The 61,994-nt window shown below is 39.1% G+C and overlaps 1 protein-coding gene and 1 pseudogene across 1 annotated transcript; one reads left to right on the plus strand and one right to left on the minus strand.

The window, feature by feature from the left end:
• The first annotated feature begins 13,540 nt into the window (after positions 1 to 13,540).
• LOC140240872 (sodium- and chloride-dependent neutral and basic amino acid transporter B(0+)-like) lies at positions 13,541 to 43,416 on the plus strand. Its single transcript, XM_072320646.1, has 13 exons — positions 13,541 to 13,584; positions 20,790 to 20,943; positions 21,898 to 22,029; positions 28,799 to 28,989; positions 31,892 to 32,049; positions 33,049 to 33,181; positions 34,306 to 34,440; positions 35,487 to 35,590; positions 37,800 to 37,924; positions 39,476 to 39,720; positions 40,299 to 40,514; positions 41,142 to 41,309; positions 42,424 to 43,416. Exons 1-13 carry the CDS (start codon positions 13,564 to 13,566, stop codon positions 42,610 to 42,612), a joined length of 1,971 nt encoding a protein of 656 aa, XP_072176747.1. The 5' UTR covers positions 13,541 to 13,563; the 3' UTR covers positions 42,613 to 43,416.
• Positions 43,417 to 46,023: 2,607 nt separating this feature from the next.
• Positions 46,024 to 59,546, minus strand: LOC140240507 (uncharacterized; annotated as a pseudogene).
• Positions 59,547 to 61,994: the final 2,448 nt, after the last annotated feature.

Here is a 61,994-nt window from a genome sequence, read left to right on the forward strand (position 1 = left end):
TTTTTTTTTTTTTTTTTGTGGGGGGGGGGGGTTATATATAATCATTAATTATCAAGCTTTCGGTACCCGAGACAGGACGTTTGGAGGGTTGCATTTCCGTAGAATTTGTTTCCAAGTCAAGTTAATCGTCAAAACGTCTGAGCGCAAACTTGTTTAATGGATCTCTATTAATAATATTTGGTACATAAGATCGTACGTGAACCTTCAAAGTAAATGAAAAAAAAAACATTCACAATAACTAAAGAAAAAACGTTCCTAAATTGACTAAAAAGTAGCACAACACATCAACAGGTATGAGCAAAAGACCAGTATAGCAGGAACAATTCCTAGCATATTTCCTATATCCCATTTGCTTCGCCGGGGGAAGCATTTATTTCAGCCCCTAAATGGAAACTTCATAGTTTACCTCCCTGCTCTGCCGTTTGTTTCGGTCAGTGTTTCATGGGAACGATGCAGTTGTTTGTTGGCAGTGTTTTACGTGTAAATAAAAGTGATTACACCTCCTTTGTTCTGCAGTACGCAATGGCGAGGTTTGTTTACTGAAGAGACTAAATCGAACACAAAGACTCGCAAATAAAGAATTCTGCGAGGAGAATATTGCATACCAATTAGAGTTTCAGCGGTGTTGACGTGGTAAGATATGGGACCTGTTTCATGACGACGTCTATCATCATTTCAAGATGCTTTGATTGCATTCTCCATGGTAACAGCTGATTAAACAACCTGATTGGTTGATTGCTACCCGACGTCTTTTTTTTATTTCTCGACTAATGCTGAATTAGCCCTTGTAAAGGAAGGATTAGAACTATCCGAGCCAGTTCGCTGCTTATCCATGGTTCAAATGACAAAACAGCCATAAACACGATAAAACTAAATAGATGTCACCCACTTGCGTTATCCAACTCGCGTTTTAAGTTAGCAAGCTCCCTTTAATATTTGAAGGGATCGTATAGTTTTGGTTGAGACCTAATTTCAGGTTTCTAACATTTTTGGTGAGATAGTGAGAAACCTCTTATGAAATATGAAAGAGCATGTAATTCTATGAGGAAGTCAACGTTTATTTGATAAATATTTACTTTGAAATGGCTGAGATATCCAAAAGAGACCGATTCTAATAAGGTTTGGGACCCACACTTTATTATGATCGCTTTGTTTTACTTTGTTTTTGGATGTTTCAGTCATTCCAAACCCCGATTTTCATCAAATAAACTTTGAATTCCTTTTAAAATGGTATGCTCTGTACTATGTTATAAGTGTTTTCTTGGTATCTTACAAAAAGTTAAAAGTCCAATTCTCATCTCCACCAATACTGTACAATCCCTTTAAAGTGTTATCTCATCGCACTGTATAAAAGGCAAAGTAAACGTTCACGTGCTGTCCATGACAATTACGCTTTACAACTCTGAGTCTAATAACTATGTTGTTTTCTCATTTTACATTTTATCTGCCCGTGCGGTAACTGATTGTTTAAGCAAAACGATAACCAGAACGTTCTATCTGAAGTTACCATAAATTCAAGTTACACTGAGCTTTAGTTGTCACATTATTGTCTCATATTGTTTAGATAAGCTTTCATATTCACGTAAGTTCAAAAAGTGTCAAAGGCAGTTATACCTGGGTTAACACGTAGTTAACTTTTATTACCAGGACATAAACGTGTGTCGAAGAAATACGTGACAGTTCTCACATTGACTACATAATTATGATATATATTTCGCCACTGTTTTCCATACACAGCTGTGCTCAAATCTCAACAGAGAGACTGACTAAACTGTCTACTATAACGGACACCTTCATATCTTGAGTCTTGAGTCTTGATGACGTTATCCCTCTTCCAGCTCCAAGAAGCTATAATGGATAAACCTCTCATTCATTCATTCATTCATTCATTCATTCATTCATTCATTCATTCATTCATCTATCCATTCATTCATTCATTCATTCATTCATTCATTCATTCATTCATGCATTCATTAATCCGTCTGTCCGTCCGTCCGGTCCGCCCGTTCGTTCGTTCGTTCTCTCGTCCATTCATTCATTTTTCCATTTCTAATGGAAACATATCTATAAATATTTCACAGAAATTGAACACCTGAAATACGTCAAAATACATACTAAAGGATAAGTATACAGAGTATCTTAAGCATACGAACATGCTAGAAAGGGGGAGGAATGCTGAAATGTAATACTGGTAGGATGCATTCCCCCGACACGTAATACAACACGTGCCGTGGGGAGGTGTAGTGATGATCTCTATTTACAGTAAAAAAAAATGTGTGCGCTGTGGGCGAGTAGCATATGAATGCATCCTTCTTTAAAGAATGAGTACTTTAGTATGAAGGCTGCAAAGTTGTAATAGAGGGGAGAGTGAGAGTGGTGGCATGCACGACTTGACTAGGTAGGTGGCTCTAGATCCAATTAATCCAGCATGTCATAGGAAAGAATACGTACTTGAATGCATCAGTGAATATTTAGGGCGGTGAGTTGGCTCAGTCGGTAGCGCGTCTGCCTCACGATCACGCGGCCCGGGTTCGAACCCGAGTCTGGACTGAGCAATGTTGTGTGTAAACATACCGTCCCCTCTATCAAGAGCCAAAACACTCTGTCCCTCGGATAGGACATAAAATGGAGGTCCCGTGTATGAGAGAGTCACAGCTCATGCACGTAAAAGATCCCGCTTCATTCATCGCAAAGATGCAGGGTGTCTAACCCGGTGAAGTGGTCCCACCCCACATCCAACTGGACCCCATGGAAGACCAGCTTAGTGTAGCTGAAAATGGGCTATCCAGCCATCTTCACAGATGGAAAATGAACAACAACAATATTTTGGGTATGATGCATGGTGGATTGTAGTTCTAACTGCTGAACACATTCGTAGACCAAGGAGTATAACTCCTTGGATAGACCATGGAGCTAGTAGCTCCATGGGTAGACTAGCTACATGACCAGTCCATACTGGATTGTGTAAAAAGAGAAAAGAAAGAGAGAGCATTGGTCAGGGCCAGTCGCCGGTGATGTAACGTGTTCCATCCTGGTGCCGACACCAGTGCCCCGTTTCATAAAACTTGTCATCAATAACAAGTTACGATAGTTGTTGTAAGCTTCTGAAATCCTTGCATCTGATTGGCTGAGAGCATTTTTTCATCTTATTTCATTTGTTTCATTTCAAACAATGCAAAACATTCACGTACACAAATGAACACAATATCAACACACTTTTGAAGAACAAGTGACAAAGAAAAATACGTGAAATTAACAATACTACGCATCACGTAAGAAGATGAAATTGAATTACAATTAAAGTTGCAGGAAATGGAGGAGACATGCGTGCTGAATAGCCGAGCTTGTATTTTGCAGTCTCCTCGTGGACAAAAAAGCAACAACAGACAAACAAAACTAAATAACATCAAGGAAAGAAGTATTTATTTTGTCATAGATTTGTGACAGTTGTTAATGCTGATAACATGTTTTATGAAACTGAAACCAGATGGGGACAGATATCTCAATGTTTCTCGGGAAACCGGGCTATTACATTTATAATGATAAAAAACTTAATACCTACAGCATATATATTTCTATCTATCTATCTATCTATCTATCTATCTATCTATCTATCTACCTGTCTATCTGTCCATCCATCTATCTATCTGTCTATCTATCTATCTATCTATCTATCTACATTCAATCCAGTTCATTTGAACTCGATTTTATTGTCCTTTTCTGGAAATGTGTTTTGTTTGCGTGCATACCTACACGATGTCATTATATCGCTACATACTTCTACCATGCACACGTATAATATAGATACATAGACGTGATAGACATACAAGAGATATACAACAATACAATATCAATATCTATATATGGATACATATGTGTTTATATTGTGTGTGCGTGTGTGTGTGTTGAATTTCGTACATGTGTGCATGTATATGAATTTGTATATAAGTCTTTGACGCAATTATGCTTTAAAGGGTTATAGTATAGTTTTGGTTGAGACCTAATTTCAGGTTTCTAGCATTTTTTGATGAGATAATGAGAAACCTCTAATATCCCCATCACACTTATTCGGAATCAGCACGAATCAAGCAGAACCAGCCGGAATCAAAGATTTTCCAAATTCGTGCCACATTCGGGAGAAATATTCAAATTCTAACAGTTTATTAGGGAATGCTGTTCGAATACTTGGAATGGACTTCGAATCCTTCTCGAATCATTCTTGCACATTCCGAATGAATTAGCTCTCGAATGCTGCTCGAAAGTACTTGGAACGCTGTAGGAATATTCAAAATTCAGAATCTTTAGAAAACACTTCGAATGCCGCACGAGCGCGGTTCGATTGCTGCCCGAAGTCTGATGGTCGGAAAGCGTCTCGCATGCAGTACAATCTCATTTCGAATGCGGTCAGAACGTTCCAGGAATGGCTACCAAATATACTTTGAATGTTCACGAATTCAAACAAAATGCAGCCCGAAAATTTGGAATACACTTAGAATGTACATAGAATGCAACACGAATGTCCCGTGTGTGTCAAGAATGCCGCCGGAATGGTCTCCGATAGCATATAAAATGGTGATTTTTACCAGTCTCAACCCGATCATCCTTGGACCATATTGCTTTGCTACAGATTGCTGTCCTCCAGCAAGACCTTCTTGAAAGAGAGTGTCTAGGCTAGTTACCCCCTGGGCAATTACCCCAGACCCCTCCCGTGACCCTAACCCTATACTCCTAATCCTGAACCTAATCCTAACCCTAACCTAAACTCTAACCCTAAAGCTAACCCTAATCGTAATCTTTACTCTAACCTTTTCACTAACCAGTATTTAACTGGGGGTAATTGTATGAGCATTTGAGCATTTGAGATATTTTGGCAGAATTCGAGGTGCAACACCGTTCTGATTCTCCCTCAAATGAGATCAGATTGTTTCAAATGCTGTTAGAATGCCGTCAGAATATCTGGAATGCCGTAAGAATATTTAGAATGCAATCAGAGTCCAGTTAGAATACCCTTCGAATAAAAATCGATATTTCTCCACTTCGAATGCTCCTCGAATGTTTTAAGCATGCTTAAAACATTCGGGTTGGCCACAAGAATGGGCCCGAATGTTTGGAACGCACTCAGAATGTCGTCAGAATTTTTAGAATGCACTTCGAATATGCAGGAAGGCAGGAAGAATTTTCATTCCAACGGCATTCCGGCTCATTCTGCCTCTAGTGTGACGGGGGTATTAGGAAATATGAAAGAGCATGTAATTCTATGAGGAATTCAACGTTTATTTGATGAAAATTGGTTTTGAAATGGCTGAGATATCAAAAAAAAAAAAGAAAAAAAAAAAGAGCGATTCTGATGAAGTGTAGGACCCACACTTTATTAGGATCGCTTTGTTTTACTTTGTTTTTGGATGTTTCAGCCATTCCAAATCCGATTTTCATCAAATAAACTTTGAATTCCTCTTAAAATGGAATTCTCTGTACTATATCATAAGTGTTTTCTTGGTATCTCGCAAAAAGTTAAAAGCCCAATTCTCATCTCCACCAATACTGTACCATCCCTTTAATATACATCCGTCTGACATTCTCTCATGTTGAGTGTAATATGAAATGCCTTTGCCGTAAAAAAAGATATTCTTGTATAGCCAACAATAATAATGAGCAGAGGTTCTGTAGATATCATCCTCTCAAAACATACGTCATCATTCACATTTACATACTTTTTGAGAGTCCAATGACTGTTTTTCAAAGTTTTTCTACCGGACACCGCCAGAGCATGCAAAGGTGAGTAAAAGGAAATTATATTCAACAAATTGATCACAAAATAAATTTTGTCGCTGCATGTGTTTGCTCGACCTTCCCACCTCCCTGGTTGTGACTGCCTTTACACCTTCTTCCGAGGAAATGTTATGGTACGTCGTAAACCGGAGAGTCGAACATATTTGCTCAGTAAATCAAAGATATCTGAACAAGTTGGCCATCAGCCAAACTCTGATAAAGAGCTCAGACTTTACTGAACATAATACAGACAGGGAGTTGGGAGACTGCTCTCCCTACATAAGTGGTGGAACATGTCGAGGCATTGCCCGTCAAACATGGGGGGGGGGGGGGGGGGAGGGGCGAATGCTGCTTACGTGTTTGTGAAAAAAAAATATATCAACGTCGATTTTGGCTTCCAGATCACAGCAATCGAATAAAGCCCGTCCTGTTATTATGTGAAGGTATTGGCGGTGATAACGCAGAAGTCAATAATGGTAACGGTGTTCGTAATAATAACGACGAGGACAACGGGGATGGCAGTGATGAAGAGATGATGACAGTGGTGATGATGTTGATAACGGCAATGATAATGACGATGGATACGACGATGACATTAAGAAAAGCTGTCGAGAGATAGCTGCCCTGCTTCATACTAGTAATAGCTTATTACTTTCTTGATTGTGGTTTTCCTCAAGACACTTGCTCACTCTCTCATGAATTGATGTAAATTCTGATTCATCCAGGTGACGTTCAATGGGGTACAGAATTAAATCAATTCATCTGAGCCCCCATTTCACAAAAGAAGTTAGGATGGCAACTCTTGCTGGAATTGCAACAGCCAATCAGGAAGCTGGATTCTTGTCGTTACTATGACAATTGCCATTTCAGCATTTGCTGCAAGAGTTGCTATCTATCAACTTTTTATGAAATGGGGCCCTGGACTTACTGTTTAAATTCCGAGAACGGTTTCACGTCTGATCCTGGGCGCTTCATCAGCTGGCCTGATTCTGATCGTGACAACTGCCTCCGAACAATCACGTCTTCACCGATTGGCAACGACGATTCCACCTCCCCCTCCTCACCAAATCAGACGATCTGATGAAGCTCCATGATGGAATGCAATGATGTATTTCACTCTGTCATGACCATGATCACGACATGGCATTGTCATAGTATGTCCACACGATACCGATAGTATAATATAATGCTTTAACTGCATCACTTGTCGCCCAACATGCAAAGGGATTTAATTGGCAAATCTCCATAAAATGATGTTTATTTAATATCACTCCGTTCATTACAATCAAAATTAAATGTCTTATAGCACTTGCAATTTATTCTGTTGTTGAAAATGAAATAAATGAAATGAAATGAAATGAAATGAAATGGAACGAGGTCAACGAAACCAGCATGTAGTTCACCTGAGTGACTCTGATAAAGGCTAATGAACGGTATACAAACCGGATACATGACGAGAATGATAATCGTTTCAAGAAAACGGCAAGAAACCCAAACATTGCACTTATCGGATACAATCTCGGGACACACGCAATCCCTTGAACTTCCCATGTATCAACAACGCCCATTTGCAGCAGTTTGTGTACACTACACCTTTAGCATCCGGGTCTTGTGGAATCCAGCGATTCGCGGTATTAGTCATTTTTCCAAGTGGTGCCGTCTTGAGGAGGTTGACTGGCACTTTTTACATCGGCAACTAAAGCTCCCCCTCAACAAGAAAGAAAGAAAGAAAGAATATCGTCGTTCCAATGTCCAAGTTGACAGTTCAGAGGACGAGAGCTCAGTTCTCCTCACTTTTTTCTTCTTATCCACATTGCAAATAATTCTAGAGCTTGCGTCTAACACCACACTCCATTAGTTTGTTTTGCTTTTAAATTATGTTGTTTTGATTGTGATTATTGTTTTCCAATGAACGAGAAAAAGTTGGAAATGAAACGTGTGTGTAATGTACCATGTTCACGTGTTGATTACGCATGCTGGTGCAGGCTTGTAGAAGTAACTGTGTGCGAGTATGATGTCTTTCGTGTATCATTGATGTAAGGTGCATGTGTGTGTGGGGACGCATATACCTGTAGTTGTATTACCTCATAATGTTTTTATAGATATCGAAAATGCAAAAGTTGTCATTTTATTTCAAAGGTTCTCTCTTTGATCCCCCTTTAAAAAGAAACCAAAAATTAAATGCATATAGATACTTTGACTGTTATGATTATAATATGCACTACAGTAGTATTTTCCTTTTGTTTGTTGTTGTTATTTACGCCTTTTTGAAGCTTCATATTTTGGGTTTTCTTCCTCTTTAATAGTGTCCTCAATAAGATTTCTGTTCATTCTAAATTTCTTCCTACCTGGACTATAACACAAATGTTAAAATAGTATTTGATCTAACACGTCATAGTTCTCGTATAACTTATTATATACAGCATATATACTCTATATACAATCTGAGAGATTATTCACACCTTCTGTTCTCCACACACCACAACAAATATAGTAGCGGTGAAGTATCAAGAATAAAAATACATCAAAACTTTCCTATATGAATGATGGTAAGGAACGATGAACTATACAATATTACATTCATAATACCTTTTACATGAGATTTCGTGGTCCCTCGTCAGTCTTTTTCATTTTTTTTTTTCAGATAATGATATTGAATGACATTGTGCATACCACTCCCATGAATAATTACAATTATCTTCATTAATGTGTATTTGAAAAGAGAGATTGGAACATTTTTTCATCTTATTCAAATAAAATATTACTTTTACAAAGTCATTATATAATAACATAATAATTATGTTGAACAAAGGCGCCCGACTCCAACAAAATAATCATGTAACATATACTATTATCATTTACCAAGTTGCTGGAAGAATAATGGTCTTTAGCTCGGAATTGAAGGTAGGCTGTTACAATCATTCCGAAGTTGAAGTGCTACAGACGGGGAGCAACCAAAGAGAAGGTGACATATTCCACATCATGTTTTAGGCGAGTATAATGGAGCATTTGAAGAGTCAGCCCTGCACAACGTGGTCCTTGGTCGCCCCTGAACATGTGCTGAACATTCTTTTACCATCAAGGGTAAAACTTCATAACAATTAAAACGGAATATCATACATACATATCTAAAATATTTTGTGAAGATACGTTGTTTTGTCAGCACACTCCACAGAGACAAATCGGCTTAATAGATAAGATCACAATATATCATTAATTTATTTCGACAATCGTCTCCTTCCACAATAAAGACATATGATACCATCAGTAAACAATGAAACAGCAAACAAACACTGCGTATTTTTCTTGAAATGTTTTGCAGTCATCTTTGCAATTCACTGCGTTTAATGAAGATGGTAGTTTTAGGCGTCACTCGATACATTCCATCTAATTTCCATGCTTTAAAGGAGAATAAAACACATTGTATATGGATATGTGGATTGAGTTAACGCAGAAATTTTGGTCGTAACACATGTGAAGTTTGAGGAAAATCGGACAATCCGGTCAAAAGTTACTCATTTTAAAGTAACTCTTTCGATACAGCCATCGCTGGATATAGGAAGTCTGCAGACAATTTCTCACGTCAGATATGGGCTATAATAAACTACGATATCAAGAAAATATGAAAAGAGTTCCAAATAATTCCATTTTGTAACAAAATGAAAAAAAAAAAAAACAAAACAAAACAAAATAAAACACGTTGTATACTACACTTGTAGTATCTCTTTCCGACGGCAGGGTGAATAGCATTGCCCTCAACATACTGTACGCCAGTATCAGTTGGAGGGAATCTGTACTTTTCATGAAAAGTAATGTTGTGGAACTTTCTTTGTATTTTCCTTATCATTGTTGTCCCAGCATAACATTGTTGCAGACTTCTCATACATCTAGTGATTGCAATACAGAATTTTTAACAATTTCATAATTTTCGAACAGAGTCCGATTTTCCTACAAGTATTTTCTGCATTCGCTAAATCAACATAATGCGAGAATTTGGGTTTCATTTCCCTTTAAAATCTAGCAAGAATGTTCCATCAGGGCGTGTTTAATTCATACGATTTTCATACAAAGTTATAGCTATTCACAGTGGCTTTCTTTTGTCGTCGGTTTTTTTTTTTTTTATTGTCTCTGCGGCACGATTATATCTTTGTTCGGCGAAGTTTGTCCAATGAATTGACGGCAATTCAATACGTCTTTCATGGCCCATCGATCATGCTGCTCACACTGGTATCGCGGGGTTATCGTAGTTGTGACGTAGCAGGGGCTGCTGGGTTCGGTTCAGGGTTAAAGGAGACCTCCGGATGATTTTCAGATTTTTACATTTGAACAACTATAAATTAGTTATACTGAGGACAGAGTTTCAGAATTTGTGGTAATTGGGATGAAGAATAAGAATATTTTCAACATTTAGAGCAAATTGCAATGAACAAGGATGATGACATGGCAGAGTCACCATAAGAATGCATGAGTTGGGGCTCAAGGAAGCAGAACAAAAGAAGAAGGCATGCATAGATTATACACAGGTGAACTCGCAAGCAAGCGGTATTGTAATGGAATTACACTTCTACATTTCTGAAATATGTGAACCTCCTATGTCATCATCCTTGTTCAGTGTAATTTGTTTCAGGTTTTTCAAGGTATTGTTTCTCTGCTCAAGAACCACAATAAATTCCACAAATCTATACATGGAGTTGTCGATTTATGTACTACATGATGTGAAATTATGAAAATCGTCTGGAATGTCCCTTTAAGTGCACGTCTGTTTAATTGCTAACAGCTAGGACATTCCATATCCAGGTTCAGTGGTCTTGACGGTACTACAGCTTTCATCCCCTGTTCCCACACTGCATGCCGCCATGATAATCGCTGTCTTTCTCTCTCTCTCTCTCTCTTTTTTTTTTTTTGCAAATTTTCCGATGCATGAAAAAAAAAAATAAATCATAGCGCTTCTGTTGTAGAGGAGCTGACAGGCCAACGGCATTGTGAGATCTATGGCATGCCCTGAGGAGAGGACAGAGAGGGTCAGGGGTCATGCAAAGGAGCATGGGGTCAAGGGGTCAAGAGGTCAATTAATATTCCTTGTCCGAATACATGAAGTTACGCTACACAGCCAGGTGACTGTTGACTGTAATAAAGCAAAACAACCATTATATTATTTGCTCTCACTATTTTGTTTGATTTGTGGGAAACATTTTTTCTGTGAGTGTATATCTTAGAAATTCTCATCCGCTTCATTTTCTTTCTGCTTTTATCTGTTAATTTCCCTTTCTTCATGTCCTCCTGATCAATTATTGCCTGCCTATAGTATTACCAGCAACAATATCAGCTTCGACAACAGCAACGACTGCTACTATAACTATACCCCTACTAGAATTACTAACATTCCTACTCCTTTTACAAATACTTATGTTTTATCATTTCTTCTGCAACTACGGTAGGTCCAAAAAATATGCTTCTACTGCCACTGCTACTTACACAACGACGGTAAAATTTGACATTCCTTTACAACTATACTACTTCTTCTACTATAAACTAAACTACTACTGCTATATATATATATATATATATATATATATCCTTCTGCTGCTGTTACTACTACTACTTCTTCTGCAGCTACTACTACCACTTCTACTACTTTGACCACTATCACTGTTTACTACATACATACATACATACAAACACACACACAGATAATATTACCAGTAGTACTACTACTGCCGCTGCTGCTGCTCATTGCTACTTGAGTTAACAGTTAATACTGCTACTTTTAACACTGAGCAGCATGCTACTCATGGTATGTCCACATATTTAAAGATTTAAATTGTGTGCTTATGAAACTAGGGCATGATTACCCAACCACAGCTCCCACTTTCGCTGCATGTGTATGAATGCATAACGTACGGATAAAGTTTCCAAGAAGGTTACATGCAGAAGAAAGGGTGGGAATGAGCGGCGGGCTATTGTACTGACTCATTGTGCCCATGCAGGATTCCAACGGATGACCAACACATCCATCCAGCCCTGCCCGACTGGACAATGGGGGGATCCAAGAAATTACAAGTATATTCATGCCACACGGATTTGTTTGCAGCCTTGGGCACAGACAATAGGGGTATACAACCGCTTATCGACGAGTTACCTTCTGTGAATGCATAGGCACTATACTATACGTGGTCACTCAGAATTGGGTCACTCCTTTGAGCCTCTCACGTACTGTCTATTCCCCAACTCAACTGAGGTGTTGATCGAGAATACGCCCATAGCAGTGATCACCCCAAACCTACCAACAATTCAATGCTGGACATGTAATAAACAAGAATGATGTTCAGCTTTATTCTTCTTGATTTATTATGACGAAGGATTCCCTTTTTTCCCTCTCCGAATAAAGTGTAGCATTTTGTATCCAAGCGATAGGAGGCGTCGTCACATTTTGTTAGTTGTTTGTTTTTTCGTCAAGCGTTCAGAGTATGATAACAGTTATTTGGTACGCAGTGGTTTTAGCTCATTGATGGATGAAATAAATTATTATTTGTTCTGGATAGTAGCCAAATAAAACTTATTGATAACAAAACACAGACACAACAAAACTGCATGATAAGCTTGAGATATTGGAAAGTTTTAACATACCATCCGTTAGACCACGATGAATACACACGCATATTTTTCTTGGCTAAATATTAATTAGGAGGCACGGATCCTCAACGCTTGAAAAAAACGTGAATAAAATAACAAATAATAAAACACCTATTAACTCGCCCTGACTGACTGCAGTCAATCGGTAAACATTATTGTAATTTTCATCAATCTCATGTTCACGATGATCAGTATGGTGTTAAATCGTTGTACTTTTCTAGAGACAACACAGGTAGCATTGACGCGGCCAAATAGGACGAAATACTTTCAGAGTTTTTACTAAAATCTTTCCGCCTGGGACTTGAGACAAAATCATTCAGAATGTGTAGGCCTACGCATCACCTTCATAATGTTATTCAAGTTATCGATTCACATTACAATTGCAGTGTACACTGATGTTCGTCTCAGCTGCTGACTGGCATGACACATGCCCAAACTGGGTACTTTTCAATAGAATTCCAAACATAGAAATGATAAAGACAATTCAGTCAAACAAAAGTCATAGCATATTGAAAGGAATGCACGACCAAAAAGCAACAGCAGCAAAGTAAAGGTGCCGTTTTATTAAAAAGAAAATGCACCACTTCAAACTGGTCTATTGTAGCATTTTAAAGGCCAACACAAAGCGTAACTTAGTCACGCATATTTTCGTACTGATAGGCGACGATGACGATTCAGTACATCGAGTTCGACGACAACACTCAGTGAACGCCCCTATTTAGCCGTTTTTTGTACCCATTTCACCCCACCTGTGGATACACCACATACCTTATCATACGGTGTGCACTCAAAAGAGTTACACAGTTTTGATTGGTGAATGCTCTGCCAGTGACACAGAGCGTGTATACAATGAATGGCTGTGTCGCCACCAGTGCCTGTCTGTTCTCTTGACCGCGCCCAGTAACTTCGGTGAAAACTTCTGCATAATATGCGTAGACGCGTATTGACTGCGGGCAAGTCGGGCCAAATACGGTCTTTGTTAGTTTGTGGCGCAGAAGTGTTCAGTGAGTGGTACGGTGAGACGCCGTGAGTTTGAACGTCTGCGCGCTCTAGGTTGTGCAACTTTGAATCGAAAAAACAGCTCAGGTATTGCCGCAGTTCCTGTTAAAAACTTTGTGGTGACATTTTGAAATCGAGGAAGGCCAAAAGAAGGACAGTAAAATGGGACGACCACAGGATGAGGTGAGGAAAATAAACTTCTCTGTGAACAGATCTTTTTTTTTTCTCTCTCTCTCTCTTTCTTAAAATGGTAGTCACTTCGAATGTAGCCACGTATCACATTCGGCTCATCGATCTCTCAGTCGCGTAGATTAATTCTGTAGACTCGTCGCAATTGATTATTTTTGTAGACGAGCACATCTTGTTAACGGAAAAGGAGTTTCCCCTGTCTTTAAGAGTGCAAATTAACGTATGAGTGACACGATCGCATTTCGTTAGGAGATAGAATGCGAAAGTGACATGTACATAGTTGAAAGTTGACGACGCGCATTCGCTTCGTTAGCAAACTTTTCAAAACTTTATGACTAAGACATGGGCGTGATTATCAACGACACATGAACCCACGCACGAGGAAAAAAATAGGGTATGTCATTTTTAACGTGTGTATGTAATTGGTGTGTATACAAGGAGACAACAGTTTTTAAATGAACGAGAAATTATCTATACGAAACAGTCCAGCAGATAAGAGCAAGAAACTACCGTTTGCAACAAGAGTTACACATATTTAAGGCAGACCATGGATGTCTTTCTGCTGTCCGTTTTCTTTATTAACTCCAATTTGCACAAGCAGTTTTCATCCTCATTCGCCATCGGGCAAGACCTCTGAAAGACTACCAAAAACTGGTAAAAATTGACAAATCTGTCAATGATTTTTCAGTGAACTTTTAATGATCTCTGAAGTCTTTTGGCTGTTTCTCCAGAATTTCCACATGTTTGGAGACGGTCACAGAAAGATTGTCGAGAGATCATTGAGGAATCAATGAAAGACAAGTCTCTTAGAGATCTTGATTGACCTCTCCAAGATCTATGCTTAGGTCTTTCAGTGGATATTATTGGTCCTCCGTGGAGGTAATTCAGCAGTCTTCGAAGTCCCAAGGAGATCTCTACAAGAAGTTTGCTAGAAATTGCCCTTTGGTCTTTTAATAATATTCCAAGGCCTCTTTAGAGCCATTCCACATACAGGCTATACTTTTTTTTTTTTTTTTTTTTAATCAGGTTTCCGAGACTAGTAGGCTTTGGATCTTACCAAATATAGGTCTCTCAGAGATGTCTTACGGGGCCTTAAGGGTCCTTAGTGGAAAGGTTAAAAGAAGCACATTTGTGTTCCAGTTTGTAACACCCTACATTGTACGCCAGAGTCTTCTTGACGTCATCAGGTAGAATGATACATTGAAGCTCAAAATTGTTAATCTTATTCCTACAATACAATATCCTACGGATATCCTATGGATATCTCTATAACGATAGATAAGTAAATGCAAGCATTCATGTATTCCCTTTCATTTCAGGACTTTTTCAACTCTTCAATGTTATATAACCGGATCATATCCTAGTAGGCCTACACGGCATTCATAATCACATTCAATATCGACTTATTGCTTCACCATCTGTCCAATAGGCTTTCTTAAATCTTTATAAATGGGGTCATCAATAGCGTCAGGTCAAAGCTGTTCCATGTTTTTCGTATTTATAGAGAGTTTATTGTTCTTGAATTCATTGTTTGGTTGTGGTCCAGGGGAGATATAGTTTCTTGTCGAGATCTCTGGATGGATTGCCCTCTGATTAACTGTCAATGATCAAAATAGTGTGTGTGTGTGTGTGTGTGTGTGTGCGCGCGCGCGTGGTTGTGTGTGTTTCGAGTCTTTGTTTTGTGCGAGTATCAGTAAATTCATCAGGGTGTAACGACTTCTTTGAGACCTTCACATGAACGGGTCTGAACAACGACGCTATTATTTTAGCTCTTCTTGCCACACATTTTGTTTTCTTTGCCTGTTCTTTTTACAATTCTTCTCATTCCCACCTCCATTCTTTTATGTTCCTTGGTTGCAGCGTGACAATAAGCTTCACATTCTTGCGTTTAGTAAGCATGGACCTTGGGGATGAGCTAAATGAAACAGAAGAAAACACCTGAAGAATGCATGCATCCAATGTATACTTTAAATCTGCTCATTTCTAAACATAGGTTCACAGCCCTATATTACAAGCCACTTGAAGAAAGGTACCTTTACAGACATTTCCAAAGTAATACAAAAGCCCTTTTTACAAGTCTATTTTCATTTTACCCGTACACGAGATTCTGGAAAAAAATGCTGTTGTCACAGCAGTCAGCCTTCCAGTTCTTGCTCTTATGGTCTAGACTCTTCCTTTCTATTCCTTTCGTTTCGATTCACTCTTCTCTACTCTACTCTATTCTTTTCGTTTATCACCCACTTATTAATGTCACATTATATTGTTCGTACAACTTTCTGAGACATATACTGGGAGAAAATTTGTTTTACTACTTGTTTCAACATTGGCCTATTAACAGTTTTAGACATTTTTTTTTTTCGACAGCCACCAAATATTTGCGTTATACAAGCTTACCTTATCCATAATCCTGACCTAAAAACTAGTCGGTGACTTGAAAAAAAGCACTCAGGATTCTGTGTGATACATTAAAAACTATTGAAATATGTATATATACAGTTATTTTTTTCTTTTTCTGGCTGTCCAAAAAGGAACTGTTGGCAGCAGTCTCATGATAGAAAAGCAATAGCCAAGCCGGAAAAAATCGTTTTCACACTATGCATCATGTATTTGGAATCGGCTCCCCGCTGAAGTCCGAAACGCCACCTCTCTTCAAGCGTTCGTAAGAGCATACATATCTCACTTGGGGTAGAATTCGGGTATTTTTGATATTCCTGTTTAATGTTAAGGTATTATTTTTTTCTCAAATAACATGAGTTTGTGTATTATTATCGTCAAGGATTAACTTTGCATTTTTTCATTTATATAGAGTATTGATATTGTGTTGATGTTATGATGTAAAAAGGAATGTCCCTGATTTGTTATTTTGTGTTTGTTGAACTGTTATAGTTTGTCATTTTGCTGCAGGGCCCCCTAGGATAACAGTGTTTAAACCACTGATGGGGCTACCCTGGGTAAAGAAAACTGAATAAATAAATAAATAAAATATAGAAACAAGTTACACAACCTTATAGGTTGGAATATTGATCGCATTGTCATAGATATTATCACCAACATACGAATGCGACAAATGTAATACAGTAACCCACCCACTTATTTTTCAAAACATCATGGGCAATCATTGCAGTTATGAAGTCTCACAGTTTACTGTGATGAGGTCCAAAGGATATCTCCGGAAATTTTAAAACCAGCGTGCATTCCTTAGTCCTATATGACTTTCGTCCAATGATTTAGTCGCACAAGCATCATAAATTGCTTAAACTAACTGCTGCGTTGTAAAACTGATATAAAAGGTAGATAAAAGATCTTGGCTGGCTGACAAAACAGAGCCCTTACTGGTTGTTTACTCGGAAGGATAAGAGACATTCATTGCTTTTTTTTTTAATGGTCCGAGTCCACATATCTGACTGCTTTTCCCTCTCCACTATAGATTTGCTTTTTATATGTTCTTTCTTTCCTAGCAGAGCTTTCCTATCTCTCCCCCCCCCCCCTCTATCACTTGTCTCTTTCTTTTGTGGTTGATCTATTGTACTTGCGTGATGAAAAGCAAGAACCCAAACGGGGGTATGTATATAGGCTTGTTTGTGTGCAGATAATCTATGTCGCTCCAAAGAGGTTGCACGCAAATTGTTAACAAAGGCGGTCTTTGAGCGAAGGTACTTTCAGTTGTTGGAGACCCACACAAACTTTGCACAGACACACGTTTATTGAACACGCCCATCAGCAATCCTGAGTCATCTACATGTACATAATACTCTTCAGGATGAACAACGACAGTGTAAGCTTGTATACGGCCCTGCTTTTAGTATAACCACTTTTATTGTGACTGTACCAGGGTGATACAGAACACAAGAAACAAAACAACAACAACAAAGTCACCATCTGCCCGGAAGAAAGTAGCTGATTTCAGTATCAAATTTTAAATTTCAGCTACCAAAAAATAATGAGGACGCAATATTGTCTATCAATTTGCCGCAATTATTCTTATACGCGTCGATCCTATGTTGGTATCGAAGGCTGGCTATCGATCGGCTTTGATGTGAAACATTTTGTAAAGACAATCAGCGTAAACTGCTTCGAAGGATTGTTCGTTACTTGTAGATTGTGGCACATTGGAACAGGACTTTAGGTTTAGTCAAAGGACACCTGTCTAATTCTTGCTAGTTACCTGTATCGTCTTGAGTCTTGATATTAAATGCCATTTGATCGTATCGTTACGTCTATCTCACTCAGCTAGCATTTCGATCACTATTAATTTCTTCAAGACCCTAGGCAACGTCAATTGTAGTCTTCATAATGCATGTATCCTCTCGTGTGATTAATGATCCACATATTGTTTTTTGTCTTTTGTTTTGTTTTGTTTTTCCATTACAGTGCAGACAAGACAGAAAAAAAAATAGGGTTGGTGGTAACCCCACTTATAATAATGGAAAGTGGAAAGATTGTGGAGTCATTAATATAGTTATTCAAGTCAGTTGAATTTTGAGTCTAGCTTGATGCTGAGATATTTAGTGCTCCAACGTAACATAACATAACATGTCATATAACATGTCATAACGTAACATAACTTAACGCAACATAATATAGGGCACTTTTTATTCTTGTTACAAAGCGCTTTACGAATTATGAAAACACTATCATTATTTTGTACAAATTTATCCAGACCTTATGTCGCTTTCAATCGCAAGAAGAAGAAAACCTTATGAGCATTTGTCATTTATTTTTTTTTCTAAATCCATGACACGCACAAAACACACACACAAAATGGGAAGAAGCACGTCTGAGTCGATTCAGTTCTGTTCATACATGTACAGGGGAAAATGCATGTATGTATTAATATGATACTACTTATCCATCAAGTATCACAGCAAACTGTTTGAATTCACTAGTCGTGGAAATGTCTTTTGAGCAGAATACAAAATACAATCGACGCGGGGGGGCCATCACTTTTTGAGGTGTCCGACCTCTTCGTCAACCTGTCATGCCTGTTCTTTCCTCAACACCATGAAGAATTGGCGAAAAAAAAAAAACCAAACAAACAGATGTCTCACACTTGGTACAGATATGCATTCATCATGCTTTAACACCTCTCCTGTAATTGCAATAGCCATGATAGGCACAGACAAGAATTAGCTAAACGAAAAAAAAAAAGTTTTCATAAATCGGGTTTTCACAGTGATGTAAACAGCCAATACAATGGAATAAAATACAATAGAATACAACACGACAAAAATACAATACATTTTTATGTTTGATACACTCTTTCCATGGGGCTTAGAGTGCTTACAAAAAACTCGTGCACATGCACCACCAGGAGAATAATAGACAAAATGCCTCAGTCATGTTATTCACAATCTAAAAAACATGTGATATAACTCCCCTCTTTCCCCTCTCTCTTTTAAAGTATTATATATATATATATATATATATATATATATATATATATATATATTTACTTTCACATGTATTTTCCTTTTTCGTGTTTATACACAATTTTTTTTTCCTGAGTTTCTGTTAGCTCAGTTATTAGTTATTGTTCGCTAGGAAACTGCAAATTTGTACGTAGATATGTAAAAAAGACCTGTGTTTCAGAATTTCCATCCATTTCAAACCATTTGGTTTCAGCACAGTCATACATGTCACAGTAAATAATTATATTTCCTCTATTACACAGTTGTATTGATTATGAAAAAGTATTAACAATATGAAAATGTTTTGCTGCTTTAGCATTTTATTGAAAATGAAAATAAATGAATTAATGGATATGATAATGTTTGGCTATTTTAGAACCAGATGAAGTGTCCGATAACAATTCATATGATCATGCACGGCTTGGATGGGTAAAACAAATGCACAATCAAACAAACAAACATATATACATACACACATTCTTATAAACATACAAACAAATATCAAAACACTTTCTTCAGGGCCACAAGAGAGAAGATGAAAATAATACCCAAAGAGTTTTCCACACGCAAGCTATATTTTATTATTCATGTGTCGATGTCTCCTTAAACTACTTCATGCAATGGCATGGAACTAAAAACTATAATTCTTACATTAAAAAGATGTACAACATAGAAAGAAATGGGGGAGGGGGTGGGGACTTTCACAAACACCAATTGTTATGGCAATGAATTAAAGATGCGCAGCCAAATTTTGTTTTTCACGAGGAAATGTTATGATTAAACATTGATGGTCATCTCAGAAATGAGATGTGCTGCCTCGATGACTTTGTTCAGTATTAAGATGAAATCCCCAAAAGTTCAATTTCATCGAATAGAGTGGACTATAAAAACAAAGAGAATTATAGATATTCATCAAATTTGGCATGAATTAATGAGGTTGTGTATAGGACCTTGAAAGTGATAAGCAATCTTGACTTTTTCGAAGCAAGATGTTGTTTAATAACAAAACAACACTGGGCTTTAGAGGGAATGGTTGTAGTTGATGAATTATTGATCAAAATGTTAAAAGAAATGAATACGTCTGTGTATAAAAGACAGGGAGAGTTATGAAAATATCATAGCATAATTTCATCCACTTTGCATATTAGATTTGCACTCGGCATAATTTTCTTGTGAAAATATAACACCACTTCACATCATTTAACCTTGCCTAAATAAAGTGATAACGAATATTAGCTGTAAGTTATGAATTGATAAGTAGAATGCTTATGGCCGGGGAATTAGAATTGATGTTATGTTTGTCATAGACAATACATATTGACCTGTCATTTATCAAGACTTTTGTTAATTAAATGTATTGTTTACCATTGGGAGCAGTGATTTAAGAAATGTTCGATTTATCATATTTGATTCATATGAGTGGGTCCGTTGTATCACAAAACATCCTACCATATGAACATTTGCAATAAAGCCTAAAATATAAGTAGTTATCACTGTTTTTCTCAATAAACCATGAATGTACGTGGTTTATTCTAGAAACAATTTATTATAACAATTTTGCACATTCTGTATATTTAACAATACTTTACATTGATTATAGTCATTAAGATGTTTACATTGTTGTTGTTTTTTCTATCCCTAATTCACATTTTGGAACTATTTCGAAGCACTAAAGCTGAGTTTTTATTACCCGCAAATGTTAAATAATGCCTCTAATATTTAGAGTGATCATTTAATGAATGCTGTATCAAAGGATAACACTTCTACTCCATTTTGTACCCATTTTCACAGGGAGCTGTGGAGGTGAAGGAGTTTGAGGGGGATGAGAACACCGAGAGGGGTAACTGGGGGAACAAGCTGGACTTCATCCTGTCCTGTGTGGGCTACGCCGTCGGTCTTGGAAATGTCTGGCGTTTTCCCTATCTGGCATACGAAAATGGAGGAGGTAAGACAGGAGTGTGAATTCTTCCGTTTTACTTAACCCCCCCCCCCCCCCATTAATAATGAGCGTGCATTCAAGGTATAGCTCCCTGTTTTACTTTAATTTTTTTTTTCAGGCTTACCGTAAATTTACCATTAGTTTACCGTAACCCGATCGGTGGTTTACCATGAATTTTCCTCAGTTTAGTGTACCTGAAGCTTGCTTTTGGTTCACGTTGTAAGGAATGTCTGTGCCACTGCTTACCTTGTGCATTATGTTTTTCACTAAAGGCATGTATACGATTAAACCTATATTTGCCATTTATTGTAGGCTTCTCTTAGACCCGGTATGCCTTGGACTTGCCTTTCGTTTACCATGAACTTGTCTTCAATTATTCACCTACGGGTGTTTTCCCTGGCTCAACTGTCACTTGCGGTTGATATACCTTAAGCATTTCCTTGTGATACAAATAAGAATTGTACATAATTCTTTCAATTTTGAGAGGAGTCCCGAATGCGTTGGAAAATTAACTGCAAGACAGGATGTGTGAGTTTATTAATACCTCTTTGTTAGATATAGGGGGCCATCTTAGCCTGAAGTGTCTGGAAATTTGTATTGAATTCCTTGTCATCAGGTGATAGTGACTCGTGCTTCAAATTCATCAAGTATATAAGCAATAATGGTCAGTATAAGCTGTCTAAAAAGCTGGTCTTTTAAACTGTGTTACTTGGGCCCGTTTTATCAAAAGATATAATCGATTGTAAATTCCCTTACCACACAGGCTGCCATAGAATTATGATGGAAATCAACTGATCAATTATAACTCTTCCTAAACAGGGCCCGGTTAGCACTATACTTGACATGGGAAAGATCCCTTCATTATTTCAGACACCATTACTATAAAGCTTCACGCTCGCTCTGAAGGTAAAGATTGGTGCACCTTTTGTAAAACACATTATTTCTCCATCCTCTTCTCAGGGGCTTTCTTGATCCCTTACGTGGTCATGTTGACGTTCGCCGGCCTGCCACTGTTCTTCATGGAGGTGTCCTTTGGACAATACTGCAGTCAGGGACCCATCACCTGCTGGAGGGCCATCCCCATGCTTCGGGGTAAGCATCTTAATCCTTTGTGTGTCAGGGACTTGGACGACTTGTATACAATAGTGAGATTTCTGTGCTGATCTGCACTCAGAGCAGACAAACTATTAACATCGCTAAACTCAGCTCACACTTTCCAGTTCTTTACGAATTTATTCAACAGTGAAAAAGAAAAGAAAAGAAAAAATGCTGCCGTGCAGCTACAATACACAAAGTTTCTTCTCTCGTCAACTTGTATTTGACCAATACGAGAAATCAGGTCGTTCTAAAGACAAAAATAACTTATTCGTTAGCGAACTCGCGCATACATTGACCGATTCCACAGATGAGCGATATTTTGATATTTTGCCCTCACAACATTTTCACGACACTGCATGGATACCAACGCCAGAATATTTAAAAAGTTTGCAAATTCATCATTTTCACGCTAATGTATTTACTAGCAGACACATAACAACATTTTACATTCTTTTATTTTTTTTTCATTCCATAGTCTTTTAAATGTGTGTTATGTTATGTGTGTACGGAAATAGAAAAGTAATGATGGCATATAATTGGTTTGCTGGGCAGGATTGGTTGTTGTTAAGGACAATTAAGTGACGGTGTCTTAAGTTTTTTTTTTTCTCTCCCTTTTCTTGAACAGTGCCGAAGATACAAGACACACAGAATAAAACTTCAAAACCTAACTTTATGTCACCATACTGATATTACAGTCTACCTGTACATATGGTGTTGTCTCCGGAAGCGCTGGTACAGCCAGTATCCGGACGATTCTGTGGTGTTTTACTGTTTTACAGCGTCATAAAAATGACCGGTTGTCTTTGTCCTTTGTCAACATTGGCCATATTGACTGCAAGTTTTCCCCGAAAGTTAGGGGTGACACAAATATTTAGGATGCATTAAACTGTCCTTTATAATCTTGTACGATTGTTCTCCTTCAACTTGCGAAGGATCTAGGTCAACTATGCAGCCACATGTTATTTTCATTGTCAAGTTACTCAAAGATCATGGATGCTTTGCAGCTACCAATAGTTTTGTCTGCAGCTTAAAAGGAGCGTTTAATCTAAGCTCTAGATTGGGTAAAGTACTGTTTTGGAAATTCGGAATGGTTATCTCTTTAGTGTCTTTAGTGTTCAAAAGCAAAAAAACAACAACAGATTCATCAATAAATTTGATCAGTACATTTCTGCCAAACGAAGAGAAATTTTGGAAATTCTACACTTAAGTTCAAATTCTACAGATTTTGTGCATTGCAAAAGAACAGCGTTTATTTTGTTCTGCGATCCGGAGGCCATGAAAATTCAATAAGTCATCGCCAATTTGTTTCCCTGTCATTAAAAAACAAAATATAAACTGAATGAAGTTGGTAAGAACCATGTACTTTTCTGCTTACACATTATAACGTCACCTTCGACAAAGAACGTGTGAAGTATCTCTCTATGATATGCATCTCCTTTTTTTTTTGTGGAACGGAAAGTCATCAAAAGTTGCCAAAGGTGCAAATTTTCGGTACCTGTAGGCTTTATAGATTTCCAAAGAAATCCCAAGGAGGTGTTCACTTTGTATACCTCTTTGGAAATTCTGACACTTGAACATGCTCCATTACACTCCAGCAAGGGGGCTTGCAAAAACTACACGCGACAAACCAGATTCTCCAACTTCTGGACTCTTAGCAATGCAGAGAGAGGTGTGGGATGAATTATTTTTTCCCACATTCCGTCATCACAGTATTGGTGATGGAGCTACCCATTGGTTTAGTGGTGCATTTTGTTGCAGCTCTCGACGTTGCGGAGTTTTGGGCAGACCCTATTCTACGTAGCTACTTATGAAACTTTTCTCTTTTTCCCCCACAGCCATGATGGGGGGGGGGGGGGATGCGCAAAGCACACACCCACGACCACTCTCTTCTATTCAAAAATATTGTAGTTATGCAAATGAGTCAATTTCATCGGTTCACCGGTATTTGACAATACACAGCCACCATCAATAGCTCTTTTGTAACTCAGTTCCATTATTCATTCGCGCAACCCGCATAGCGGCTTCAATTGTTTCCTGGCTCCGCTTGTATAAAAAGAAAAAAATGACACTTTCTAAAGAAAAATAAGAAATCCGAATGAAGTTTTATTTTTTCTGCCAAGCTGGGTATGCCATGCTCAGGCCCTTAAAACTGATCAAGCGTGGCCAATGCCCTTGTACAAATTTATATTGAATAGCGTGTTTTGCGTATAGTTGAATAGCTTGAATGCGAGATGATGGGAGTTGTTTGGGGTCTCTGCACTTGCTCCATAAATACCAGGTTGATCCTGGCAGTCGGTGCCAAATCATACAACGCTATAAAATGCACTGCACTGCTTGTTTGCTCGACTTTCAGGTGATCAATCTAACATAGGGAACTTCATGTAGAGCTCGAGGAAATTATGTATTGTCTTTCTAATGGTCTGTCATTAGTCAAATTGTAAGATACACTGTACCACCAGGAAGTTATCACATAAGTGAAAAAAAAGTTAACAACTTGAAAGAGATTGATTGTCATGGGAAGTTTAAAGTTTGCAGAAATGAGCGTATGACAAGATCAAATCATAATCATAACTTAAAATAAGTTTTCAGTTGATCTGTAACGCATTTGTAGAAGGATAGGTAAGCTCACCGTATAAAGCAGAAATGTGAGCCAATTATTTCAGTTTTCATTAAACTTTTGTGGTTGAATGATTCTAATGACCATCAAATGAAAGCTTCTCAACCATTATGAAAAGAAAGTTTCATCATTGCTTTTATGCATTAAAATTTAATCATCTTTGGGCTTGCGTTGTTTGGGTTATTCAATTTCAACCTTTGCGAACAAACTTCACACAAACTTAAGACACCCCCTCCCCCCCCCCAAAAAAAAAAAGAAAGAAAGATAATCTTCACTCACCAAATCTTTATCTCATTATGATGTTTGAAGTGTAGATGGCAACATATCACCATACCAGCACCCATACAATGTAGCCATTTAACGCTTTCAAGCTAGCTATTAAAGGGCGCTGTGGTATAGTGGATAAGACTCCCGACTCCTGATCGGAGGACCCGAGTTCGAATCCCGCCCAGTGCTTACGTCCTTGGACAAGATGTTATACCCACTATGTCCCCCTCTACCCAGGTGTATAAATGGGTACCTGGCGACGCTTATAGGGTAATGATAATTGCAGGGCCCTCTGATAGAGCAGTGGCAACACTGAAGAGGCTACCCTGGGTAAATAATCCATAAATCATGGAAGCCTAATTATGTTTATGTATCTATAATCTGTCATGATTCTTCATCCTATAACGGGAACAAATTCTGTTGTGCGTATACTTCATCCTTTACTTTGATATGTCTGTCACATCATTTGCGTTGTTATACTTTCCGTATTTGTGATTCGTGTTTATTTCAGATGTCCCGGCCATTCAAACTGCAAAAAACCAAATTTAATCATACCAGTTACTTTACAAAGATAAAGATAAGCAATAAGTAACAATGCAAAGCAGCAACTATATACTTCCTTCATCTCTTGCAAAGCGCCAACTCTCCGTTTACTGAATCAGCAAATTTGACATCTCAACCAACAGTTCAGTACCTTCTGAGTACGTCGCGGGTTCCGTAATCTCGACCTGCACAGCAAACTTGTGTGTTTATAGGCATTAGAATTATGCTTACACTTGACAGTCATTTATGAGGCGAATATTTGCTGTCGCAACTTCTTGTTTGGTATTTGCCTCGCCGTGAGAGCACTTTGATCATTTTTTTTTTCTTTTCTTTTCTTTTCAGAGGGGATATGTAAACTTACTGAGCTGTAAATCCGGGATGAGGTTTGTTCCTCCTGCAAACAAGACCCTGAGTAGATCACTTCATACAGATATCATTAAACTATTTTGGAGATTAACTTTGGAAACTTAGTACCACATAAGCTTGAGTAATAAATTCTAGAGGAAATGTTTCCCCTTGTGTTCATACAAATATTGTACATATCAGTACTAGTTAGCTCACCTGAGCCGAAGACTCAAGTGAGCTATTGCGATTGGTCTTCGTCCGGCGTTCGTCGTCCATCGTCCGTCGTGCGTAGTGCGCCGTGCGTAAACTTTTTTACATTTTCATCTTCTTCTTGAAAACCCCAAGACCGATTTTCACCACACTTGGCAGGTAGCATCCCTCGGGGGTTAGGATCTCAATTTGTTAAAATGGGCGCCATGCCCCACCCAGGGGGGCCCCAGGGGGCCCCAACCCCCCAAATTAAGGAATCTTATTTAAAAGTCTTCTTCTCTAAAACCAGAAGTGATAGAGCTAAGTTAATACTATGAGTTAGTACATTAATGACTGTAGTTTCAAGTTTGTTCATGGCAGATCCAGGGGTGCCCCCCTTGTGGCGGGGGGGGGGGGGGAGGGGGGTCCAAATGGGTCCTAAATTGTACATTTTCATCATCTTCTTGAAAACCTCATTATGGATTTTCACCAAACTTGGCAGGTAGCATCCCTAGGGGGTTAGGATCTGAATTTGTTAAAATGGGCACCATGCCCCACCCAGGGGGGTAAGGAATCTTTAAAAATCTTCTTCTGTAGAACCAGAGGTCCATTATAGTTTTCCCCCTACGAAATATCGTGAATGAAAGACATTTTAATGGAGAGGGGTGATATATAGATTATATATATATATATATATATATATATATATATATATATATATATATATATATAGATATATATATATATATATATATATATATATATATATATATATATATATATATATATATGTTTTTATATATACAAGTATATATAATCTTTTGATATATTAGATGTCAGGACAGCATTATTGCCCACCTTCGAAATGAATTGACATGGGTAGTGTTTCTGTCAATGCAATGTGCTCGATGCAAACTCAATACATGATAGACAAGTGTACGTGTTTGATATGAGGAATTCGCAAATGTTTGCACATTATTCTCCTCGTCCTCCACGTTTAACGAGCAGACAAACAGGCAACTTAAAAAAAGGAATGGAAAATCAAAATGAGGCAAAAATATTCTCAAGCAGAACGGTTCAGGTTGGATGTTTGCACGTTATGTGCACCAATAATATTGGTGAAAGTTCAAGTGGAATAATAAATAGGAACAATGAATGCATGTACACGTAACAACACTCATCCCTCCCTTCCTTGATCTCAGCATAGATTACAGGACGCAAAAATCGGATCATGTGTCATTTGATATGTCAGAGTCGTGTGTATATTGTTATATGGTGATTGATCGTAACATACATACGAGAATGCATTTCACATCTCGTCATCTTATTAAATCCCAAGAACATGTATACTTATCTACACTAAATGGAATGGTATCGTAAAATATCTGTTAGTGATAAGTGTATCTTCCATACATTATGTGATTGATGTACTCTCTAACGGATTCCGTAATTCAATTTGTATCAATATGAAGCATGATAAAAGTTCATTATGCAATCGTAATAATCACAAATACCTACATTTACAAGTCATTACCGAGGTTCGTGCTTCCGAGACACACAAATTATCTATACCTGGATGTTCGTTAATCCGAAAATAAAATGAGGTTTGATAATGCGAATATGGGGGAAAAGACGGGAGGGGGCTGCGTATACAAACGAACCTTCGGAGTTTCGACCCTTATTTATTTATTTATTTATTTATTTATTTATTTATTTATTTATTTATTTATTTATTTATTTATTCATTTATTTATTTATTTATTCATTTTCGGGTTAACGAACTCCATCTTCGGAATAACGAACCTTTTCTCATTTTCGGAGAAACAAGCCTTCGGAATAACGAACACTATTTCGTTTTCAGATTAACGGACCTCAGGAATAAGAAAGCTTATTTTCATACTCGGATTAACGAACCCTGGGAATAACGGACCTTCGAAATAACGAACCTTATTTCATCTTCGGATTACCGCACCTTCGGAATGACGAACTGTAACAGCTTCAATCGGGTCATTGAGATGTTGAAAATCAAACACACCCTTTGTTAAATGTGCAAACATCTATCTACCAACTATAAGGATCTATTGAACTTAGAATCATGAATTGGGGTTAAAAAAATGATATAGAATGGAAATATATTTGAACATCTCCTCTTTTGTGACTTTCCTGTGGATGCATTGTTACTCGGAGAAGCAAAGAGGCAGGGCACACATGGACTTTGCGCCCTCGTTTTGGACTTTCCCGAATTGCAAGTCGATGTTTGCTCCACTTCCATAATTTTCAGTACTTTTCTTCTCTTGACATTTACGTGGGTATTATTATACGCTTTGTCTGATTTTTATTTGTCTCCTTTTTACGTTGGGTTTATTGAACGAGTAACCCCATCCCATCTTGTTTACACTTTGTTCAAGTTCATGTCTGACACATTTTTCCCCCTTTCTAGATGTAGTGAATGAGCCACTGATGTTTAGGTAATGTCTGAACACGTACACCGATGTATGTACGCAAGTATATTATGACTTTTGGGGGTTTATGAGCCTGAACTACAATGACGTGAATTAGCCAAGAACTCCCCAAAAAGAAACACAGCAACAACAGCAGCAGCAGCAGCAGCAGCAACAACAACAACAACAACAACAACAACAACAACAACAACAACAAGAAACAATCAATCAATCAAACAAACAAACAAAGAAAGTGCTTAGAAATCTATATTTCTAAGAGAAATAGAGTACCATCAAAGGGTGTTTTTTAACTAGTGGATGATAATATGAGGGAATCTGATGAAATTCTCGTGCCTTGCAGGTGTTGGATACGGCATGGTCCTGACGTCCGCCTACGTGGGCATCTACTACAACGTGATCATCATGTACACCATCTACTACATGTTCGCTTCATTCACGAGCAAGCTGCCGTGGACAAGCTGCACCTCCTCGTGGAACAGCGAGTACTGCAGCAGCCTCTACACAGATTGCATCGAGGATGAAGTGCCGTCGGTAAGAAGCAATGCCGCATGAGGAATATCAATAGAGTTGCCAATTTAAACGATTTTTTTTTAATATCAAGTTTTTTTTTTTTCATTCATCATAATCAAAAAATGTTTGATGTCTAAATGAATTTTATAAAAGGAATTTGATTTAGTATACTTAGTGTGTGCAATTTTCAGATCTTTAAACCAGCTTTATGGTTTTTGCTTTAAAAATGTATGTTTTTACTGCATGAGCATCAGTGTGTTTTTCGATCTGCACAGATTGGTGGCCATGTATCAGGCCACCAAAAAGAAAAAAAAAATGGAAACAAGGAGTTAGACATCATTTGAAGGAAAACGCAAACATTCCATAAACAAAGACATAATTATCATAAATCGACCTCCGACCAGACGAGTGCGCTTGCAATTTCAGGTACTGCCGTGCCACAAAATGATAAACGTTTTAATCCGGTGAAAGAATATACATGATGGCGTCAACAACTTCACTTAACCCCAATCATTTCTGACATACTCCAACGTTTGTCCTCTTTTATTGATCTTGTTTTTTGGAAAGCAACGAATGATTTTATTGGAGATGATCGAAAAGTGGTTTAGTTAAAATACTCCGTGTAGGTTACGATTGAGACTTTTCAGTGATTGTGATAAGAGTTACTATGAACATTGGCCTGGAGAATAGGTGGCGACCTGGTGGTGACTCAAGTCTCCACGACGTCACTCGGAGACTATCAGGGTCTCTAAAGAGTCGCGAGAGAATCGAGCATGTTCCCACGTCGCGGTGATCAATTTTGTTTCCGACATCTCCAAGAGACGCAACTGAGAAGACGTCTCAGAGAAGTCCCTCTGACTGCTGGAGACGTCGCAGCGACGTCCCCGCAACTCCCGGGCGATTAAGTTGTCACTTTGTTTGGAGACGTCTCGGACGTCCCCCTGGAGTTGAGAGCGCAAACCATTTTATTTTATTTTTTTCTGTTTTTAATTTTTGGTCTTCCATTAAAGTTGCAGCGACACCGCCGTCAGTGAAATAGGTCGTTTTTGCACAAGGATATCCACTGCAAGGATTCCGACCCTCCTCCCCCAAAGCACCAAAATACTTGCAAATTTATATGGATCAGCAACGCTTTTTAGTCTGAGTTGAATGAGAGCCTGACGCTCCAAGGTGTTTCAGTATTCTGTTTGCTTTGACGGGCCTCTGACGGCATGGGTCATTCAACCACTTGTCCAACAGGAGACGAACAGGCAATGTGTGTATCACATACTAGTCGGCTGCTATAATACGCCACTCTTCGTACCTCTTCGTAATCAAGGACGTGTACGGAAACCTCCCTTGTGTTATTAGAAGGAGAGTTCAGGAGAGTGATATATAATATGGAGAGAATCTATTCAGCAATTGAAGGATTGTGTATAAGAGTATTCACAGAAAGAAGCCTAGATAATACAATCACAACTATATCATACAGAACGTTTAGAATATGAACAAATACAGGCATTGCACTAAAGATATTTATGTGAAGCCTATACATAGGCATGGCTTCTTGTGTGTATGTGTGTGTTTTGACCCGTGTGAAGTGAATCAGTCATTGCTACATATTATTGTATTTTGTATCATCCTACATTAAAACCTTGTGATCTGCTCACATCAGTATGCTCAACTGTGCGTATCTCCAAACAGACAACACAAACAATAATTAAATCTTGTGAAGACGTTGACCAACGCGGTGAGTTCTATGACGATAGGAAACAAGTTGATCTTTTGTCTCGAGAAGAAATCGTAGTATGTGTAGACGTTTCGCTCGCTACTGCTAAGCTTTGTCAGGTACAATGAGACGCGGTGGTGCGTGCACGCAAGTTGCGTACCTGACGAAGCTCAGCAGTAGCGAGGGAAACGTCGTACACCTTACCACGATTTCTTCTCGAGACAAAAGATTAACTTGTTTCTTATCGTCATAACAATCAAATAGTCGGCAATACATCTCATCTCCGCATACCACAGCCCTTTGTTACAAATCTGGTGGCCCAAACTCTGTAACCAGTTCTGAGATTTGTGTGTGTGTGTGTGTGTGTGTGTGTGTGTATTGATTGTCTTTCAGACCCCGATGTAATAACAACATTACGCTTTAATTAAAACTTTACAAAGTGATTTCACACGCCCCTCCGAGTTTGCTATAGCAAGAGCCAATCGTACTATAGCAGCCTTGCTCTTCATGCATTCATTTGTGGTTTATTGCATCATTAGGTCCTATGCTCTCACTTATCCATATACACACAAATAATTTCTCAAGTCATGTGTTATCTCCCTCCCCCTTATCTGTTTTGATTTTTTTTTTTTTCAGATGACATACTTGCACGTTGGTGCCTTCACTGCAAAAAAGTCGGGTGTTTATGAAACACCGAGCTGGTGTTAAATTCCCGGTGCTCATTTGTTGTGTTAGATTAACACTTTCGGTTGTCACTTCAAAATATAAAACTCTTTTTTTTTTTTTTATAGATAGGTCATTAGTTACTGTTCTTGTTGATTTTGAACTTCGACAAGACGAACAAGACTTTCCGATAAAGTACTTGACTTTTATTGACACTGGGCGGGTGTTATGCCATTGACATTAACACCAGCAATGTCAAATCAACACCATGCAGTGTCATTGTTGAATTAACACCAGGGCAGTGTCAAAAATATCACCAGCTATAGTGCCAAATTTACACCCCAGAAGTGTCAAGTGAACACTTTTCAACATCATGTGATGGTGTTGCTCTACACCTGTTGGTATGGTCCTCTATCGACACTTGATCGGTGTTAGATTTAACACCCATGGTGTTAAATCTACCACCTCTCTTTTTGCAGTGATTATTTTGTTTTCTTCTCTTTCATCAGTAAGCATCTACAAATTTCTCTGGGTTGACATATTACTCTGCAGATCATCATCACCAACGGATCCTGCATTCCCATCGGCAACCTCACCGATGAGGAACGGAATGACTACAACGTCACGCGGAACGGGACAGGCTGGGACACCTCCAACTATGTCGACCCCCTTGCTGACCAGCGAAAGCGGCCAAGTGAAGAATACTGGACGTTAGTGTTACACTCAGTTCTGTATCTAGAAATTCTTTGGGGACAACTAATAGATAGATACATAGATAGATAGATAGATAGATAGATAGATAGATAGATAGATAGATAGATAGATAGATAGATAGATAGATTATTAGGTAGATGGTAGAGGCGACAAAAAATATCAGCTGTACCTCTTTCTTATAGCTTTGTGATAGTTTGGGGAGTCTCTGCTTTCAAATATAAGCTTCAATTTCCTTTCGATAATGGTTTTTCAAACCTGTCAACTTGTTGAACCTTGATGCAATAGCATGACTTATAGAATAAGTCAATGTGGGATAAGACAGATGATAGAATTTAATGTGACTCCTTCAAACTTGTAACGTCAATAATTCAATGAGTTAATACGATATCAGGCGGTTCGTTATGGAAGTAAGAAATGTTTATAGACATACGACTTTCTGTGCTGATCATCTTTCTTAATCAGCAACCCATTTCAAATCCCACGCTCAATTGGAAATTTGATTTCTGGTATTTAAGATTTTATTGGTGATCAGTGTACTTATCAAGATTTTTATTGCTAGTGACAGTACTTTGATGCATGTACTGTCTCTCCATCAGTGCAGTCAAAAGGTAATACAGTCTATGTCACGTTCATAGCTCATAATGATTTTAAACAATTATGTGTCACATTGAGTCACCATAGAATGCTTTTCACCCTGGTTTCTCCATAGGTTAAAAGTTGTTATGTGTATGATTTTCTCCAACTGTTTTTCTTGTCACTTTTCAAATTGTTGCCAATTGTGTGCAAATATTGTGATTTTGATATCATTTTAATAAAACACATAAAAATAAAAAAAAAAGGTCCACTGCTTAACATACGTAAAGCCTTAAGAGGGAAATATCTGACTCCATAAAAAATTTCTTTTTCATGATATGAAATAAATATATATATGTTATGATTATGATGTGACGACCTTTTAAATCTTGCATCATTTTGGGCCTCTATCGCTGGTATAGGAATCAGGTACTGCGCGAGGCCGATTCCATGAACGAGACCGGTAGCATTGGCTGGCAGCTTGCCCTCTGCCTCCTCCTCGCCTGGATTATCGTGTTCCTCTGCCTCATCAAGGGAATCAAATCATCCGGCAAGGTAAAAACACTATTACCCCTCCCCCCACCCAGACCCAACTCTGTTTCATAAAACTGTTCATAGAGTTACGCATGACTTTACGAACGACTGAAGTATGAAGTTCCAATGTGTGTGCCCACTTTTTCCTTGTGTTTTAGCAAAGTACGACTGTATGTCAATATTTCATCTACATTGGGGCAAAAATACACTTTCAACTAAAAACATGTGTTAAAATATATGTTAATTATCATCTGCAAATTTCAACTTTAGCTCTAAAAAATACACTTTCAACTAAAAACATATGTTAAAATATAAGTTATTATCATCTGCAAATTTCAACTTTAGCTCTAAAACTTAACAATGATTAGGCAACCAACTTGACTTGCTATATTTAAGTCGTTCGTAAAGTCATGTGTAACTTTATGAAACGAGGCCCACAACTGGAACACATACCCAAAAAGTTATCGGAATAGATAGTAAAATAATTACTTTTGCGAATCATAATCCTCATGACTGTTAGCCAAATTTTTGAGATGCATCGTACGTGCGTCGGCAAATATTGGAGAACCTACAAAACAGTTGTTTCCTGTCATACATTTGCCTCAATAGGGGCTTAGTACTGCAAATTCACTTTCATTGCAAACTCTATATTGCTTCTGTATTTTTTTTTTATATAGAAGTTTGAGATATCTCCTTATTCAGTTCTTGAATGGGGAGGGGATCTTTTCAATTTTCATGAAAGATGTCAATAATAATCATGAATACAATTCTAATAATGCAATACTTATGCAAGAGCTGACTGGTATTGATTTCACTAATGCTGAAAACTTTGATATGTGAATGAATAATTATACAGCAGCAACGAAAATGGCGCAGCAGTTCTTTTGAATGTAAAAAAGAAACAGAATATTCAAATTCTGTCATTCACTCAACAGGGTGAAGGGAGCAAAAGGAAGTAATTTTTGTTACATCACGGGATGTTGAAGTAGGGCCTATGCGTCTTCAATGTGCTGCTGACACCACGTAGGCCTACAACATTTCAGGATTAAATGAGGGAGGATCTTCTAATATGCGTATAGAAAATGGGTTCGGTCGATTCGTCATCTTAACCCTGAACTTTTGGTGTCCTGCATTAACACCAACAGGTGGTGTACTTCACTGCTACCTTCCCCTACGTTGTCCTCCTCATCCTGCTGATCCGTGGAGTCACACTTCCGGGTTACTACGAGGGAATCCTCTTCTTCATCGTACCGGACTGGTCAAGATTGTCCAATCCTCAGGTAAGAGAACCGCAACTTTGATACCACTCAGCGGTCTACGTCTGATCCGGTTATTTAGACGACGTTTGAATCATTTCCGGTATTACGGTATATGAGTAACCGGTGATTATCAAGTGCATACCTTGACAAGTTTGATAATATCTATCAATATGCTAGTCTGAAAGGAGATCAAGAAGATCCTTTTAGGTTGGTGAAATAGATATAAATGCTTAGAATGGATGAGATACGCCGATGACTTTGTGATTTATCAATAAGCAAACGTATAGACAAGTGATGATTATGTAGTGTAAATTTCACCTTTGTTTTAAAATGTAGCAATCACGTGGGAGGCAGGTAGAAAATATGTGACCGATAATATTTGTTATTATGTGACAAATATTATTTATTCTTCATGTTTTTTTGTCACTTTCCTCTTGTGATTGAGATAATCATCCTGTGGAATAGAGATAATCATCCTGTGGAATCGAGCTAGTAAAGGCAGAAGTATATTTTTCTTGACTTATTATGAAGCTAGGAAACACTTTAATTGTAAGAATATACAATTTCCATGAAATGATTTATGTCATGCGTCATATGATTATAGTTCATCATCTTCATGTATCTATTCACTTCTTATTTTCAGACGGGATTTTATTACTCATCGTATTATTATCACCTTCAGCACAATGAACATATGAAGAGTTTGTTTGCAAAAACCGATAAGTCCATTTTTTAAGATTTTGAAGTACGGTCTCTGTCATAAAGCGCAAAATAATACCTTTTAAATGATATATTGGTCACTACATATAAAGGTACATTTTTGAAGTTATGGTCAAAAGAAGCAAAAATTTTCTTATTATTCTTTTTATTTTTCTTGACCTTTAATGGCAAATATCTCCATTTGACAAATATGGACTTATCGGTTTTTGCAAACAAACTCTTCATATAGATTACAGACAAGTACATGCATAACTACGATTTTATCACCGTTACTGTTGTCACCACTGGGGTTACTAGTGACGTCATAATGAAATAAAAATACCATTCTATTTACCCAAATCTACTAGGTTTGGCTGGACGCCGCCGTGCAGATTTTCTTTTCCCTCAGCGCGGCTTGGGGAGGTCTCATCACGCTGTCTTCCTACAACAAGTTCCACAACAATTGCTACTTGTGAGTAAACCACCTATACGCGTTCTGTTTTCTTAGAGCAAGTTCCATACACAAACAGCTATTTAAAAATACAAAAGACGTCTAGAACTGTCATCTTTTCTTCTTTACAACAAGTTCCACGGCTAGTTGATATACTTTTTACATCACACAAGCATATTATTGCCATGTTATTTCTTCCACTCATAATCATTCCCCTGTTCGTTTTGTTATTTCTGTGAGGGGGGGGGGGGGGGGGGTGAACTACTATGGTCTGTGATGCAAATAAAGTTTCAAGGAACTTTTGGTAAACCCAATTGATGGTGCATGAATTTTGTTTTGTTTTGTTTTTGGTCTCTTTTCTTAAATCTCCGTCCATAATAGTGTATTTCCGCTGAGTGCACATCGAAAGCAGAGCTCAGCGAGAAAGTGCGCTGAAGCATTTAAAGGGTATTTAACTTACGGTGCTGAGTTCGTGAGCTGCGAAATAGATTTCTTAGTGATTTCATTTTTCCAATAGCACAACTGAAACAATTAAATTCCTGCTGCTTCCCTAAGATTTAAGATACATTGCAGAACTTGAAAGTGGCAATCTTCAATTTGGTTGCAATGCAAAAAAAAAAAAATCTAAAAACTCACTTGTTTCATTAATGCCAATAATCCAATGGTAAAACGCATTTGAACATCTACATTCATGGAAAATGGGCTATACAGATTTATTATTGTTATTGCTATTATTATTAAGATTATTATTATTATTATTATTATTACTATTATTATTATTATTATTATTATTATTATTATTATTATTATTATTATTATTATTATTATCATTATTATCATTATTATTATTATTATTGTTATTGTATACCATCATCATCATCATTATTGTATCAATCTCTTTTGACCCCTTGTGTGCTTTGAGTGCCGAATTATATGCACAGAATCCCCATAGCATTGTACACACTGTCTAAAGTTCATGACACACTAAGGCCCGAATTCACGAAGGTGGTACAATCTTGTCCAGGGTTTAAAGGGATAGTTCAGTATTGGCGGAGATGAGAATTGGGCTTTTAACTTTTTGCGAGATACCAAGAAAACACTTATGATATAGTACAGAACATATTTATTTGATGAAAAATCGGGTTTGGAATAACCGAAACATCCAAAAACAAAGTAAAACAAAGCGATCGTAATAAAGTGTGGGTCCCATACCTTATTAGAATCGCTCTTTTTTTTCCTTTTTTTTCATATCTCGGCCATTTAAAAACCAATTTTCATCAAATAAACGTTGAATTCCTCATAGAATTACATGCATTTTCATATTTCATAAGAGGTTTCTCATTATCTCGCCAAAAAGTGTTAGAAACCTGAAATTAGGTCTCAACCAAAACTATACGGTCCCTTTAAACCATGGACAAAATTTTACCACCTTCGTGACTTCGGGCCTCTGGGTTAAACCAGCATATGTGCTCTGAGGGCATTGATATTTTGATTGCATGTAAAGTGATGGAGTTCATTCCATCTCGGCTTGCAGTGAACATTGGTAGGGTAATTAGGCCCACAAGCCTTGAGTAGAAGTGGTGTGCTATTAAAATTCTAATCATGAATTATCCTCTAGGTTTTAGGCATTACTTGCGGCCTGCTGGTTGAGCCGTTTGTCCAGTTCCCTCCAAGAAGAAAATAACAATAAACGCAAAGAAAGCAATTAATGGAGCCCTCCCTTGAAGAGTTATGTATGTGGTAAGGGAAATCTATCTCCATCATTAATCTGGATCCAGGCAAAATTCCTTCCACCACATTGTGTCCTTTTATCATATCGGTGGGGGGGGGGGGGGGGGCTTGGGACTTAACAGAAGATTAATGGACCAAATGGGTTGAACTACCATAACGAAGCATAAGTCAAGTTACTTTCATATCCTATGAAAACTTGCCAAAGTTCAGAATCAGAAGTACAGCTAGTACAGCTAACAAAGCTAGAACTTGATCGGAGAACAGTCGTGATAGCAAGTAATTATTGTATGTGTGTTTAATAACGTAACAATCTTTCAGAATACTTCAATAATTCAATACATTTCTAACATACGTTAACGCAGTCATATGCAATTGTTATGATAAGGAGATGACTACTCAAAGCTGACGATTATGATGGATAACACGTAGCAGCGAACATTCCGGTTCAGATCACAAAAATAATGATTATGTCTATCTGTTTGATTCTGCTTTCTACCAGTGATGCGGTCCTGGTTGCTACCCTGAACTGTCTGACCAGCATCTTCGCTGGTTTTGTGATCTTCTCCATCGTGGGATTCATGGCCCATACACTGGACCAGCCCGTAGATGAGGTTGTTGATGGAGGTGAGTCCATTGAACCATTAATTCTTTGTGCTTTTGTGCTTTAATTGTGGAGCAGCTATAGCTTAATTAAACATGCTTTTATACCGAGCTTCCTCCACTTGAAACCTATAGCAGGCCTATTGATGAGTATAGAAGAGTTCTGGGGATTATGTAATCTGATTCCATCCCTATTGTGTTACATTGTCCAGTTCGCACGAGACCGCACCGCACAATGTTACACTATAATGGCGGGAGTGGTCTAGCTGTGCTAGCTGGGCAAGTTATCGTTTGGTGCATTGATAAGGATTACACTGCCCCATACATTCAATCTATACCTGTAAAATACTGTGGATTTACAATCAGGTCCAGTTTCACCCGCTCAACTTGCCACATTGTCCACTACTTGAGAAGATGGATAAAAGCAAATGAAACCGAGGAATCATATTTAATTCATATTCGAGCTGACTTGTAATATTGAATGTACCCTGTACGAGAGTTTGTTATATATTTTATATTTAAAAAAAATATATCGCTTATCATTTCATTCAGCAGTGTACCAAAAAGGTCTCATATCGATAATGCATCGCCTCGCAAGCTCCGAGTGTAATGTCCCAGCTAGGCTGACTCATTATTCCGTTAAACATGCAACATAGGGTCATGTTTATACATGTGTTTAGATCAGCGATATTTAATTTTTAAAGCACATTTTCAGCAATTTATGGTTTCTTTCATCCATGAAAAGCAAGACTGTACTGCACATGCAGGGTGCCATTTAGCCCGACCAGACGCCGTACAAAGCACGGCGTCCCTGTGCGCCAGCACACGTGTGTACAGCGACAGGGCTGTGTATATTGTAGACGCCATTATAGTTTGAGCACAGAAAGTTTTAATGCTTCGTAAATCGCAGTCGTTGGAACGTTGCTGGTAGCAACGAAAAATGACTTTTTGACTGAAAAAGACATCACCATCACTTGATCGTGATACTCAATGCCTTCCTGCATTTTCGTCTCAAATTTGTATTACTTCGACACCTGCAAAATAATCAAATCACAAACTTATAAATTGCCATTTGTTTGAAATTAAGTTTTCTGTAGAAAAAAAAAAGTGATACAGACCTTCTGTAGTTGAACTCGTACAGATGCATTAGTTTGTTTGTGCATTGTTAAATCTTGGAGGTCGGTTGGCTCTCATACCAGCTTTTGAAATTACTGTTCTCTAACCAATCCTGAACTTCCCCTATAAGAGTTTGTCCGATGAAGGCACGCGGCAACTGATGATAATTATTATCATCCTCAGTCACATGGTGTATAGAGTCAGCTGAATGTTCAACTTAATGTGCCCTTATTGTATGATCTATGTAATGGTATTTCCACAAAAGTTATTGTCGACTCTGATCCAGAGCAATAATGTCATTGTGGGATGGAAGTTGGGAGCTGGGGGGGGGGGGGTGGATGGGGTTACAGTTTTGCAAATGTGGGCTAGTAGGTGCAGCATGCAACGCATTATTAATAGAATACTTTCAGCTTCTCTTAATTATACGCATGTTTTCTCTCGCCTACCGATTCCTCCCAGGTTTTGGTCTGGCTTTTATCGCGTACCCCGAGGCTGTGGCTCTCATGCCCGTCTCTCCCCTCTGGGCCATCCTCTTCTTCTTCATGCTGCTCACCCTCGGTTTGGACAGCCAGTTCACCATCATGGAAACCGTGGTCACGGCCATCGTCGACGAGTTCCCCGACCAGCTGCGCAAAAAGAAATCCTACGTCATGCTGATCGCCTGCGTCGTGATGTACTTCCTTGGCTTCACTTGCATCACTGAGGTATGCAGTGCAGTAGGTTCGCTGGCTGCAGCTAGCAGTGTGTGTGTGTGTGTGTGTGTGTGTGTGTGTGTGTGTGTGTGTGTATGTGTTTGTGTGTGTGTATGTGTGTGTGTGTGTGTGTGTGTGTGTGTGTGTGTGTGTGTGTGTGTGTACAAGCCCTTCACTCAAGATATATTGTGTAGATCATGTCTGATTGAATTATATGTTTACTTTATCGGATCATTGTTACCAATTTTTCGTTATCATCGAGGAGGCTGACAATAAAAGTATTATGTTCCCAAAATCACGGGTAATTTTTATGAGAAAAATGGTTCGTATTTGTACTTATTTGTACGTGATACAGGAGATTATCCCAACCACGTGGAGAAAAGAGTATTTCAAATATCACTTGGTTACATGTGGAGATATAGGAATTCAAGATTCACGATAATTTATCGCCATGTGCAAATAAACATCAAATTTGTTTTCAGACATTTTAACAAGTGCGGAATGCGTAATAGTTACTAACAGTGCAGGAGATAATTCAGTATACCGATTGTAATTTTGTACTTTTTTTGTTTTCTTTTGTTTCGTCACAGGCTGGACCCTACTGGGTCAGTCTCATGGACTCATACGGAGCCGGTTTTGCCCTGGTCATGTTTGGAATCTGCGAAACTGCGGGTCTCTCCTGGCTGTATGGCGTGAGACGATTCTGCAACGACATCCGCACCATGATCGGCGACGGCATCGTCGACTTCCCACTCTTCTACTGGTGGCCCTTCATGTGGTCTGTCATCACCCCGGCTCTCCTCCTGGTAAGGCAGTGGACGAGTTTCCTCAGATTATTCTAGTCAATCACCAATCAAATAATAATACGTGACTCTGGATACAGCTATACAGAGACTGTATGGAAACTGTGTACTATGCGTTTTCAGCAAAGCTCGGGTTGGATGGGATTAAAGTATAATTGAAAACGTTGAGACACAAATTTTGTCTCCTTTTAAGGCCTGGAGTCTTCTTAATGTAGTATAGGTGTAATTCTAACAGTTCACTGTATCCCCAAGGTGACACGCAGAGATTCTTTTTCTTTTTTAATTGTGTTTTAACTCTTTTTGAATGGAGATGAGCAATATGTTCACTTATGGACATCTACGCGAATGACTGCAATATATTTGAATATAGTCTACAAGTACACATGTGGGCCTATGTGGGAATTTTGACAGTGTACGCAAAGTACATCTGTGTATGGGCACAATGTCACACGCGAGGGAGAGAGATTCCAGAGGTAGAAACAGAGAATGAGAGAGGTAGGTGGATAATGGATGGAAGGATGGCTATAGATAGGAAGGGCCTATTATAGCCCACGAATGCTGCATACATGTATTAAGAGGTACTAACTGTTTGATTGGTACGATTAACCCACTTTTCTTTTCCCACCACAGTTTGTCCTGCTCTTCAACTGGCTGAACTGGTCTGAACCTACGTACGGCGACATTCCCTACCCTACCTGGGCTCGTGTCATTGGCTGGCTTATGATCACGGGTTCCATCATCTGGATCCCATTTGTCATGATCTTTGAGTTCCTCCGCAACGAAGGCAGTATCAGCGAGGTGATTTAAATCTTTCAATCACAGCTCTAAGAGGAGTTCAAAATTTATTTGATGAAAATCGGTTTTGAAATGGCTAAGATATCCCAAAACATAAAGTAAAACAAAGTGGTCCTAATAAAAGTCAGGACCCAACTTTTATTAGGACCTCTGTAATCCTGGATATCTCAGCCATTTCAAAACCGATTTTCGTCGAATAAGTTGAATTCCTTTAAAAATTGCATGCTCTTTGATAATTTGTTTGAGAAGTTTCTAATTATCTTGTTAAAAGTTCAAAGGTGAATCCCTGTCTCAACCAAAAATATGCCATTCCTTTAAATCTTTCAATCACAATAATGCTTTAAAGAGCTTATTTTTACATAAAATTGCAATTTGTCATTTTTACAAAATTTTTGAACATTGACACTTCTCTAAAAATTGAATTAGCAACATGGCAGCAATAAATAAATAAACTACAAATGAATAAATGAATAACTAAATAGATAGATAGATAGATAGATAGATAAATAAAAAAATAAATAAAAAAAATAGATGTCTGCCTTACTCTACACAGATGAACGAAACTTATGCAGCAATGGTAGACTTTTCATTACTCTGCTAATAAACTGGTATGTATAGAAAGTCATCTCAATATTGGCACACAATATTGGTAGGATTCAGCCTAATAAGCAACAAAACAATAGATGATAGCAAGAATATTTTGTAAAAATTATGGTTTGCCTATGCAGCATGCCAATTTTCAAAACGTTTCATCACTCTGTGTCCGACATAGGCATTCGTTAGAATACAATTCTTTGTGATCTTAAATATGGATGCAATCATTTTGTTGGACACACTTGATCGCGAGTGGCTGACAAATACACAATGAAACAGCAAAATAGAATCACCTGTTGCGTTTTGACAATAATCATACTGTCACTTATCTCAAGATTATAATTCCGAAGAAATGTTGGATGTGAAGTGGAGCCTGCTATTCACATACCTTAAAAAATCGTTGTGAAGTAGAGAGAAGTCAACGAGTCAGATACAATCAATGAAAATTCAAACAGGGTACACGAGAATGAAGACTGGAAATTAATTGATTTTCATGCTTCTTGTTTTCACTTTATTCCGGCAGCGCTGGAGGGCCATCTCTAACCCCACGGAGACCTGGGGCCCAGCCCTTAAGGTGCATCGCGTTGAGGCAGCGGTTTCCCACAAGACTCACGGAACTTCCATGGGTGGCTCCCTGGCCTACGGCAGCGGTCCCGAGCCCACCGTTACTTACACGCCATCCTCCAATGCAGCCTACGACCATCCGTTGTAAACTTTTGATGATGATGACATGAAATAATGTTAATGCTGTATACCCTCATCAAGTTTCAAGCTCACGATATGTTTACGTTTATGCACGTAATGTGAAAAAAACCCCAAAAACATCTGCATGTAGCAACTGTTCTTCTCACAACCAAGTTGACTGAGAACCAGAATTTGGAGGCATAACGAGCAGAAGGCAGACATTTTCGGCGTTCTCACACTTTTGAAATGCTTGCATGCGAATACATACATGCAAGCTCTGTGGTGACGCGAGACAAATCATATGTTTTCGTGCATGCGATACATTTCAATCCCGAATCATATTGCACCTATTGAGCTTTGCTGGGAAAAAATTGGACGGGTCAAAAACTGAATGGGAAAAAAATTAGACGGGTCAAAGATGGAATGGGTCAAAATTACCTGCGACTCTTGCTAAATTAGAATTGTACATTCTGATAAGTACATGTATATATTTGCAGTATCTTTCAGTCGCCCTTGTGATAAAAGGGGTACGAAAACTCCTTGGAGCAATGGTACGAAACTTGATACGTATACAGTCTGGTGTAGCCATTCTGATTCTGGATTCTGGTTGTGGTCGTGTGAATGTATTTCACATCCAACATATTCTTATCACATAAATGTGTATGCTCATGACTAGATGGGCAATTATCATTACACATATTTTCTTTTATACATTATTCCCAAACAAACATTTACTCTGTCATCTCTATTACTGCTTATGAACGATGACCAGTCATGTTATTGTATCTGACAAATCTCGATTCATTTGCTGGTTAGAAGAAAAGCGTTTATACGGTGGCGCCGTAATCCAATGGTTCACATTTTTTATCTCGCTCTTAACAAGGCCACGCAGTCCACGTCACAAAACTTTGCATTCTAATGAACTTGCTGGATGTCAAAATAGTTAACAGAATCATCAGGATTCTCAGTTGTATAACACACTCTCACAATGATCCACAAACTTTCCTCTATATTATACTCTTTTTTTTTTCAACTCTGTGCTATGAAGACATTAACGTATAGTTTTCAGCTTGAATTCTTATTCTATATTGAGCGCAACTGCACAGTATGTGACAAATGTATTGTGACTCTAAATATTCTATCACATATTAAAATATTATAGTTGTTGTTAAGAGGCTTCACAATCAAAGTTACGTTTGCAAACATTCGCTTGAATCTTTCACTTCTATTTCATCACAACTGCCAAATTCTATTGTGAAAAAAGTATATTCCCAAATCATCATCTTCGTGTTTGACAACTGTCTTTCAGTACTTCAGAAGTACCGTATATGCTGGAGTGTGTTTTCTAGTGTTTTAAATAAATTTGTATTCACTAGCTCTTGGAAATTACTTATGAGATATTTGTCTTTTATTGGAGCACAAGTGTTTTTTGCGTTTTCTGATTGTTCTAATGTGTATATATATATACTTTTTATGAAAGAAAAGTCAGGCATTGCTATGTAATACTCTATGATACAAAAATTCCTCAGATATTTTGTTTTGCAGTACGACAGAAAACTGTCTAAGGCCAGATCTTGAAAAGGCTTTATAACGCATTTTAAAACTTTCCAATAAAATAGGATTTTTTGTTGTCTTCTGACCTTCAATAAAGTACACCATTGCTCATTCATTAGTGTTTGTACTCTACAAATGATGTAGTAATGATTATCCATGTAGTAAACTCACACAAGAAAGGATTTTCCATTTGTTTTATTAGCTTTAACCCATTTAAGACAAGTCTTCACCTTCCGGTATCTGATGACAGGGCTGAATACCATTCAGACTTGAAAAGGTGAAGGGTTGTGGTTAGTATGCTTCACTTGTTATCATATGTTTGGTATTTTGAGTATATTTTCTTTCTTTTTTTTTCTTTTAATTTGAATACATTGTCTGTGGCCATAATTTAGCTTCAACAGTAAGAGTTTTGCATTAGTCCAGTTAGCACCAAACAGTGATATCAATATATGCCACAAATTACTTCGTTTAAACTTGTAGAGGTCAATTTATGTGTAGGATAAAAATGTCTTTAAAATGTTATGCATCATTCATTCAGTATGAAATTGTTTAAATTTGTAATTAAACTCCAATGCATTTTCTTCCCTTTTTTAGAACGATTTTGTAATAAAACAGGTTTGTCGGGTAAATTCGTGCCTTCCAGTGTGTTTATCTGTGGGTTTGCTCATCTTACGCTTATCAAAACAGAGCTGCCAAACTACAGACTAAAAATCATATTATAGAATGGATAGCGATCTCATTGGTCGAGAGCTAAAAATCATATTATAGAATGGATAGCGATCTCATTGGTCGAGAGCTATGTGTTGGCTAAAAACCATGCAGCCACAGAGAGATTTTTTCCCTCATTATAAGCTCTTTGCGCATGCAGAACATTTATTTTTTGCCTACTGGATGCATGGTTTTTGGACTCTTGTCTACGGCAGACCAAAAGGAAATGCATCCAGTAAATTTGCCATAGGGTCACATAGTAGAACAATTGATTTTTGGCAAGAAAATTACCCATTCTATAACACGGATGACTCACATGTCTTCTCGTGCGTCAGTCAAAATATAGTATGCATGTGGTAACTACAGAATTTAGCCTAAACCCACTTGGCTTCGCCTCATGGGTTAAGCATTCCATAGTTACCTTATGCACACAATTCCGACTGACGCACTCAGACTTGTGCCTCATTTCTGTATGGATCCATGGTATGGGACGCATACATGCAACTTCAGAAATAAAGCATAATATTTCAAATTATTATGTAATACTTCTTCAGACGTTTGAAAAAAAAAATACACATGTAGCATTGAAATATTTCTTTTTGAAATTATATCTTCCAATGTTGATGGAATAGAAAAGCATATGCTGAAGGAAACATGAGACAGAGAGAAAGAGAAAGAGAAAAAAAAAAAAACACTGGTTGGCAGATGTGTAGAAACTAAAACCAGCATCACAGGCAGGTAAAGAGAGCGAGAGAGAGAATAAGAGAGCGTGGGAGAGAAAAATAGGGGAGAGAGAGGGAGATGGATGAAGGGAGAGAATGAGGGAATGCACTGGACTAAATGTGTTGAGCACAAAGGTGATTCATATTACCCACCTATTTACACCTGTTACATGCTGATGCATGTCATATTCTTCTCGTGTAATTTGTAATTTTGCCGTGTTTGTTTTCTCTAATTTTTCCTTTTTCCTTTTCCTTTCTATTGTCTCTTCCCCCTTGCCCTTAGAAACACTGTATTAAGCATGTTACAAATATGATGTATACTCTAAAAATCAGACACACCTAGAAATACACTTTGCCCCACAAATTTAATGATCACTTTATGTGCACACATATGAGAACAAACAAAGAGTCATATAAATCAGACGGCAAAGAGCCAAGAAATTTTCTATCTTGGAAATATCACCTTCTTTATTATGTCAAGATGACACCTGGTGGCATTCTGTATTGACACATATCATTGGCTAGTGATCTATTGTTGAAAAGATAGAAGCATTGTCCGACATGACAAATGTTCGTGACGACTGTACAGAATCCGATCACAGTCGAGTCTGACTGCCACGTGACCGTAGGTGAATTACTGTATGTCAATGTGACTTCCAAAGCTTGTCTTCTGAGCATTTTCTACAAGCTAGAAAATCAGAAAAATTTGCAATGGAATCTGGCATTAAAAAAAAAGGAAAAAAAAGGAAAAAAAAAACAACAACTCTTGGACTGCATGAGTGTTATGAGTGCTACTGTAAAAGTGGATATTTTCGCGCGAATAATTTTTCGCGCTTGGCTGGGTAAGAACAGTTTCGCATGTTTTAAATTCCGCGGAATCAAGACACTGAGTACTGGAACATATGGCAAGCAAAAATATTTGTGTGCTTTTATTTTCGCGCAAGTGTCTGGTTGCGCGAAATGCGCGAAAATTTCAACACCTCATAAATTTCCACTTTTACAGTAATTGGCACAGAAAATGCAAACAGTACACATTGTCCCTGGTACAGAAAGTGTTAAAGGACAAGTCCGTCTTTATATACATATGGACTTAGTGAATGCAGCAATATTAGTAGAACACATCAGTAAAATTTTTGGGAATATGGGACAATCCGTTCAAAAGTTATGAATTTTTAAAGTATCTGCGCAGTCACCGCTAGATGAGAAGGCTACTACAGTGTATGATGTTCCATCCATAGATCAATAAGGAAAATATAAAGAGAATTTCGCAAAATTTTATTTTTTTTTTGAACAAGCACAATTCCTCGACTCGTCACTGACGTATGTTAAGGGAAATAATTCTGAAAGAGGCACGTCAAGTGTTCTTCTATTAAGCAAGAAAAGTGAAATTATGTTGAATTTTCTTTATATTTTCTTTATATGGTTCTACACATGTGAAGTCACAAGCGGCTGTAGTAGTCTTTTTATCCAGCAGTGACTGGAGCAGAAACCTCAAAAATTCATAACTTTTGAATGGATTGTCTGATTTCCCTCAAACTCTCATTGATGCGTTCTATTAATATTGCTGCATTCACTCAATCCATATGTCTATGAGGGCGAACTTGTCCTTTAACCCGTTGAGGACGGTTTGATTTTACCACAACACGCATTTCCCATAGACGCTTGCCTGAGTATACTCCGGACTCGTCCTCAATGGGTTAAGAGTGGTACAGTCACACTTGTCATTAAAGGTGGCCTTAGTTTTGCGGAAGATTGCAAGGGGGTACAGACACACTTCCACTGGATGTGAGGAGTACTTTGAACTTTGTGATTTGGATTTATACAATGCATGACCTTATTTTACTTTTGTTTATTCATTTTATAAACTGGTACCAGTATACAAAGTTCACTGATCAGCAGCATCACGTCTGCAAGGATCAGTTTACAGAAGTTCAAATGATTTGATGCTTGATCTACAGAGGTAAAAATACAACCTTCCACAAATCTTTGATTCTGGCAGAGTTTGTGCTTGAAAACTGAGGCAGTATTCATGAAAGTAATTGTAGATTTAGATAATATCTCCCTCAAAAAACAAACAAACAAAAAAGTCCCCCCCCCCCAAAAAAAAAAAAAAAAAAAAAAAGACATAAAAAATAAAATCCTTATTGTATTCCAGAAAATGTTGTGGGTTTGACATATGGGGTGATCTTTTCTTGTTCTTTTTGGCTGAGTGCAAACTAATCTAAAGCACTTTCTCAGGTCACTGTAGTCAAGGCATGTATGACTTCAAAATTGACATTGGTTGGTCACAGAAGCAGCCTCCATTGCAAGGCCTGCATCATACAATTGGCAAAACAAAGTTTTAGAAACTTCATCCATAATATACTGGGACTCTGATTATGAGACAAACTACTATGTGTACACCAGAACTACAGAAAACTCTGGTGAAAACAAAGTAATTTTACTTCTCCCACAGTTTAAATTTCTCTGTAGTTCACTATTTATCAAATCAAATACCTGTTTTCAGCTTGCATCACTCATGTGACTGTTAACTAATTACCTATTGCCAAATGTCACTGCACTAAAATGCATTCATTCTCTCCAAGAGCATGAAGTTAAAATTTTATATGCACACACAAAGGCCTTCATTTCACCTCCTCATGTAGTTCCTACAAGCATGTTGCACACACATAGTAATAAATACATAAGTTAATTTGAATATTACATTACAATACATGAAATACACACATTGTAAAAGGAAGAAACTTACAAGTCACTTTGTGCAATACTTCATGATTCTCTATGAGGGACCTACTCATTCAGAGTTACCTACTAATCCCCTCAAAATATGTCTACTGAAATTCCCACAATTTTCATTTCCTCTTCCAGACGGAAGAGTTTGTATGGTTTGTTCTTCCATCCGGCTCTAATTCCTCACAAGGAACTGCCGAATACAACAAACTTAATCATCACAAGTCTTTCATGGTTGGGAAAGTGGATGATCGCAGTGGAAAGCAGCAGCCTACATTGTACATCACACAATAAGGATATTAAATTTGCAGTTGGTGTCCAAAGTTTCTGTCACTGTGGACAGGCACCATGCTGCAAGATTTGAGACGCTTTGAAAGACGGTGCTGTGTGATTCTCACCTTGTAGAGCCACTGGCTCCTGAGGAACTTGGTGTTGTTCTTGTTGCCGACAGGGAAACACTCATTGCTGGATGCTGTCCCGAGGTTGCGAGGAGGAGGGCTTCGGGGGACAACAACGTTTCAAACGAGACGCCCCCGACCAGGGGCATGGAAGCCGAGATGTTCTCCTCGTCTCCACGTAGCATGGAGGCTGCCGCCTCCTGTGTTTCCGCGACAACCAGCTCCCCAATGTTACTGGGTGAGGACTGCTGGCTGCCGCAGAGGCTCTCGATACTGATGGTGGCGGTGGCGGTGGGGCGGGGCTCCTGTGCAGGGTTGGCGTGGCTGGCAAGCTGGTTCAGGGTGATGGGTTGCGGCTGCACTTGGCTCTGCAGGATGGGGCCGAGTTGCTGGCGTGGCAGAGACACCTCATCGGCAACGCTAACCTGTGTTGTGAGAGGCATGACAACTTCTTGCAGCTGCACATTGACTTCTTCCACATTCACCAACTCTTCGTTGATACTCTGGTTGACCGCAGAGTGGACAGTGATTGGGAAGATAAATTGCGGGGTGTCTGAGCCCTTGCTCGGTTGCAGCGACACGTTGGTCTGCGAGCCAATGAATGGCTGCGAGTTTCCACTACTTCTTGACACGTTGGCAGTGGTCCCACTTCCGTTGAGCACAAGGGTACCAGGTTGCACCCCTGGAATAGCCTGGATGATTACCTGCTGTGCCTGCTGTTGTGTTTCTTTCACCTGCTTTGGCTGTTGCTGCGCGGGTATCCCCTGTGTTTGATTTGTGGCAGCCACAGCCGTGCTGTAGCTGGGTGGCTGGTTGGCAGTGCCCGACCCTTGGACCCCGCCACTGATGAGATGTTGCTGCAGCTGCTGGGCCACCATCTGGTTTTGTATCTCAACCAACAGCTGGAGATTATGTTGCAGCATTTTGGAGTCTACTGCCTCGAGCCCCGCACTAGTTGTTGTCAGCTGCTGTTGCTGAAGCTGTGGTAATTGTTGCTGCTGTTGTTGCTGCTGTTGAGGTTGCTCTTGATGGACTTGCTGCGACTGAACAGCAGGTTCCATGTTCACGCCAACCACGGCAGGAAGAGGTTGGATTGTGGGCTGTGTCTGGGCCACCACTGGACGAGACTGCTGACTAGTCGGCGTTATCGACTGTATCGATCCCTGCTGATAGACGGTGGTTGGCTGCAGTGTGATAGTGGCATGGTTCCCCTCTCTGGGCGCTGTCATGGTCTGCAAATGAAAATGGTGAACAAACACAGGCTGGTAATTTTAGATGCATACACTTTGTCCTTTTCTTTCTTTTGTGCATGTCATTGATATTATGCACAAATTGCACCTACAGCAGGGCTCGACACTAACGGTGACCAGGTGGCCCGGGGCCACCAAAAGCGCACATCGGGCCAAATTTGGTGGCCTGATCGGGCCACCAAAAAAGGTCGGATGTTTGCCTTTGGGCCACCAAAAATAAAAGTTAGTGTGGAGCCCTGCCTACAGTATTTAACTATGAAATAGATTTGGCCTCTCATAAATCCCATATACCATCATTATTACAGAAGAGGGCAAAATGAATACTACGGGCCAGTTAAATGACCAAAAAAAATATATACTAATTATCCCCCCAAAAAATTGTATAAATCTTTTTAACACTAAAAAAAAAGTTTTTAGTGTCAACCTTTGCTCACCACATAGGGATGGCACAAGATGTATTAATTTCTCTTATTGTACATCAACATGAAAAACTGAAATATTTTGGTCACTGAAGATATGAAACTATTTGTAATTCTAAAAAATCTTCCTAGTTTTATTATGTTTCAAACATAACTGATGCTGAGTTTTACTTCACTGTTACTACATCAAACAGTATTGCAACTTCTACTTATATTACTATATTTCTGATACCACTGCTAATACTACAGTGGTGGCAATTATGACTACAAATACTTCTATTACTAGCACTATCACTATTATGGCTAACTATACACAGCCCAGTCGCTGTACATGGTACGTCGCGACAGGGCTGTACGCGCGCGACCACCAATCACTAGGAGAGGCGACGTAATCGTACACGATAGCTTTGACTTTTGATACTTACGATCATTTTTGTCACCTCAAACTCATCGAGTATACTCTTCAATATTTACTCTACATCTGATGCTATATATATTCAAATGTACGTAATGAAACTTACCGAAATTGATCATCATATCTAGCATGTCCACACCGTACACAATCTTTCACGCCAGGCCAAGCTCAGATATCGGGTGGTCACGTGATGTGAATGCCCTTTCAAGCAGCGTACGCACGGTTACTAGTATAAGGTATACAGCTATAAACTGTACTGGGTTATTGTGTCGCAGACGCCAAGGTTTGTTCGACACTTTCAACGCACACGCGCTCGCTCTGGAGCACATCCGGTCACGCATGCGCATAAGTCAAGGCGCCATTTTGAATCCTGCAACGACGAAGCCCGGCGGTCAGGAATTGCGCCAGAAAGTGTCATTTATTTGTTCCACGGACTTATCGTAAGTGGTCTCCATGGACCCAGTGTGGCGAACTATTCTTCTGTAGCATTTAACGTGAGTAAAGTATTCTGTTTAAAGGAGAAAAGTATACATGTTCCTAAGTTTTGTAGTTGTGTTGAGGTTCCTCACTTCGAGGCTGCATGCCGTGCGTGTCAGACGCTGTTTTCGCATAGCGTAACAGTGTCTGGTCGGGCTATATTATGGCTATTATTACTACTACTATGACCATTACATCTACAACATGAATACTATCACAACTACTGCTACCACTACTTAACAACAACAACAACTACTACTAGTACTACTACTACTACTACTACTTCTATACATTGCAGCTACGACTATGACTCTCGCTACTACCACTACCACTGCCACTACTACTATTGCTGCTGCTGCTGCTACTACTAAGACTCAACTACTACTACTACTACTACTACTACGGATGTACTACTACTACTACTACTACCCCCACTACTACTACTACTACCACTACCACCACCACCACCACCACTACTGCTACTACTACTACCACTACCACCATCACCACTACTACTGCTACTGCTACTACTTCTACTACTACTACTACTACTTCTACTCTTTATTCTGCAAGTACCAACACTGATAAAGGATGGGTGGAGTATTGCTACCTGAGTGTGAAGACGTGGGCCACCAGAGGAAGTGGTGGCTACGGTCATTGCTGGCTTTGTCTTGCCCTGTGACCTCTGCTGGATGACCTTCTTCTGAGCCTCTACCAACGCCGTCTGTAATATCGAGACATGAGTGAAGGGACAGTGAGTGAAGATCGCTGTATCTGCCATTTGAATAATTGTATGGACCTTTCACTTACATTTTGAAGAAGTTCATTGATCTCAACAACTAAACATGGACTGATCTTTCACCCTCTCTGTACAAAGGAAATATCTACCCTTTCATTTCTATCCATACAACATGACTTGTATCTACATGTAATATGGCTTGTAACTAGAAATAACATAATGCTAAATTTAAGTGATCTTTGACCTTGCCAATTAACCCCGTAATTTCAATCTTTCTTACAAGGTAAAATTACTAGTGGACAATTGTAGCTGAAGTTATGGCTGGAAAATAGCACTGTGACCCAAAGTTAGCTTTCAGCTTGACCTTTGACCTATCATACCACTATCATGTTCATGCAATAATATTGAACTGATGTATAACCAGTCCACAAACTTACATCAATATCTGGACACACAGGTTGTACCCGGCTGAAGTAATGGCTGTAAATGACAGTCTATTATTTGCAAAAGTACAGTGACCTTTGACCTCAACCTTTAACCTTTCAAACACATTATCCTGTTGTGGAAGCTGTTTTAATCTACTCTTCCTCACTGCAAACTTCTTATTTTATCTCACAACTGGGCATTCCTAAATGGAGAAACAGCTGAAAAATGCCACTGGCAGCCAAGCTTCACTGGCTATTGACCTTTGACCTAAAGAAACTCTGTATGAAGGGGTGAAAAGCATCAAACCAGTAAAAGGTTCCAGTGATAGATAAAGCATTTAGAGGCCTGACCTGCTGCCTGATGTGGGTACGCCTAAGCTGGTGCTGGACCAACTGCTGCTCCACCATCCTAAGCTGCTGCCGCACCTGTTGCTGCTGCTCCTCCAGCTGCTGCTGCTGCCGCTTCAACTGGTCCTGCTGCTCCCTCAGCTGAGCCTGCACAAACACATGACCAGTAAGAGGGACATGTTACTGATCAAGCACGCACACAGAAACACACACTCGCATATCAATCCACAAACATGCACACACACAAACATAATGTGTTATTGATAAGTACGCACACAGAAACACACACTCGCATATTAATCCACATACATGCACACGCACAAACATATGTCATTGATAAGCACACACACAGAAACACACACTCCCATATCAATCCACTCACATACACACACACACAAACATAATAATGTAGTTAAATATATTTATACATAATTATATCATAAACATATTCAAATGCACACACACACACACATGCACATATATTTTTGAAAGCATTAAAGAAGAAATCCACCCCAAAAATAAATAAACTCCAAAAGAAAGAGAAAAATATTCCCTACGCTTTGTTTGCCAAGTGGCACTTATGTCTGGAAACTGCTTGTCAATGGAAAGAGATGACTCGATTCTCCTTATCCCTATGGTATCAGTATGTCCTCGCTGTTAGACTGAAGCACACAACTACACCTGAGTTGGCTTCCTAACCTGCAACTCTGTCAATCAGGGTGAATTGCTGAATAGTGATGTTAAGCTTGGCAAGTTACACTAAGTGTCAGAGCACATTAAGGGTCAAGTTGTACAGAACAGTGTTATGCATTGCAAGACGAAGAACAATAAAATCTTATTGTCAGTCAAAAAGTTTCCTGAATGGGATTGACGGTCAGACGATGGTAGACGTGATCATGTTGCATCTTCATTAAAAAAAAAGAAAGAATAAAATTGCAGAGAGCAATGAGCTCATTTTTGTACTCCAGGATTTCAAAATTCAGCATCCTCACATAACCTATTTATCATCATAGTAATTCTCCCATGAAAATCTCTGAGTGATTCCTGCCGTAAAGAATTTCTTGTACAACGTGTACATAACCAACAGAGTATGCCCTTCTGTACCCAAAAGTGCTAGAGATGATATTCTTCATTTTATTTCATATTGCCCAAAGTGCCTGGCTGATAACATTCACTAACAATTGCTACTCATGTGGCTTGAAACCACAAGTGCTGAATTCTACAATGGTGGTGTAAATGCAGTACAATGGATTATGTAAGTTTTGGTTGTTTAAATGCCTATTCAGACATACTGTGTATATCATAAGAGATCCACTAAAGAATATGCCCTGACACACATTATGTGCAAGGTACCTGTTTTGGCCCATGAACTCATATTCCTACCATGGATCTGAGTTTTGCTAAGTTCGGGAATTTGGCCAGAGGAATCACTATTAATGACATGTTTTCATGTGTGTGTGTGTGTGTGTGTGTGTGTGTGTGTGCTCTACTGTGAGCTCTTACATGGAGATCGCAAAAGAGGTGCACTGATTACAAAGATACACTGAAAAGCAACCTAAATGAATTCCACATTGCATCTGACACCTTTGAGAATGTCACAATAAATGGACTCGAGGCAACATGTTTGGAAATGGTCAGAGGCTTTCCAAAGAAACTGACTGTCTGTACTGGAAGAGAAAAGGCAACTGAGGCATGCCTCTGCTGACGTTGATATCTGGACCTGCAATATCTGTGAGCATTGCTGCAAATCCCGCATTGGCCTCCTCAGTCTTAGCAAGACACATGACACATGATTGACTTATCGACACCAACTTTACCAAACTGAAATTGACTGATTGAAGATGTCACACTCGTCATCAAGCCACAGGAGACAGTGTGTGGGAGAGCACGGAATGACATACATAAAAATGGGCAGGAAAAGGACCTTCAGAGGTGACTTTGGTCCATCCATTAAACATACCACTGTCATCAAGCTGGCTTGACCCTGCCCTCCTCCTCCGCCCTCGCCTGCCACGCCTCCCGGCCCCACCGTCTCCTCCCCATCCCCCAGGAGGCAGGTCTTGCGCCTTGGGTGGTTCTTCCAGTAGGTGCGTAGCCCGTGCTGCGGGGGCTCCCTGTCACCCCCCGTCTTCCACATCTGCTCTTTTACCCTGGCGATGGTGGTGAAGCTGCTTCCAGTCACCATGGCGATGAACTTGGGGCAGTTTGAACTCTGGCCTACGGAGGGGACCACGAGTGAGGTTAGGCATCAAGAACCACAAAATCAGAGTGATATCTATATATATAATAACAGGACTTTTACAGTTATAGAAGAAGACTTATAGCACACATGAAGTGATAGATTTAAATTTTTAAACAATATCATTATCACAACATGAGTCAGCAAACTCTTGTCATGTGAGAATAAAAAGGCTGAGCGCATTGCTCTTCATCGAAAATGCACCTCAACATAGTGCTATGTCTATTTTTTTTATTTTTTTTTTGTGGTGCTATTATTTTGCAACCAAAGATATTCTACAGCGAAAATGGTATTGGGCTATCTTATAAGACTGACAATATCTTTATCATTGACATTCTCTTTTTCTTCCACAAAATACATGATTAACTCTATCAGTTATCAAGTTTTCAAATGAACGGCATGATGCAACTGGTTATACATTGTATGTGACGCAGACACGACACACACTTATTGGTAACATCCATCCCAGCAAGAGGTGGTCTTTCCTGGAGGCAACGAACTGAAAAGCTTCCTAGAAGGTGTTGACCCCCATATGACCTCAATGCCTCAGCCAATCACACACACACACACCTTCAAGCAAAATGTGTGCATTCATTTTAATAGCAATCCCAAGGATTATTTCTGTCTATACCTGATGGTGTCAGCATCTCAGCTAGGACCTTCCTGGCCTCCGCCTGACCCGAGATGGCTCTCTCTCTCCATTGCTTCAGCAGCAAGCCATGTGTCTTGGCCATCTGTCATAAAGAGTATAGCAGAAACTCGATATAAAGAGATTTGTTGTACCAAAATACTTGATATAACAAACTAGTTTTTGGGGTCCCAATGAATTCATTTCTTTTGCTTGTTATTGTTTATTGACTATGATATTACAAAATATCTGACATAAATTGAGAACAAATTGTCTTGGTCCCAAGGATCTCGTTATACTGAATTTCCACTGTAGCAAATATCATAGCTATGGTCTAACGAATGAAAGACGGCAGTGAATTGCTTATCATGCACATCGCTCATCGGAAGTGATTCATTTTAAACTCCATAGCTGGTCATAAGATATAAAGACATGATAATAACCATAACAACAAACAAATAATAACAAATATGAATAAAAGTAATGGTAATAATGATAATAATATTACTAAGAACATGATGTGATAAAAATAATGATAAATACGTAGTAGCAACAATACTTACAATCATAATCACAATGACAGGAATAATAACAATTATCTTCTTCATTATTATTCTTATCTTCATCATCCTCCTCATCATTATCATTATCATTATTATCATTTCTGTTATCATTACTATGATAATGGATGCCTTGGCAGAGTGTAAACGGCCTGGTGGCATCTTTCTCAAATCCATTTATCTCATTTTCTACCCTCCTAATTCATCTTTGTCGACTGCCATGACCATGACAAGACATGAGACCTCATGTATTCTCATCTTCACAATCTCATGAGAGTTCACGTAGTTCATCCTTCACACAGACAGCCTCTGCTCAGTTGCGTGCTCACCAAGACACATTTCTCCTCGCAGCACGTCTGCTCTGGAAGAGTGTCGATGTCCATCAACTTGCCGAGGGCCGCCTGCCCCTTGGTGCGCTCCAGCCGCTGGGTGCCGGTTCAGGGGGTCGGTCTTGAGTCGCTTGTGCAGGAAGTTGTTGGAGTAGTGCAGGATCCGCTGCGTGGCACGCTCACACATGCGAAGGTCACCGCGGAGCACCTTGCGGGTCGACAGGACGAAGTCCTCATATTCCTTTGACTTGCGGTGTCCATTGCCAAGGCCAACTTTTCTTTGACTACACGAGGTGAAATTACAAAATAGACGAATGCAGAGCATAGGGGAACGGACATTTTAATCCTGTCAAGGTAACAGACCCATTTTGCAAATTGTAACAACCTCACCTCCTTTTAGAAACAGAAATCTTAAAAAGATCCTTTAGCAACAATTTCTAAAAATGTTTAAAAACATGAAACCATGATTATTAAACCACTCGCTCCCTTCTCCTGTCAAAAGTAAATCATGGGTTCAATACACACCAAAAGAAACACAAGCATTGTGAAATGATCCAAGAAGTCTGCTTCAGGCAGTATGGATACTGTTATATTAAATGGGTTAGTCAAATACCGGTTAATGATTGGCTAAACAGAGTCATGTGATAGAGATACATTCGTTATTTTCGCCCATGGGCGAACATTCTTGGTAATGTTCTCCCATGGGAGAACATTTCACGTAACAAATGACAGAAGATGGACCGGCAACCCCCCCCGCATAGTGAATTAGGCTCTGCGCGATCAAGCGATCGAGTGCGTTGTGCTCTGCATGATGCATGCTGGTGGTTGCAAAGATCGTACACTGTATGTAACTACAGCCCAGTCGCTGCGTAGCGCACTGTGTATTAACAGCGTCTGGTCGGGCTACGCTAACTACGCGTAAGTACACTGAATCTCCACGATCTTTGGTGGTTGACGTTGACATATTTGACTAACCCATATAATACAAGAGACCCGCGGGTCACGCGCTCACCTGAGTTTCGCAATTTCACCTTCCATGCATTCTTGCACACTCTTACCTGAGAACATTGGAAACTTAGGTCTGCATATGGATCCCCCTCAACTCCCGGGGGGGGGGGGGGGGGGGGTGGGCAGCCCTGGATTTGCAATGAACAAACTTGGAACTAAAGTCATCAATGTACAAACTCATGGTATTAACATTGCTTTATCATTTCTGGTTCTAGAGCAGATTTTGAATATTCCTTAATGTGGGGGGGGGGGGGGGTGGGACCCCTAGGGCCCCTCAAGAGGGACATGGCGCCCATTTGAAGGAATTGAGATTCTATAACCATAGGGATGCATCATGCTACCTGCTAAGTTTGGTCAAATTCATCATGAGGTTTTCAAGAAGAAGATGAACATGTACAATTCAGGCTCCATTACAACTGTACGACTTCTCCCCATCCCTCTCCTGGGTCCCAAGGGGGGGGGGGGGGGGGCACCCCTGATTTTGCAACCCCATGAACAAACTTGAGACTACAGTCATCAATGTACTAACTCATAGTATCATCTAAGCCCTATCACTTCTGGTTCTAGAGAAGATTTTTAAAGGTTCCTTGATTTTAGGGGTTTGGGCCCCTTGGGGACCCCCCAGGTGGGCCATGGTGCCCATTTGAACAAATTGAGATACTATCCCCCTAGGGATGCTAACTACCAAGTTTGGTGAAAATCAGACATGGCGATCTCAAGGTAAAGATGAAAATGCACAATTTAGGCCCCATTTGGACCCCTTCCCACCCCCCTCCCCTGAGTCCCAAGGGGGGCACCCCTGATTCCCCCATGAACAAACTTGAAACTACAGTCATCAATGTACTTACTCATAGTATCAATTAAGCCCTATCACTTCTGGTTCTAGAGAAGAAGATTTTTAAAGATTCCTTAATTTTAGTGTGTTTGGGCCCCCCTGGGGCCCCCCAGGTGGGCCATGGTGCCCATTTGAAGAAATTGAGATCCTATCCCCCTAGCGATGCTACCTGCCAAGTTTGGTGAAAATCGGTCACGGGGTTCTCAAGAAGAAGATGAAAATGTAAAAAGTTTACGCACGACGGACGACGCACGACGGACGACGCACGACGGACGCACGCCACGGACGCGCACGACGCAGCCACGACGGACGCCGGACGAAGAGCGATCGCAATAGCTCACTTGAGCCTTCGGCTCAGGTGAGCTAATAACAGATGATGACTTTTGTTGTCGGGAACATGTACCAAACGTTCCACCCTCATGGTTTGAAATGCTATTTCGGGAGGCTATAAGTCCCTCGACTTCGTCTCGGGACTTATAACCTCCCTCAATAGCATTTCAAACCCTTCGGGTGGAACATTCGGTATGTTCCCTCCCCTGCCAGTCATCATCTATGTAATAATGTGCATTTCATTTGGCCATTGCTCAGGGCAATATCCATTGGCCCGAATTCATGAGTGTGGTACAATTGAAACCATGGTTTTAACCATGGACAATTTATATGGAGCGTCAAGTGTCGCATGGCCTATTTCGTTACAAAGTCAGTCATTTCACCAACGAAATGTTCACTTCGTTAATGAAATGTTGTCATTTCGGTACGACGAAATGACTGATTTTGTAACGAGGGGGGGGGGGAATTATATCAATAATGCAATTAAATTTACACCTCAAAACATTGGCTCTTGTAAAATACATAACACAGATCATTTATGTAAGTAACTGCTGGTTTCACTATTTGAATAATACGAGGAATCAATCAAATTGTTCACAGGCAGTAAAATATGTGTAATTTGGCAGATCTTGATTGACATTATTCACTTGAAATATAAATTATAGAAAAATATCAAAATACTTCTCTTCTTTCAAAGAAATTTGACAAGCATACATACCCTTTTCCTTTACTCAAAACTTCTTCACGATTGTAAAATTCTTCTCTCTCAGCTGCTTGGCATTTTTCAGTATACTTAAGAGGCGCAGAGCTCGTTTCTTTGACTGTTCCCCATCTCCTGTGGGAGCCATGATAAAAAAAAAAAAAAAAAATTAGAAGACTTTAAACACGCATGAAACGTGACTAACATATATCATCATTCAGCACCTGCACTAAAGTTGTCCTATTTCAAAATTTTTAGTCACACACTTGGTTAACCTTCATATGTCATTTAAAAAAAAAGTCACAGCCATGTCTGAGATAAATGGCAGATTTGATCCATCTTTCAAACATGCCTACATATATTACTTCATGTGGGTTTTGCTCTTCCCTTAGGCTTATCCCTCTCCCCTCTCAGCACTTTACATTATCATTTGACATTTTATGTGCTAAACACTTTGCTCATTTAACTTGTTGAAGACTAATTCAGAGTATACTCAGGGTGTCTATGAAAAATGTGTGTTATAGCAAAATCAGTACGTCCTCAATGGGTTAAACCTGACCAACCTTTTCATCAGTATTCAGGTATCCCTCCAATTTGACCAAATTGTAAAGTTAGCAGGCCATTCAAGCAATGGCGTAGCCAGGATTTCATCTTAGGGGGGGGGGGGGGGCGGTTAGTCTTGGAGGGAGCGAAGCGACCGAGCCCGAGCGAGCGGAGAGAGCGAGGGGGGGGTGGGAGGGGGTTTCCCCCCTGTCGCGGTAAGAACTTTTTTGCATTTGGATGTTGTAAATGATGCAATTTGATGTATGTTTTTGCGTGTTTTATCGACGTGAAACAGTCCCACTTGATTATGGTAGCAGTTTATTTTTATGTAGATTATTATTGAACAATTTGCCTATAAAATGGTATCATTTAGATACACTTCTTGTATTAATTCTTTTCACTGAATATCATGAACGCGACTGGACCCGGGCAAGCGGGGCGAGCGGAGCGAGCGAGGGAATAGGGGAGGGTGTGGGGGTAAGAACTTTTTGCATTTTGATGTTGCAAATGGTGCAATTTGATGCATGTTTTTGCGCGTTTTATCGACGTGAAACATTCCCCTTTTTTAAGGTAGCAGTATATTTTAGTGTAGATTATTGTTGAACAATTTGCCTATAAAATGGTCTAATTTAGATACACTTCTTGTATTAATTCTTTTCCCTGAATATCATGAACGCGACTGAAACCGAGCGAGCGGAGAAGCGAGGGGGAGGGTGTGGGAGGGGGGTGTCCCCCCTCCCACGGTAAGAACTTTTTGCATTTTGATGTTGCAAATGGTGCAATTTGATGCATGTTTTTGCGCATTTTATCTACGTGAAACAGTCCACTTGTTTAAGGTAGCAGTATATTTTAGTGTAGATTATTGAACAATTTGCCTATAAATATGGTATAATTCCAATACACTTTCTTGTATTAATTCTTTTCACTGAATATCATGAACGCGGCTGAACCCGAGCAAGCGGAGCGAGCGAGGGGGTAGGGGAGAGGGGTTTCCCCCCTCCCACAGTGAGAACTTTTTACATTTTGATTTGCAAATGGTGCAATTTGATGCATGTTTTTGCGCGTTTATCGACGTGAAACAGTCCCACTTGTTTAAGGTAGCAGTATATTTTAGTGTAGATTATTATTGAACAATTTGCCTATAAAATGATATAATTTAGATACACTTCTGTATTAATTCTTTTCCCTGAATATCACGAACTCGACTGAACCCGAGCGAGCGGAGCGAGCGAGGGGGTAGGGTAGGGTGTGGGGGGGGGGGGGGCCCTCCCACGGTGAGAACTTTTTGCATTTTGATGTTGCAAATGTGCAATTTGATGCATGTTTTTGCGTGTTTTAATGAGTTGAAACAGTCCCACTTGTTTAAGGTTGCAGTATATTTTAGTGTAGATTATTATTGAACAATTTGCCTATAAAACAGTATAATTTAAACTCACTAGCCTTCTTGTATTAATTCTTACACTGAATATCATGAACGCTGTCTGTTCAGCAATCAAACAGAAAAAGCATGCACACGAGGGTGTAGATAGGGGCATATCCCCTCCCACACGAAGGTGATTTTGCGTTTTCAGACCTGAAATTCAGGGATCTTGTGCAAATTTTTGGTGCAACACTTTTTCATCGAAGTGTTAAAATCACGGAATTTAGCTCTTTTTCCGAATGTGCACCATCTGTGCGTATGTATAAAGTCTAGTGAGGTAGAACTTAGGGGAAGGGGGATTCCCCCTCCCCGCCGGAGCTTTTGCGTTTTTAGAATTGAAATAAAGCGATCTTGGTATAGCCACAGTCTACTTCTTTGCATGGCGGGGGGGGGGGGGGGGGGGCGAGCAGGGAGAAGGCATGGGCGAGTGTTATCTCCACTCTTCCCTTCCGATAGAGCTTTTATCTTTTTAAGGTTGAAATTGAGATATCTCGTATACGCATAATACGCATATTAAGATGAAATCAACATTTGGGTATTCACAAAAAAAAAAAAAAAAACTGATGGGGGGGGGGCTGAGGGAGGAAAGGGTCGATTAAAAGGGGAAATTCCCTTAATATACATGAGGGAACC

The sequence above is a fragment of the Diadema setosum genome, chromosome 17 (assembly GCF_964275005.1).
Source record: "Diadema setosum chromosome 17, eeDiaSeto1, whole genome shotgun sequence".
Lineage (NCBI taxonomy): Eukaryota > Metazoa > Echinodermata > Echinoidea > Diadematoida > Diadematidae > Diadema > Diadema setosum.

What these genes read in the sequence shown, in the direction of transcription:
- LOC140240872 (XM_072320646.1), top strand. Translation starts at nt 13,564, where the DNA reads ATGGGACGACCACAGGATGAG. An exon ending in GGCCATCCCCATGCTTCGGG is followed by an intron (nt 22,030 to 28,798) that starts GTAAGCATCTTA and finishes CGTGCCTTGCAG; the next exon opens with GTGTTGGATACGGCATGGTC. An exon ending in GCTTCACTTGCATCACTGAG is followed by an intron (nt 39,721 to 40,298) that starts GTATGCAGTGCA and finishes GTTTCGTCACAG; the next exon opens with GCTGGACCCTACTGGGTCAG.